Source organism: Malus domestica, chromosome 12 (genome assembly GCF_042453785.1).
Source record: "Malus domestica chromosome 12, GDT2T_hap1".
Classification (NCBI taxonomy): domain Eukaryota; kingdom Viridiplantae; phylum Streptophyta; class Magnoliopsida; order Rosales; family Rosaceae; genus Malus; species Malus domestica.
The window spans coordinates 20,347,510-20,419,598 of record NC_091672.1 but is presented as its reverse complement, the minus strand read 5'-3'; the positions used below and the strand labels follow the sequence as shown (position 1 = coordinate 20,419,598).

At 38.0% G+C, this 72,089-nt stretch overlaps 3 protein-coding genes across 8 annotated transcripts; 1 reads left to right on the top strand and 2 right to left on the bottom strand.

The window, feature by feature from the left end:
• Positions 1–879: 879 nt before the first annotated feature.
• On the bottom strand, positions 880–4,014 carry LOC103450197 (uncharacterized). Of its 2 annotated transcripts, none has more exons than XM_008389509.4 (6): positions 3,869–4,014; positions 3,395–3,569; positions 1,803–3,071; positions 1,655–1,723; positions 1,379–1,577; positions 880–1,230 (listed from the first exon to the last, which is right to left on the bottom strand). In XM_008389509.4, exons 2-6 carry the CDS (start codon positions 3,395–3,397, stop codon positions 1,160–1,162), a joined length of 1,611 nt encoding a protein of 536 aa, XP_008387731.2. In that variant the 5' UTR covers positions 3,398–3,569; positions 3,869–4,014; the 3' UTR covers positions 880–1,159. The 2 variants fall into 2 exon arrangements, with proteins under 2 accessions (XP_008387731.2, XP_008387732.2); XM_008389510.4 differs by having other exon boundaries at positions 1,803–3,112; positions 3,869–4,001.
• A 29,427-nt stretch (positions 4,015–33,441) lies between these two features.
• On the bottom strand, positions 33,442–40,081 carry LOC103450195 (type I inositol polyphosphate 5-phosphatase 8-like). 5 transcript variants are annotated; one of them, XM_008389505.4, is made up of 11 exons: positions 39,712–40,081; positions 38,628–38,707; positions 38,429–38,513; positions 38,239–38,307; positions 37,656–37,740; positions 37,115–37,219; positions 36,131–36,569; positions 35,817–36,013; positions 35,587–35,698; positions 35,320–35,468; positions 33,442–34,243 (listed from the first exon to the last, which is right to left on the bottom strand). In XM_008389505.4, the coding sequence occupies exons 2-11, from the start codon at positions 38,655–38,657 to the stop codon at positions 34,030–34,032; spliced, it is 1,485 nt and encodes a 494-aa protein (XP_008387727.2). In that variant the 5' UTR covers positions 38,658–38,707; positions 39,712–40,081; the 3' UTR covers positions 33,442–34,029. The 5 variants fall into 5 exon arrangements, with proteins under 5 accessions (XP_008387727.2, XP_028945405.1, XP_070666105.1 ...); XM_029089572.2 differs by having other exon boundaries at positions 37,656–37,736; positions 39,712–39,920; XM_070810004.1 differs by having other exon boundaries at positions 38,239–38,313; positions 39,712–39,909.
• Positions 40,082–50,310: 10,229 nt separating this feature from the next.
• On the top strand, positions 50,311–50,952 carry LOC139189868 (secreted RxLR effector protein 161-like). The gene has a single exon (XM_070809114.1). It carries the CDS (start codon positions 50,311–50,313, stop codon positions 50,950–50,952), a length of 642 nt encoding a protein of 213 aa, XP_070665215.1.
• Positions 50,953–72,089: the final 21,137 nt, after the last annotated feature.

Sequence of the window (72,089 nt, the reverse complement as noted above, 5' to 3'; positions counted from 1 at the left end):
ATCAAAATACACACTACGAAAGAAAGAATCAAATAAATAATATCAATATATCTCTCTCCCTCTCTTTATCTGCCATCCTTTGTGTTATAGCTAATAAAGTTATAATGTGATATTTTGCACCCGCTTCGCTCCTATCTTTAGCAAATGTTATTTCTATAACTTTTGCCTATTTATAACATATGGTTTTTTTTTATTTATTAAATAGTACGTAAGCGTTGTATTTGTGCATATTTCCGTATATAATTCGCCTCTTTATATTTAATAATTTATACAACATCCATGCAGGAAATATTCTGTTCAGGACTAGCTTATTACATTCAAGGAGTAGTACTGAAAGACAGAGGTCCTGTATTTTTGACAGCCTTCAGTCCCCTAAGCATGGTAATTGTTGCTGTCATGAGCTCCTTTGTTCCACATGAGCTCCCTCACTCTTGCATGCTTTATGTGTAATTTTCGTTTTGACAAAGCGATACTCTAAACAACTCTAACTTGATCATTTACAGGCTGCTGGGTGCTGCGGTCATAATCGCCGGCCTATATCTTGTTGTATGGGGGTAAAAGCGATAGATTATGAGTCCGCGGACAAAACGATCAAAGATGAATTAACGGCAACGAAGCAAGCACGAGATGTAAAAGAAAATATCAATCTTGAGGCCATCACAATCGCATCTTGCAAATGAAATGCGAGGAGAAATCGAAAAGAAGAAATGATGGAAGGAATCCAAAATGTATATATCTCTCACCCGAACATAGCCTAAACAAATTTCACTGAGCAACGTGAACATTTGTGATCGGTTGGCAAAGTTGGTCACTAATTCAGGCCCTGCTTGTGACTAGTGCATAATGGTCACGCCAAAGATCAATTTTCTTGTAGTGATGTTTTTAGTGCCAAATTATCTTAAAATTTCATTTCCTTCAAGACTCTTACAAAATACAAACTACAACCCGTCATCGTATGTCCGACGACTAAAAACGGAGGTTCTATTCTGACATAAGGTTTGTCTCAAAGATTTACAGGAACACCTTGTCCTTCACATAACCATGCCGAGCCATTGCGTTAGTGATGAAGTCACCGTCAAATGAGTACCAATGTACAGCCAAAAAACGATTACTTGTATTCACAAAACAAAAGATGGTCCTGCCTCCGAACAAGCTTTCTTCATTTAAGCTGTTTCCCCTCTTCCTTGCCATATATACGCTGAAGTTCACGTGTTGCTGCCATAAAGGATTCTGAAAAGGAGAAAGAGGAGCAAGCATGAGAAGACAACGTTCGTAACATAAAGCGCGTATACCAGAAAGAAAATGGGAAATTTGGAGTGTCAAATGGTGTACGGACAAGTCAAGTGTCCAACAGTAATAAAAAGATCATGTGCATCACCTTTCCAAAGGCGGAAGGATTTCTGATTGATAGGCGAACCAGTAATAGTCTGAATAACTTCAAACAGCATATTCTGTGGTGTGCTCCTGAGCTCTTGAACAGTCCCATATATAGTTTTACCACTCTCAAAATATATGTGATTATTTGGGTGTTTCGTTTTGCAACCAGCGTGACGCTCAAATTCATATGCATTGATTACCTGATAAGCATTGTTGAGTCCAATTGACATCAAACTGGGCTTCAATATGTTAAAAGCAAAAACTGGAACAAACTCACCTTTGAGAAGTCGCACGACTGACAGCCACATAGATACCCACAACCTTTGATAACACCCTGCAGCTCCTTCTGAAATGCATATGAAGAATATATGCATCACCGAACATAAGCTAATCTGAAAATGAAAGCATGAGTACTAGGATTTTACCTCCCGCGACCAGGCTGTATACTTTACAGGAACTCCATCCAGCATACCTGTTGACAGCAAACTTCGCACATTTGAAGGGAAGTTGTTCGGAGGAACCTTCTTAGATGTTTTCTGTTCAACTATCTTTTTCAGGACATTTTCGTTTCCAGCAGTTATATGAGGTACATTAACAAATGCAGCGGAATTTGATTTGCTTGATTCTTTCTCATTCACAGTTTCTGTTTTCACAAAAGGTTGACCCATCAGAAGTTCATAACCAGAGACTGCAGAGGTATTCACATCATCATCATCACATCCGCCAAAGGATATGATAGTACTCTCTCGCTTATTATAAGAGTGCCCAACTGACAACATATTGTTGTCACCCTTGCTGTAGGCATGAGTCGCATGACCAACGGATATGGTACTCCCTTCCCCTTTATTGTAGAAATTATCTGTTGATATGGTATTTTCCTCTACCTTATAGGTTTGGCCGATAGAAATGATATTATTATCACTCTTATTGCATGTCTGACCCATTAACAGGGTGTTATTGCTCTCCTTGTACGATTGACCAAATGATATGCTTTCATCCCCTTTGTTAAAGGGTTGCCCCATTGATATGAAGCCGTTATCTGCCCTGCTGTAGGTATCACTCATGGATATGAAGTTGTCATCCCCTTTCTTATACATGGGACCCGTGGAAGTTGAGTTGTCTTTGGCCTTGTAAGCGTGAGACGCCAACATGGCATCATTATCTGCCTGAATATAAGTTTGTCCTATTGAAAAGGGCATGCCATTCTCAGAGTCCTTTACCTCACTAACTTTGACTTTTCTAAATCCACTGTAATTAGGACTGGATCTAGGATCTTCTAGTGTATTGGACATAGATAGACCAAATGAGGAGTCATTCCCAAATAGATCCTCATTAACTTTTCTAGCCAAATTCATCTTTTCCGTTCCAACAGACGGAATGTTCGTGTCATCAAATTTCACAGCCCGGTCTATTTCACAATCAAATGACCTTTCAGCGAATTGGCCAGAGAATGAGTGAAAACCAGGAACATTTCCCCACGGAGAAACATTTGCATTTAACATTCCCGAATACAGATTGTTGTTTGGAACTTCAACAACCTGTTTCTTGTTGGGGAATATCCCTACCTCAGGACCATCCATGAACCACTGATGAGAACGCTTAGGCTCAATTCTAGAGGAATTATCATACAGCGCCTCACCTTCATTTAAACACCCAGTACCCTTTGCCATCCATAGGCTGTGATTCTGAAAAGACTGTCACAAATACTACTCAGGAAGACGTCTTCACTGCATAACTAATTTACATATACGAAAATAAGAAAATTTAAAGCTCTATGGTGGGTGTAAATAAATAACAAGCTAATACTAAAAACCTTAAATCGACAACGAAACACATCAATCAGTTATGAGAGCCAAAACTTAGAACACATTTGCATACGAAAACCTAACAACCGAACCAATAACAAAAAGATACAAACCAAGGCATCACCGAAACCACATTGCTAAAAACACATGAACAGAGCCAATTTCGAAAGCAAAACACCATTAAAGAGACATGAAACTTGATTCAAACATACCATTTCTGCTGCTTCGCTTCGAACTCCGCTCCGCCGAGGCTGTTGCCCTTGCCGGGGACCTGGTTGAACAACTATTTACACTCCTATATACCAATCTCTTTCCACCAACAACGCACATTGATAGTCCAATTTTATAAATACCAAACTGATCAAGCTCAAAACTTTCAGCACTTATCTGCCAGACAAAATTAAACAAATAAATACATCAATAAACATAATTAATTAAAGTATTAAACAATGATGATCCACCAAAAATACATCAGTCATGCTTTGTCTGGCAACCGAGAAAATGTTGAAAATCGAACTTGTCATGCAAAGAATACCACTTTCTGAAAATCCAGGATTGAAAATCACTTATTGAATAGCAGTGCAACCAAACTGGGCCTTAATCAGCTAAATAGGAAGAGAGACTCTTAACCCTAAGACCCTACTCTGTAACGTATCATCAAAAGCAGCGGTATTTTCAATGCAAACCTGACTATGGGATCCGTAGACGATGATCAATGAACTTTCCGGCGTCGGCCGGAAAACACGCCGGAGAATGTACGGACGGAGATCGTGGTGAGATCTTGCAGTGAGAGGGACTTGATTTTGAAGTAAAGCGAAAAAAGATATAACTTATAAGATGATGTGGGTGCCCTGCACGTTCACTTTGCGTGGAAATTGCATCGCGGCCGTACACGTGGCATCGGGACTCGAACTGTTCTGAAACCGGTTGGACTGAGCTTCAGTTGGAGGAAACCAATCCTCTCTAGATCTCTTCCATCAAGGTATCGGATCAAATGATCCAGATCTTTGGAATTTCATCTAATGATAAAAATTTATTATAGCTTTTAAGGAATCAAAAGAGATGGGCAGTTAGATGAATTTTCAAATTCCCGAATCACTTGATTCGTTGACCTTGGTGGAAGAGATTTGGAAATAATCTCTTTCCCAGTTGGAGATTGGAAGTTGAAAGTGTTTGAACAAGAACAACTTATATTAAATGAGTACATCATCGTTCTCGCCTTTTTTAGTATTTTAGGCATCGTTTGGCATCTCGGACTGTACTGATTATTTTTGTCGGATAATATAAATAGTCGTCGGATAACACTAACTAAATTAGTCGGACATTGTTGCTGTATCGAATTAATTTGTCAATCGGATAACACGTTGTACTATAATAATAATTTTTTTTTTAAATTTATACAATAATTATTAAGATGAAAAAAAAGAAAAACAAAGAAAAACAGAAAGAAAAAAAAAGTAATTAAACATCATTACAGACAAAATTTAAAAATAAAATAAAATAAAAAAAGAAGGTGAAAAACTTCTTCCCAATCGCTTTTTCCTTTCTTCACCATCTTCTCCACGCTTCAAATCCCACCCTCCCATACAATCCCACTTCCTCATTTCTTCAATCTCCTAGAACCCACATTGATTCACCAACCAAAACATGACACACTCTCACCCAGAATGTCCACTAGGACTTCGAATCGAGCTTTGCTAGCCGACATCTGGAAGGTGATGAAGCCATAAAGTGTAGTGATGTGGAAATTGTGAATAAATTTAAAACCTAAAAGTTCCTAATTATAAAAGTGCGTTGTGAGCGGGAATGAACCCATTTCACACGTGATGACAAAGCATAATGTTGGAGCAGAAAATTTCGGATACTCCAATTCTCCACCAACAAGTAATCTTGAACACGTTGAGAAGCCTTGGACACTATCTTCATTTGTCAACAATGAGAGCGGGGGGACCTGCAAGAAAACACTCCGACGCTCAAGTCGGTCGTTGTTCAAAATAATTGCAAGACATTGTAAAGCTATCTGATACTTCCCTTTTTTCCCTCCCCCTGTTCTCGTGGGATTCTAGTTACTTTATAGACATAAAATACTTGGGCTTCAAGTTCCACTTTCCTCCTATTTCTCCATGTTCCATATTCCATGGAAGTGTTTGATCATGCTCCTTTATTCTAGCTTCACTCTCCCAAATTTAGGTAGTGGCTTATTCCTTGAGCCTTAATTTTTGCACCCACAGATGCCCCTTTTTTTTCTCTACAAACACATATCATATGAATTTGTAGAGGAAAAATATTTCTTTTGCAAAAATTCATGTGACATCATTGGTATGATACAACCAAACATGTAAGATTTCATGTGGATGATCTTCGAACATGAGTTTAGCCTTGGCTACGATTGTAGTTTAGCCTTTGGCTATGATCACACAGTCATAATTTAACCTTCGAGGTGATCATATGGTATTCGACCATGGGTTTTGGGTTTTCAACCCTTGGTCTTGGGCATTTAGCTGTTTTACAATCTTTGTGTTTGCATCCTAAATTTGTGTTCGATCACGATCCTTCTGACCCCATTCGGTCTTAAGTTTCGATTTCAATTCAGTCTTAACTCATTTGATCTTGGGTTTTCGATCTTAATTCGTTCTTAACCCTTTTGATCTTGGATTTTCGATCTTAATTCGGTCTCAACCCAATCGACTTTGGGTTTTGGATCTTAGTTCGGTCTCAACCTATTCGATCTTGGGTTTTTCGATCTTTGAGTTTTCGATCTTAGTTCGGTCTTAACCCATTTGATCTTGATTCGGTCTTAACCATTCGGGTTATCGATCTTAATTCGGTCTTAACCCATTCAGGTTATTGATCTTAATTCGGTCTTAACCCATTCGATCTTGGGTTTTTCGATATTTGGGTTTTCGATCTTAGTTCGGTCTTAACCCATTCGGGTTATTGATCTTAATTCGGTCTTAACCCATTCGGTCTTAACCCATTCGGGTTATGAAATACATGTTGTTAAATAATCACCAACTATTTTGGTGTTTAAGTGAGGCATGGGGGCCTGCATTCTTGATGTCAACGGACAATGAATCAAGTTCCATATATCGACATGTACTGAGAGCTATGAAAGGAGGAACAAAAAAAAAGGAACTGGTATGTTCATATGGGAGCTTCGACTCCCACAAGAAAAAGCAAAGCAGCCACATCAATTTTCTCACTATTTGCAAGTCAGTGTATGCAATAGTCATATTATAGTTTCATGCAATGTCATGTGTTTGTACCATACTTGACCAATCCCAACACGTGTCAACATCAGCAACACGTGTCAACATCAGAAGCCAATCACAACACGACACGTGTCAATGTCAGAATGAAACTAGAAACTCTTTTCTATAAATAGAGATCATTCTCTCACAATATTTCCTATTGTCATTTGTACTAAATCATTCACTAGTACTCACAAAAGGAGAGCTTGAACCTATGTACTTGTGTAAACCCTTCACAATTAATGAGAACTCCTCTACTCCGTGGGCGTAGCCAATCTGGGTGAACCACGTACATCTTGTGTTTGCTTCCCTATCTCTATCCATTTACATACTTATCCACACTAGTGACCGGAGCAATCTAGCGAAGGTCACAAACTTAACATTTTCTGTTGTACCAAAGTCCTCGCTGATTTTATGCATCAACATTTGGCGTCATCTATGGGAACGACACTTATTCCCACTATCTTCAGCTTTGCCAAGCTGGTTTCCACCATTCGTACACTCTCTTTTGACCAGGCATCCCTCTCCAACATGGGGAGCGAAGGAAGCCACAACACACAGAATGACACCCCTCTTGCACCTAGTGCGAAAGGAAGGAAAGAGGGTTACTCTTCAAGCTAAAGTCGATGAGCTAGAAGCTCAGAACAACAAAATAGCAATGAAGAATGAGGTCCTCCAGGAGCAGTATGAGAAGCTCTTTGAGACGCTCCATGAAACTAGGTGTACTCAAACACGCGAGCTCGTTGCCCCTGTGGACATCAACCATCATCTGGGTGCCCCCCAACACGGAGGGTCACCCCCATTCGACATGGGTATCCCTGATGAGGAGCGAGCTAATTATCAAAACATTGATCAACATGAGACTTCTCTCAACCTAGATACTTCGACCCGAAGTAGAAGAAGTGGAGGAAGACACCTCCTTGCAGAAGGGTTGGAAGGATCGAAAGCCGTTTATCGTGACTGCCGAGACTTCCTAAAGTAACGTCGAGAGAATCCCCTCCATATATGCTCGAAGATCAATGACCCAAGGGTTTCTGAAAGACTCGGTCCCCTCCTACGACCCAGGCCAACTGTCAATCTAAGGAAGGAACGATAGGTCCCAGAGGAACATGAAGGTACGGGGGACTCTGAGGTATTTCGACAGACTCGCCCTGGAAGTCAGTATGTCGAGTCCAAGAAAAAACCACACGCCCTTGCTCAAACTTTCCTACTTCCAAGAGGCGATAGAGACTTACGAAAGAAAATTCTAGTGATACATGACTCCACTTAGGACCCCATTGTCCTACAGCTCTTTGAGGAAGTAAACAAGTTGAAGGCCGAACGTCAGGCCGAGATACCTGACTGGAACCAACCCAGGCCTGGCCCTCTCACAAGAAGGATCCTCGACACCCCCTTCAAGCGAAGACAAAACAAAAGCTTGGTTTACAACTCTATACTGGAAGGGAGGACCCAATTGAACACCTTAACCTCTTTGAGTCCACCATGGCATATCAGATGCACACCGACGAATAGCGATGTCTTCTCTTCCCCTCCACCCTCTCTGTCAGAGCTCTAAACTGGTATTGCCGTCTTCCACCTGAGACAGTAGACTCATTTGAGGAATTGAGGAAACTGTTTATCTCTCAACACATCTTCCAGACTGATCACTTGCATTCTGCAGATGACTTGTACACTATTCGCCAGAATCCGGACGAATCACTACGAGAGTATGCCGGTCGCTTCAGCCATGAGTATTCTCGCTGCGCTGAGGCAGATGACAAGACTGCCCTCAAGGCTTTCACGGTAGGCCTACATGATTATTTCTTTAAGTACATGATCAATGCCAACACTTGGAAGACTTATTCTGAGGTGATGTCACAGGTTTACAACCACGCCTCCGCATAGGCAAGGACATACCAAGGGAACCCCCATATGGTTAACCCTATCAACAAATAGGAAGTGGAAGTCAAGTTCTACCAAGTGAGGAGATATTGGCCATTCAGACAACCATTGCATCATCTCCTGCCTCATTTAGCTACTCGCTAAGTCACCAAACGAATCTGTCTTTTGGTAAGAGGAAGGATTTTTACTCTCAGCAAGCCCATTACAACAAGAGAGATACAAGTTCGTATCAAGACAACCAAGGGTGAACGTACTGTCGACTATTATGACCATAGGGCCAAGCCTCACTCTTTCAAAGTGGAGGACTAGGTACTGAAGGAAATGCTTTTATAAGAAGGCATACACATTACAAATGTTCTGACTCTCAACCACTTGAGATCTTTTGTCACACAAGCCCTTCAGCAAATATTTAAAGAAGAGGAAATTCAGACAACTTCTTCTGAGTTTTTTGCGTTCCTAGCACTGGAACACTTGGTCTACGTTGACCTACCCTTATACTCCAACTCAGAGCTTCAACATGCGTACTTTGACACAAAGTATGTGATACTAAGTGTTACAACCAACATGGTTCACATATAAAAAACATGGATCCCTTCATGCATAGAAAAACATTTATAAGCATCACTCATATCAATCAACATAAACATTATACATTCCAATACATTCATACATAAACATCATACATTCCAACACATCCATACATAAGCCAATTGTTCTTCGAAAGGGTTCAACATACTTTATGTCTTCGACACTTGCTACAATGTACCTCGACACCTTGCCATTATTCTCACCAACCTGGTGATGAAATGTGAAGAAGGAACTCATCTTCATGCCACCAACCAGGTGATGAAATGTACAACCCGTACTCTAATATCATTTGACAACTTGCCACTCATGCCACCAACCAGGTGAAGAAGGAACTCATCTTCATGCCACCAACCAGGTGATGAAATGTACAACCCGTACTCTCATTCATGCCACCAACCAGGTGATGAAATGTACAACCCGTACTTTAATATCATTTGGCAACTTGCCCCTTATGCCACCAACTAGGTAAAGAAGGAACTCATATTCGTGCTACCAACCAAGTGATGAAATGTATAACTCGTACTCTCCTTCATGCCACCAACTAGGTGATGAAATGTACAACCCGTACTCTAATATTATTTGGCAACTTGCCACTCATGCCACCAACCAGGTGAAGAAGGAACTCATCTTCATGCCACCAACCAGGTGATGAAATGTACAACCCGTACTCTCATTCATGCCACCAACCAGGTGATGAAATGTACAACCCATACTCTAATATCATTTGGCAACTTGCCATTCATGCCACCAACCAGGTGAAGAAGGAACTCATCCTTGTGCCACCAACCAGGTGATGAAATGTGATGAAAGGTGATGAAGGAACTCACATTCGTACCACCAACCAAGTGATGAAAGCAACTCACCATTCATTCCACCTACCAGAAGACGAGTGGTACAACTTGTACATGTGAACTCCTAGCATTCATAAGTAATCAAAAAACCCTCAAGCTTGACAACTCAACTAGGGGAGCACTTATGCCCAATAAGAGTTATAGTCACTAACAAAGTCTTATTGCAAGCCAACAACAGCTTCAGTGCATGGCATACGAAGATCAAGCTATTCAGCCCTCTTGCATCTGCTTCAGACATTTCCCCTCTGTAACAATGCAAACACTACAACTCGTAAAAATCTTCACACTCTTGATCAAGACAGTGTGAAGCAAAACCAATTTATGGTGCCAACAAGAGCTTCATCAAAAGAGTTCAACCACAATTCTCAAAAGCTTCCCACACTCTTGATCAAGACAGTGTGAAGCAAAACCAATTTATGGTGCCAACAAGAGCTTCATCAATGGAGGGAAACCACAATTCTCAAAAGCTTCACACACTCTTGGTCAAGACAGTGTGAAGGAAAACCAATTTATGGTGCCAACAAGAGCTTCATCAATGGAAGGCAACCATAATTCTCAAAAGCTTCACACACTCTTGATCAAGACAGTGTGAAGCAAAACCAATTTATGGTGCCAACAAAAGCTTCATCAAAGGAGTTCAACCACAATTCTCAAAAGCTTCACACACTCCTGATCAAGACAGTGTGAAGCAAAACCAATTTATGGTGCCAACAAGAGCTTCATCAATGAAGGGCAACCATAATTCTCAAAAGCTTCACACACTCTTGTTCAAGATAGTGTGAAGCAAAACCAATTTATGGTGCCAACAAAAGATTCATTAATGGAGGGCAACTACAATTCTCAAACCTTCGAGGCAAATTCAAAACTGTTCGAAGCAAATTCAATTTATATGGTTCATCCAAACCTTCGACTACTACAAGGTGTGGCTTGCATCACAATCTCTTGCTCAACAATGTGGAAGCAAAATTTGTATATGTTGTCTCTCCCACATTTTCAAATTTCTAGTTTCCCCCAAAAAAAAAAAAAAAGGGAAATTCAACAAAGCTTCATCAATGGAGGACAACTACAAATTCTCAAAAACTTCACACTATCTTGATCAAGATAGTGTTAAGCAAAATCAATTCGTGGTACCCAACAAAGCTTCACCACAAAAGCTTCACCAACAAAAGTTTCATCAATGGAGGACAACTACAAATTCTCAAAAGCTTCACACTATCTTGATCAAGATAGTGTGAAGCAAAATCAATTCATGGTACCTAACAAAAGCTTTAACTCCAAATTTTCACCTACAAAGCTTCAACTCCAAAGCTTCACCTACAAAAACTTCACCCACAATAGCTTCACCTACAAAAGCTTCACCCACCATAAAAGCTTCACCTACAAAAGCTTCACCCACAATAGCTTTACCTACAAAAGTTTCACCCATAAAAACTTCACCCACCACAAAAATTTCACCTACAAAAGCTTCACCCACAATAGCTTCACCTACAAAAGCTTCAGCCATAAAAGCTTTACCCACCACAAAAATTTCACCTACAAAAGCTTCACCCACAATAGCTTCACCTACAAAAGCTTCACCCATAAAAGCTTCACCAACAAAAGCTTCACCCACAAAAGTTTCAGCCACCACAAAAGCTTCACCCATAAAAGCTTCACCCATAAAAGCTTCACCCATAAAAACTTCACCAACAAAAGCTTCACCCATAAAACTTCACCAACAAAAGCTTCACCCAAAAAAGCTTCACTCACCACAAAAGCTTCACCCATAAAAGCTTCACCAACAAAAGCTTCCACCTATATATATTTTCAGAAATTCAAAAATTCAGAAATTCGAAAATTTGAAAATTCAAAAATTAAAAAAAAAAAAAAAAAAAAATCCCTAGGCCTCATCTTCTTTGGGCCTAACAACTTTCATAACAAATATATATGAATGAGGAGTTTTGGGCTACCACTTAGAAAGGAAAATGGTGAGGTTTTGTTACTTTGGAAACTTGGCTACTAGCAAGACACCTCATTCGTCAATATTTTCAGAAATTAAAAAATTCAGAAATTCGAAAATTTGAAAATTCAAAAATTAAAAAAAAAAAAAAAAAAATCCCTAGGCCTCATCTTCTTTGGGCCTAACAACTTTCATAACAAATATATATGAATGAGGAGTTTTGGCCTACCACTTAGAAAGGAAAATGGTGAGGTTTTGTTACTTTGGAAACTTGGCTACTAGCAAGACACCTCATTCGTCAATTCCCTCGACCGGAGACTTGGGGGACTCCTACCATATGCTACTGCACCTTGATACTCGGAAGTCTCACGACCACTCAGTGACTTGGATTTTTTCAAGTCTCTAACTGAGAAGTTTTCCTCAGTCGGGAAATTAAGGGAGCACTACCTCAACCTACATGCTTCACTCACAAAGCTTTAACATACAAGATTCAACAAAAGGAAAAATTCAAAGAACTTAGTGAAGAAGGCCTTGGTGTATTGAACACAATACGTTGAAATGAAGCAAAGCTTGTTTATTGATATCTCCGATAAGTTACAAATATGTACATATACATGAATCAAAATAAACAAACAAGATGGAGCCTTCACAAAGGTTGCTCAGGAGAAGTCTCAGCAGTCGGCAGAGCTTCAGAAAGAGGAGGCACCAGAGGGTGATTATTCGGAGCCTCAGTACTAGGCAGAACCCCAGAAGGAGGAGGCACCGAAGGTTGATCATTTAGAGCTTCATTACGTGGTACTGCCCTAGAAGACGAAGGCAATAAATGCCTTTAGAACAAACCCATAAACCTCTGATGATCAAGTAAAATCTGACCATCAGATTCCTGCAGTTGGTCGAGCTTCCTCTTTATGTTTGTAGCATAGTCATATGCGAGCCTGTGCAACTGTTTATTCTCATGCTTGAGCCCTCTGATATCCTGTTTGAGACTTATCACTTCAGCCGCCAATGATTCAATTTGGCGGGTTCGAGGAAATAGGCGTTGGGCCATATTAGACACAGAACCTGCACATTGAACACTGAGAGCCAGAGAATTCTTAACAACCAACTCATCAGACCGTTTGAAAAGTAGTCTGTTATCTTTAGAAGTGAGAAGGTTCCTAGCCACCACCGCAGCGGTCATATCATTCTTCATCACAGAGTCCCCAACGGTAAGAGGACTAGTGGGGGATAAGAAGGATGGGTGCCATATGTTGTCTTGAGAAAGCATGGCTGCCTCTTCACCAAAGTTTAAGTCAAAACGACAGTCGGATGGGCCAGACATTCTCAAAAATGATGAAGGAGAAATGAGGTGCAATAAATCTCTGAAGTAAGGGGAAAATTCCTACAAGCAATAACTCTCTGAATGTACTTCTTGCACACAATTGGTGCCCTTATAAAAGAAAGGGCAACAGGGCCGTTGGTTCAAAATCGAAGAGGCATCACTCTCTAGATTACGAAGAGGCACCACTTTCCACACGCAACATTAGCTTCTCGAGTACCACATATAACTTTGCCAAAGATCTCTGACAAAGTTTAGACACATAAATTTTGAAGGTCCAGCTACCCTACTATTAGCCACAAGGGTAAAGGAACAACACCACTGCTTGATAACTAGAAAGTCCCAATGTGTGTCAACCTTCGTGCTTTGTGGCAAGGCAGACTGGCAAAAATGCCCAACCATTACTCACATTCGAGAAAACACTCCCAACAAGATTGCTTGCTCAAAAATCGAAGAGGCACCGCTCTCCGAATCTCGAGAGCCAGACTCCCAATAGGATTACTTTCTCAAAAATTGAAGAGACACTACTTTCCGAATCTCAAGAGTCATACTCCCAGCATGATTGCTTTCTCAAAAATCGAAGAGGCATCGCTCTCCGAATCTCGAGAGCCAGACTCCCAACAGGATTCCGTGCTAAAAAATCGAAGAGGCACCGCCCTCCGAATCTCGAGAGCCAGACTCCCAACATGATTACTTTCTAAAAAATCGAAGAGACACTGTTATCCAAATCTTAAGAGTCAGACTCCCAACAGGATTGCTTTATCAAAAATCGAAGAGGCACCGTTCTCTGAATCTCGAGAGCCAGATCCCCGACATGATTGCTTGTTCGAAAACCGAAGAGGCACCGCTCTCCGAACTTCGAGAGCCAGATTTCCTTGGATAAAGCTTGTCTGCAATCTTCACACGCAACATCAGCTTTCCAGATACCACATACCACTTTTTCAAAGTGTTCTGACAAAGTTAAAACATGTGAAACTTGCAGCTCCCACTACATTGCTATGACCAAGAAGGGTAAAGGAATAACGCTACTACTTGTTGTTAGGGAAACTCCTATATATGTTGACCTCCATCCTCCACAGCCAGGCAGACCTGCAAATAAAAAAAAAAGCTCAATTGTTCTTCACATCCGAGAGGGCACTCTCAGCAGAGTCTCTCGAAATACTCAGCTTCTTTTCCTCCAGATAATACCTCTGCAAACAAGCCACACCAGAGTAAGAGTATCTCATATCATCAGGGTTAAAAGCAAGAGTATCCCATATCATGCTTTTTCCCTGTCTTTTCCTTTGGCATTGTTCTTACCTTCAAGACAAGGAGAAAGAGAGCAACCAGTCAGCACTTGGAATTAAGCTTCCATTCAGGAACTGACTGCCTGGAACCTCTTGCCTGATTACTTACCTGGCATTGCTCTCGAGTACTCATCTTCAACATCTTATGCTTTCAGATAAGATACCACATCTGTCTGAGGAACAAATAGGGCAAGTGAGAAGGATACAAGGAAGCATGTGGAGACAAGTGTAACAGAACATGTGCCGATACATCCACTACTTTGTCAACAGCAAAAGTATCCCATATCATCAGGGTTGAACGTACTTTAGATTTGATGGACTTGTTTTGACCCTCAAATTCTTGAGTCGGCCTTATACTCTGGAGGAAACCAGAAAACCCTCCAGCCCAGTTCAAGAATAAGCCTATGGAAAGTTACTTCTTCAAAAGCAAAAGTATCTCATATCATCTCTTCTCCATTTGCTTCTCCTTATCCTTGTTGCTGTTTACGACACAAGGAGAAGGAGAACAATCAACCGGAAGCCGAAGTCGAACCTCTGATCCAGGTTGCTTGCTTGGAAGTCTGATTGCTTACCCTACCTGTTACCTCCGTCGGCAAATCTCCTAGCTCGGCGACTTGGGGGACTCCTACTATAGGGTTTGTATTGCACTTGACGAAGCCCAAAACTACTAGTAAGCTTTAAGTGAAATTGATACATTACCTTGTGCATCTTCATAGGTTAAAGATACCACCCCTGATGGAGGAAAAGTACTTCCAGAGAAGATGCCACATCTTCATATGAGACAGATAAGGCAAGTGAAAATGATACCACACTTCGGTACTTAGAAGTTTCGTGATTACTCAATAGCTTAGATCTTGTAAGTCCCAAACTGAGGAGCTTCCCTCACTCGGGAACTTAGGGGAGCACTGTTTGTACCATACTTGACCAATCCCGAAACTACTCAGCACCGGTCAACATTATACCGTCAAGGACCCAGAAGAGTTTCCTTCCAACCAGGAGGCCAATCACAGCGCGACACGTGTCGACATTAGAAGCCAATCATAGTGCGACACGTGTCAACATCATAAGCCAATCACAATACGACATGTGTCAATGTCAGAATGAAACTAGAAACTCTCTTCTATAAATAGAAATCATTCTCTCACAATATTTCCTAATGTCATTTATACTAAATCATTCACTAGTACTCACAAAAGGAGAGCTTGAACATATATACTTGTGTAAACCCTTCACAATTAATGAGAAGTCCTCTACTCCGTGGACGTAGCCAATCTGGGTGAACCACGTACATCTTGTGTTTGTTTCCTTGTCTCTATCCATTTACATACTTATCCACACTAGTGACCGGAGCAATCTAGCGAAGGTCACAAACTTAACATTTTCTGTTGTACCAAAGTCCTCGCTGATTTTGTGCGTCAACATCATGTATATACCTTCCATTTAAGTTGATATACCAAATAGAGTGTGTCATGTCCCATGAATAACATTGCTTTCCTGTTATATAAAGCTTATGAAGCTTAATGGCAATTGACCTCTCAGAAAATATTTGATAATTGAGAATCTTATCATGATCCTATTGTCAAAAATTAGAATATAGTGAGAAGTCTTATCTTGTTAGGTGACTAAGAAATTCCTCTAACACCTGCAATGTTATAACCTGTAACAATTTCGTTTCATGCAAATGAGATTGTAAAAGAGGGGGCCAAAAGAATTCTTCTCTTGGAGGCTTTAACTTGTGCCATAAGTTTCGTCTTCGACCATGGAAATGATACTCGGTCATGAGTTCGGCCCTCGACCATGATTGCGCCTTGGAGTTGAATATTAGTTGCCCCAAACTATTCAACACATAATGGAGGGATGTGCATTACTTATTTCCTTATTTTCTTATCTGCAGACGCCTCTTGAGACAGTGCCCTACATTTAATGCACCTTGTGAGAATTAGGCATTTGAATGTTAGTTGCTTGCCCCCATTGGATCTGCTCCATTCAGTAGACAAAATATATGGAAGCATGAATTGTGAATAATTTTTTGTCGCTCTTGGTAAATGTCGTTTTCAATAATAACCATCATACATAACCTAGACCAGAGATAACAGCTCTGTTGCCTTGAGCTCCTGCCTTAAGAATTTCACTGCACAAATATGACTTTTGCACAATTGGACGACATCATACATTACTGGAAAACTTAGATACCTATCTATGACATTTGAGAGTTTTGAACATTTCTTTTGTACAATTCAGAGCCATGAAGGGATGATCCTCATTCCTTCATCTTAAGCTGTACTAAAGAAGACCCGTAGTGAAATGTCTTACTGTATCATTTTGTTACATGTTATGATAAAAATGCATACTTCACGCAATAACCTTGAAATAATAAAAGAGAAGAAATCTTCCCTACTTGAGGTTTAGCTCATGCTCAATTTCCAATTAATTGGTGTTTAATGGCTTTATGAGCTCATTTGAATTATCATTGGTGGATGGCACCAAGCCTGAGACCAACCAATCATCTCATTTTAGATGATAGTGAAGTGGATTGGAACAACTGCATATGACAAAGGCTAGTATGTTGTTGGGGATGAGTTGCGATTGCTTAAGCCTAATTTCATTTTCAACACTTGCATTGTCAAAGGTTCTTGCCCCCATTCAACTGTTTACTATCAACTTGTTCTCTATTCACTGAATTGTTTGAAATTTGTGAAGACATTGTAATGGAAATTCTTTTGTAAACATTCCGAAGTCAGCGAATCCGTTTCCTCTTGTGCTACTGCACGAAGTGCAATGACAGAAGGCCTAAATTTCATGAAATTGCAAAAGAAATCATAAAACTTATCTATTTGGGGTCTTTGACTCATGCCCCCATTGTAGCATGAATAATATCTATGAAGCAGCTACGGAAGATGGAGGTTCGTACGCTGCCGAAGTTGGTTGGTGCAACGCTTGACTCTGAATCATTACTTTATACTAGGACTCTAAATTGATAATAACGATTAGTATTGTTGATATTTAATTAGGATTATATTATTATCATCAAATGTTATTTGTAATTTCTTGCTAATAAATACTACATAAAGAAGCAAATAAGTTCTTGTCTTCTTGTTTGCACGATACACGACATGCCCCAAATTCTTGGCTAGTCTCACGTTTAGCAGCCATTATGCATTTCTGATTTTCTTTCTTCCTTCAACGCTCAAATTGTTGAAGATCCTTTCCCCTGTTATAATCCATATCCTACACCGTTTACAGCGTAGCCATTTTGCTGTTTGGGGTTTTAATTTGTGCCCCCATTGTAGCTTAGATGGCGTCTCGACTTCTTCATACGGTTTTTTATACATTTCCCGCAGTCTTGGGCCTTTGGCCCTGATTCATTCTCGATCTACAACCAATGATCTTATGATCTTCGATTAAGAATTTATGTAGTAATAAAGTGCTCCAGCCCATGAGTGATTGCCAAACAATTTCCTTTTCCATATGCAACCAAACGATGTGTAATATAAGCATTTCCACTTTCTCTCCATATTCTCATAAATTGGAACGATTCACTGCCAACACCATTCCAAGAAATCCTCATTAGCTTTGTCAATATGAGGCCACAACATTAATAGTGAAATACTCATATCATTCATTGACATAAGTGATATATAAAGTAAATGATAAATAAGTTGAGATTCCATGTTAGTGATTCATTGTTCTCAGCTTTCTTTGCCAAACAAAAACCATGAATTGCACGAATATGAAAATGATTATAAATCAATGTGGTAGTTCTTATCTGTTAGGCAATTTCATTGCCATTTGTGTCGCAAGAGTGAACCTTGAGCATGTTTCCTTGCTTTGCAACCTTGAACACGTGTTATATATGTAGGTTTTTCGATCTTCTTTGTGTATGATCCCTATTTTATTGACGTGGGAAGATGTCTCCAACGAATTTCTCTAAAATATGATCTTTGCGCTCATTCTATAAATATCATTTCAAGATGTTATCTTAATTATTAGGATAAACTTGCCCTCTATAAAAAAAAGACTTTTCTTTCCAGGTTACTGATCCAAAATCCTTGCAGGGGGATTAATCATTGTCTATAATAAAAGAATCTTCAAAAGAAATGTAATTTAATTCAAAAACCAACTTATATTTGATTGTAGTAATCAACAGCATGCATTTCAAGTGAGCGAAGAGCATAATTCATCTTATCCCTGGCTTTGGTAATTCAAACTACTAGGAGTTGCTTCTATGCCCCCACTCCACAATAGATCTCCCATAGGTGCTTGGTTGGTTGTCCTGTTTGGCTTTGTAGGAACTTATTGTCACTTCGTGCAATTGTCTTTCTCAAGATAGGGTTGAATGCAGTGTCTTTTCTTTTATTCCCCACTTTTGGGCTTTTCTTTTTTTGTTCATGCCTCAGTTTTAGCTTCTATGACCCTTTTTGCCCTCAACTGGCTTCAAAACAAGCTTCTCATATTCACAGGGCGTTATCCTTCCATTATCCTATTTCCGTCCAATCAAAAGCATCATTATCTAATAGTAATAGATTGTATTCAGGCTCATCCAGTGCAGTTCTTTTAAATGGTGCATTCCAACGCCATAACCCTTTTGTAAATGCCACTTGAAATCTAAGAAGCTGGTTAAGAATAAAGCTCTTTCCCTGGCAGGCATGACCAACGATACCAATGGAGACAGCCTCTTGATCCCTCCGGAACTTCCCATTCTTGTCGAGGTAGATGAGCCGTATCAGCTTCAAGGGATCCATCACCGATCGCAAGGGCAATGAAGAAAACAACGGCAATGGTGATGGCGGTTAATAGTCGTCTTCACCTCTGAAAAATTTCCCATGCTTTACCCTCTGCAGAATTTCCCATGTTTTATCGTTGTTCTTGGTTAAGACGTCTTATAATGATTGTGCTTTCCTTCATCCAGTTCCATGAGAACAGGGGATAGAGAGACAATCGAGGGTTTTAAATTGGGCAAAGAGAAGAATAAAAAAACTTATTTAGGTTTTTGGCCCGTGCCCCCATTATGGCGTGGGTGAAACCATGACTTCTCAAATATGGCTTTTTGTACGAATTCCCACAGACGGAGCCAACTGTTGGAGCAGAAAATTTCAGATACTCCAATTCTCCACCAACAAGTAATCTTGAACATGTTGAGAAGCCTTGGACAATATCTTTATTTGTCAACAATGGGAGCGGGGGGACCTGCAAGAAAAAACTCCGACGCTCAAGTCAGTCGTTGTTCAAAATAATTGCAAGACATTGTAAAGCTATATGATACTTCCTTTTTTTTCCTCTCCTTGTTCTTGGGGGTTCTAGTTCCTTTATAGACATAAAATACTTGGGCTTCAAGTTCCACTTTCCTCCTATTTCTCCATGTTCCATATTACATGGAAGTGTTTGATCATGCTCCTTTATTCTAGCTCCACTCTCCCAAATTTAGGTAGTGGCATATTCCTTGAGCCTTAATTTTTGCCCCCACACATAAGTACAGTACAGTAAATAGGGTGAGGAATTATACCATTGAAGGTAATCATCTACACCAAGACTTGCCAAGAATCCTTGTCGATATGAAAGCTCAGCTACCAAAACCTGGTGGGGCGAAAAACAAGGGTGAGTGGGCCTGAAAATAAAGTTGTAATAAAAACCATTGAAAACTTTATAACACTTCACCGTAAAACATGTATAGTTTCCAAAATATACATACTACGTATAGTATAAAAATACTTACCGTAGCTTGCAAAATGTAAATAAGGCATGACATCCCAAAATCACAAAATCTCAACAGTAATATAAGTAAAATTAGGTACTCAACAACCTATGCTAGCATACCAGTCGGAGTTGCCTAATGCGACCTATACGACTGAACTAATTGCTCATCAATCTATGCTAGCACACGAGTTGGAGTCGCCAAATGCAACCTATACGATAGGACCAGGTGTAATCATAATATACGCTATAGTGCTACAATCACGTGAAGACTGGCGCTATGCGCAGTCACATATGAGTCGGAGTCGCCTAATGCGACCTGTACGATAGGAGTGGCACTTACTTGGATCCAAGGTGAGTGTGCGATGCGAGAGGTGAACATACACTTGAAGGACTAGCCCTAGCTCGGGGCCAGCAATAACATCGGGGTGTAGCAATGATGAGCATACTACATAAATATAAGGGTAAGGGTAAATTACATAGTAGCCCCTCAGGTTTGAGCTCTATTGCAATCTCATACAACATCTTTAAAACATTTCACTTTCATACCTCAAGTACTATTTTATTTCAATTTCATACAACCGATTTTCCATCCATGGATCTGTTAAATGCTGACGTGGCTGCCACATATATGACACGTGGCTGCCAAATGTCTGCCACGTGGCAAATAAAATAATTTTTTAATTTAAAAAAAAAAAACATATTTGTCACTTTTTTTTTTTTTTTCTCTCTTTCTTCTTCTTCTCTCTCTTTCTTCTTCTTCTGGGTTCGGACCTTTTTTTTTTTTTTTTCTTCTTCTTCTCCCCCCTCCTCCTCTTTCTTCTTCTCTTCTTCTTCTTCCTCCTTCTTCTGGGTTCGGTCCCTTTCTTTCTTCTTCTCTTTCTCTTTCTTCTTCTTCTCTTTCTCTTTCTTCTTCTTCTTCTTCTTCTCTTTCTCTTTCTTCTTCTTCTGGGTTCGGACCTTTTTGTTTTTTGTTTTTTTCTTCTTCTTTTTCTTCTTATTCTTCTTCTCCCTCCTCCTCCTCTTTCTTCTTCTCTTCTTCTTCTTCCTCCTTCTTCTTCTGGGTTCGGTCCTTTTTTTTTTCTCTTTCTTCTTCTTCTCTTTCTCTTTCTTCTTCTTCTTCTTTTCTTTCTTCTTCTTCTTCTCTTTCTTTTTCTTCTTCTTCTGGGTTCGGACCTTATTTTTTTTCTTTCTTCTTCTCCCTCATCCTCCTCTTTCTTCTTCTCTTCTTCTTCTTCCTCATTTTTCTGGGTTCGGTACCTTTTTTTTTTCTTTTTCTTCTTCTTCTTCTTCCTCCTCCTCCTCCTCTTTCTTCTTCTTCCTCCTTCTTCTGGGTTCGGACCCCTTTCTTTTTTCTTTTTTTTTTCTTCTTCTTCTTCTTCTTCTTTCTCCTACCTCCTGTTTCTTCTTCTTCTTCTCTTTCTCTTTCTTCTTCTTCTGGGTTCGGACCTTTTTTTTTTCTTCCAATTTCAGGTTTTTAAAAAAAAAAAAAATTATTTTATTTGCCACGTGGCAGACATTTGGCAGCCACGTGTCATATATGTGGCAACCACGTCAGCATTTAACAGATCCATGGATGGAAAATCTAACGGTTGTATGAAATTGAAATAAAATAGTACTTGAGGTATGAAAGTGAAATGTTTTAAAGATGTTGTATGAGATTGCAATAGAGCTCAAACCTGATGGGCTACTATGTAATTTACCCTAAATATAAGCATACCATAACAATTCAATAATTCTAATCAACATACTAACATTCATAGCTATAGATATAATTATGGCATCAAAGATTATAAGCATTCATGTGCATCCTGTATGATGTAGTATATTTCATAAATTCCGTCATTTCGCTAATTCTTATAAACTTTAATCTAATCCAGGCATATGTAAGGAATTCTTTTTATTTTTTATTTTTTTCAAATGCATAAATGGAAACTATCAATCATAAATATATACTATAAAAAGGAAAAACCCACTCACTTGAAGTCCACGCTACAACTCCCTAGCAAGAATATCGAGACGTCACAAATGATTGTCACCTAGAACAATTATCAAATCACGTCTCAGAATTCTTATCGATAGAACACGTAGCTTACATAAAACACATCCCCAATGATTGTCTATAATGATTTGAAACCCATTGACCAAAAGTCAACCGTCGGTCAAAGATTGACGGTAGGGTCCACAACCCTACGTAACTTGATCCGGAAGATCCGTACCTCGGATTTCCAATCTGTAACTTCCTAAGGGACTCATTTATCTTCTAGAACAATATTCTAAAATTTCGGAACGATCCAACGGTTAGATTTCCGCCAATCACTAAAATTAAGTGGCGGTCAACATTTTATTTTACGAACTTACGAATCCAATTCGGGAAGATCCGTACGTCGGATTCCCGATCCGTAAGTTTCTAATGTCCTCAAATATTACATACTATAACATATTAAAGTTTGGTGAGATCCAACAGTTGGATCATCGATTCATAAAATGGTCAAGTGACGTAGTATTCCATATTAGGTTCAAACTATCAAACCATAACAAATGGTTATCAAATTGACATCAGAACATCAAATTTTACTCAAAAAGAAAGCGTTGGCCCTCTGGCCATGCGCCGCTGCATGTGGCGGTCGGCTGCCCCGATTCGTCGGAAAATTTCACCTATTTTAAAAATTCTCAAATTTCACAGAAATGTAGATCTTAGTGAGTAAAGAAAACTTTATAACTATGGACAAGTCCAATTTGGCCGGGAAAAGCTTCAAATTTCCACGAACCCGCCGGAACCCTAGAATGGGTGTTTCTTGATTCATCCTCAAATCAACTCCGACGCTTCAACCAATGATTGGGCATTGTTCCTGGGGTTATGGGAAGTATATTAGGGGTGGTGGTTGATGGAAAACTCTTCAGAAATGGGTGAATTGCTGCTGTGACACCCACGAACCCACCGGTGCAAATTCATGAACCCTAGGCCTAAAATCCACCAATTAATGGATGAAAATGGAAGAGGGGAAGTCGTGGGATGGTTTCCAGGTGGTGGTTTGGCTTAATTCGCCGGAAATTGGTCGGGAAACCATCGATTTCCATGGCTCCCGCTGGTTGGGTTGCACGGGTCAATGGAGACCCGGTTTGGGTTCCCTCATTTTCTTCTTCTCTCATTTTCCTCATGTTCTCCTTCCTGATTGGTCAGACTCTCCTCCCTCTTCTCCTTATTCTCTCATTTCCCTCCTGTTGTCCTTCCTGATTGGTCAGACTCTCCTCCCTCTTCTTTTGATTCGTTCCTCATCTCCCTCTCTTCTCCTCCGATTGGGCAGCTCTGCCCAATCCCTTCTCCTTTATTTCTCCTCCTCCCCGATTCCTTTCTTTTCCCCTCTCAGCCACGCACATGTGGCATAACAATTTAGTAGTATAAAATAGTATAATACAATTAAAATAATGATTTCTTCAAAAATACTTTCGATTCGTAGCTTCGTAAAACTTTAACCGTAACTCTGATTTCGATTCCGATTGCGCCTACGCGTACGTAACGTTGGGTACTTCAATAATATGCTAAAAGAATATTTCGTACGTTTCACTATACATTGGTCAATGAAAGTCAATACCTTAACCTTTAAGGGCATTTTCATCATTTCACTCATCTAAAATTAATAAAATCGTAAAAGTAGGGACGGGTTGTCACAATCTACCCACCTTAAATAAAATTTCATCCCTGAAATTTGAAATCATTTGCTATACTATATATATACTCCAAAGGTAGGAAGAAAGTGTATATATATACGGAAGAAATCAAGCTAGAGCAGTTGCATAAAAGGGAATGCCATTCCGTCGCGATTGAAGTGCAATGATTCCACTTTTATGCCCCCAAATTCATATTTTCATTCTCCTTCAACACAATACTTTAATATAATACTTTTATAAAAATATAAGGTCAAAAATAGATATATAAAAACATAATGTCAAAATACGTATGTACTGAAGTAAAGTTAAAATAGTTGTACTGAAATAAAAAACCGAACATAGAAAGGTTCCACCTACACACACGTAGCATAACGTACTCTGAGAATAAGTGTGTAGTAACACTACGTTAAGCCCAAACGATAAATAAATAACTAGACGGACCTAAATGTCCACTTGGTTAACGAGTTCAACAGATAAGTTATCGATATTATGATTTGCAACCCGTAATACCGATCACTCACTGTTGTCATGATAAGCAAGCAAAAAATTCCTGAGGATGCAATATTACCATCTTGCCCCTCATTAGGAAATACGTATAATTCGTTTGATCAGCGCCTTGACTGCGCTCACGTAATACCCTCTCGGCAACATCACTAATACCATAAAATTTTCTGTATCATAATCTCAATCATTCAAATACCTGATCACAATACTCAATTGTCAATTATGTAATATGTAAAGAGTTTCTATACTACATCTCAAATGGTGCTATACCCTAACACTGAAAGTGTAACCACAGTTACACGCAACTTTAACAAAGATAAGTGCACTACCATCATACTAAACTTATAGAACGAATAAACGCAACATGTCCACGAAAGCCGGAATAATTCGTTCCGACTAGCCGTTAGTCTGAAGGTGAAGCGTGGTATCGGACAACAACTTGTACTCATAGTCTTCGAGAAGACTTCCTAAAGCTTGGAAGTGAACCACGTGTCAAGGCAAGATGCAGTAGTGAGACACATACCATATATTCGAACAATGCAATTCACAATACCATAATGAGTAAATTCATATTGAATTTCTCTCGAATTTAGCGAAAAATTATGTCGAGAAGGTTAAAATAATACTCGAGAATTTAAGGGTCACAACAAATCCATCAAATCTAAAGTACAAGGTTTCTGGAATTAATGCATAATCTCTCACTACAACGGTAGCTTTCGGAATATTCAATCACCAATGGTAACGGTTCGCTCACCAAAGTACTTGTTGGGTGATTAAAGAGTTAATGATCACAAATAAATTTCAATGTATGTGCGATGAACAACCTACCTGCCCCCAAAATAATACGAACTGCAATAGAATAGACACGTAACCAAAGTTAACTGGAATGTTTTCTAGCACAAGGAGGTGGCTATGGCATCATGGTCAATGTAGATGTTGATCAAAACGCCAGAAAATCCGATAAATTAAAAAATGAGCAATTTTACCAAGTGGTCTAAAATGTGGTCACTCGGGACCAGCGAAAAGTGAGTTAACTCATCACATCGGTCAATGGTCACTGAAACATCATCATAACTCCACATGTACAAGATACCTCGTATTGGAAGCTTATAATGATATTTTCCATCCTTAAATAGATACAGGAAGTGATTATAACCACTCGAACGATCCTTTGATGATTTGGAAAATAACATCAAATCGATGCTTGCGAACTCCAGCTAGAATGGGATAGGAAAAGATTGAAAATGTTCGAGGGTAGAAACATCTTTTACTACTGTGAATAGTAATTACGTTTGCACAACTGGTGTAATACACGATAGTGCAATCATAGGTGTTGATTTGGTTCTTCCATCGTCGTTATCAGAAATTTTAGCTTTTTTCAAATGAAGATGTATTTGAGAAATTTAAGGTTGGTAAAGGTTTTGGACACGTTTCTCCACAGAGAAGTGTCAACTGGTTTTCAAGTAAAGATGGTAACTATTGACTTTGGGCCATAAGTAAGATGGTTCATTTTGAACAGTTCTAACCGTTGGAAAGTATGAGCAAAATTTCGTCATGCTGCCTCTGCATAGTCAAAATATCCAAGGAACACGTCATCATGGATTTCCAAAATGATCAACGTTATCGAAGAGTGTAAAGCGATGGTGAGGTGAGACAACAGTTCGGTTGTTAGAAACTTTATTCATATTCAACATATCAACTAAATTAACTTTCCTCGGTCATAAGTGAGGAAATACTTTATAGCAGAAAAATCTCTAACAAATTGTCAATAAATCGACAAGGTCAAAGATATCTCAAACTTCACAACACTTCGTGTGAATTTCCACCTTCTTCTGCTACAATCTTTTTGGAAAAAGAAAAGAATATAGTCTGCAGAGATCACATCTCCCGAGAAAAGTACCAATCTAAACAAAACTAATGTTTGAGAAATTTGTATAAAGTTGATTGTCGAGATTTAGAGAATTTGGTCTCACTGTCGAGGTAGATGAGAAAGTCATCGATAAGACCATTATGAATTCGTCAGGCTGTGGAAGAAAACTCAAGTCGGCTAGACCATCAACTCGAAGTAGGGGATAACAATTTTTAATCGTCACCAGGGGAAGCTGCTAAAATCTAGGTATGACCCTAAGGTTCAGCTTTTTGCCTTCGCGAATAGGTTTGAGGTTCCCCAAATAAGGGGTTTGGTTGGATAATTTTCTAATCGGTAAGCTTTAGTAACAAAGTTCTATCAATGAAGTAAGACTGGTTCGAAAAGTCACAAGGAAAACTGATATAGTACAAGAAAGTAGATCAATGGTGTATTTAACCTCCCGTGTTAGTGGTATCTCAGGTAAAATTTTGGGAAATGACGCCGGAGATATACGCCCTCGAAACGTACGATACTACTTATGTTTCTACGATACGTGCTAATAGGTCTTCACAACTTTCTTGATATCTAATTCACTATAACAGTGAAGAATCAACTCGTACTTTGATTCTACTATCTATCGGTAGGAGTGATCGAAAAGGTGGCTAGTCGAAGAGGTTTTGTTTACCTAGATAGGTGATAAGGTAAAAACAACTATAGGTTTATTGTCCTAATACAAAGTTTATTCCTAAATTTCCATGATAGTAATTGTCTCAGCTCAGGTTGTCACTGTTAATCAGTCTATCAGCGAGCCGCTAATTAACGCACATAGGATATTTTAATATTGTTTGTTACCCTGAAACTGTGAATCGGCATTATGGCATAAGGGTATCACTCCCATATACTAGCATGTGTCCGATATTCAGAAATTATACCGCCTGAATACTGGTTGATAACTTCTGGATATCGGACATTATCGTCAATTAGTAGCGCCACCATAGGCTGATTACAGGTTAGAGCCCACTCGAGTGGATGGTTTCAGTTGATTGGTAACTGGTCATGTGAGGTGGTTTCATTAATTGTAGGGAAAATACTTACTACTTTAGGGATTTCTATTGGTCGTAGGTATAACAACTCGTACACCTGTGCCTATGCTCGTTGAAATGATGAGTACATCATCAAAAGAAATTCTGGAAACTAGTATTGGTTAGAATGTCCCAAAGCCGGAAAAAAAATGAAATATGCTAGTAATCTACTTTAGAACAGACTTAAACGGGAGTCGATCTTCCTACTGAAGATCTGAAATGATCACCAGTATGTTTGGAAAGATTAGTGCTATTAGGGACCAAAAGTGATTGTCCCAAGATGTTCTTCTGTCGAATGCTACTACTTTAGCACCACATTGTGACACGAGACATTTCTGGAAATTTCATCGAAAGTAAAACTTCGTAGGGATTCTAATAGGTGGTACACTAACGGGTACTGCCAATGAATCAAAACTATTTGTGGTTTCCTATCTCTAAAGATTTGGTAATGATGGCGAAAGAGTAATGGTGAAATTGATTTGTAAATCTCTAGTGATGCGTGACTCCCGATGCATTAGCCCTACGTCAGGGTCATCAACTTGTCTCAATTCAAGATTTTTCCTTGGCAAGAAGGTACTTCGTTTAAATATAGAGACGTCCACCAAAATGATGTTCTAGAATGTCGATAAGTTGCTAAATCACTCAAAACTTAGAAAAAAGATAACACATTTTCGTACTCGACGAGGTGGTAAGATTCGGAAATTAGGCTCAAGAACCGAGAATGCTTACATCACGTGTGTGATGAACGCAATACTGCCCAAACTTATGCTCTGATACTAAACTGACACACCCAGACCCGGAATGTCCACTAAGACTTCGAATCGAGTTGTGCTGGCCAACACTTGGAAGGTGACGAAGCCATAAAGTGTAGTGATGTGGAAATTGTGAATAAATTTAAAACTTAAAAGTGCCTAATTATAAAAGTGCGATGTGAGCGGGAATGAACCCATTTCACACGTGATGACAAAACATAAGTACAATATAGTAAATAGGGTGAGGAATTATACCATTGAAGGTAATCATCTACACCGAGACTTGCCAAGAATCTTCGTCGATATGAAAGCTCAGCTAATAAAACTGGAGGGGCGAAAAATAAGGGTGAGTGGGCCTGAAAATAAAGTTTTAATAAAAACCTTTGAAAACGTTATAACCCCTCGTCGTAAAACATGTATAGTTTCCAAAATATACATACTACGTATAGTATGAAAATACTTATCATAGCCTATAAAACGTAAATAAGGCATGACATCTCAAAATCGCAAAATCTTAATAGTAATATAAATAAAATCAGGTGCTCAACAACCTATGTAAGCACACCAGTCGGAGTCGCCTAATGCGACATGTACGACTAAACTAATTGCTCATCAATATATGCTAGCACATGAGTCGGAGTCACCTAATGCGACATGTACGACAGGACTGAGTGTAATCATAATATATACGCTCTAGTGCTATGATCACGTGAAGACTGGCGTTATGCGTGATCACCTACGAGTCGGAGTCGCCTAATGCGACCTGTACGACAAGACTGGCACTGGATCCAAGGAGAGTGTATGGTGCGGGGGCTGAACATACACGTGAAAGATTGGCCCTAACCCGAGGCGAGCAATAACACTGGGGTGCAGCAATGATGAGCAGACTACATAAATATAAGCATGCCATAAAAATTCAATAATTCTAATCAACATACTAACATTCATAGCCGTAGATATAATTATGGCATCAAAGATTATAAGCATACATGTGCATCCCGTAGGATGTAGCATATTTCATAAATTCCGTCATTTTGCTAATTCTTATAAACATTAGTCTAATCCAGGCATACATAAGGAATTTTTTTTTTCAAATGCATAAATGGAAACTATCAATCATAAAAATATACTATAAAAAGGAAAAGACCCACTTACCTGAAGTTCGTGCTATAACTCCCTAGCATAAATATCTATGCATCACGAACGATCGTCGCCTAGAACAATTATCAAATCATGTCTCAGAATTCTTATCGATATAACACATAACTTACATAAAACACATCCCCAAGGACGTTCTATAATGATTTGAAACCCATTGACCAAAAGTCAACCGTCGGTCAAAGATCGACGGCAGGGTCCACAACCCTACATAACTCGATCTGGAAGATCTGTAACTTCCTAAGGTTCTCATTTATCTTCTAGAACAATATTCTAAAATTTCAAAACGATCAAACGGTCGGATCTCCGTCAATCGTTAAAATTAAGTGGCGGTCAACATTTTATTTTACGAACTTACAAATCTAATTCGGGAAGATCCGTATGTGGGATTCCCAATCCGTAAGTTTCTAATGTCCTCAAATATTACATACTATAACGTATTAAAGTTTGGTAACGATCCAACGGTCAGATCGTCGATTCATAAAATGGTCAAGTGACATAGTATTCCATGCTAGGTTCAAACTATCAAACTATAACAAACCGTTATCAAATTGACATCAGAACATCAAATTTAACTAAAAAAGGCAGCGTCGGCCCACTGGCCATGCTGGTCGGGTTTGGCTTAATTCGTCGGAAATTGGTCGGGAAACCATCGATTTTCATGGCTCCCGCTGGTCGGGTTGCACGGGTCAATGGAGACCCGGTTTGGGTTCCTTCATCTTCTTCTTCTCTCTTTTCCCTCTTGTTCTCATTCCTGATTGGTTAGACTCTCCTCCCTCTTCTCTTGATTCGTTCCTCATCTCCCTCTCTCCTCCTACGATTGGGCAGCTCTGCCCAATCATTTCTCCTCTGTTTCTCCTCCTCCCTGATTTCTTTCTTTTCCCCTCTCAGCCACGCACATGTGGCATAACAATTTAGTAGTATAAAATAGTATAATATAATTAAAATAGTGATTTCTTCAAAAATACTTTCGGATTCGTAGCTCCGTAAAACTTTAACCGTAGTTCTGATTTCGATTCTGCTTGCGCCTACGAGTTTGTATCATTGAGTACTTCAAGAATATGTTAAAAGAATATTTCGTATGTCTCACTATACGTTAGTCAACGAAAGTCAATACCTTCACCTCTAAGGGCATTTGCGTCCTTTCACTAAACTAAAATTAATAAAATCGTAAAAGTAGGGACAGGTTGTCACAAAAAAACTACTAATTAAATTGAAGATCCAAATTGATGAAGAAAAGAAATCAATTCGATGCAAAAGTCAGAGTTAATCGGGGTCGTCGGAGCTAGATTCAATGCTGTCGGCGACGAAAGATCATTCAGTTGTTAAGTCTATTGTTGTTGACATCAATCGAGCTTCCTAATCTCAACTACCTTTTTGTCCACATTGTCGTGCTTCGACGTCGACTACTGAAACGTGACATAGCAGGAAGCGGCAGACGAGACGAGAAATTGCTTGGCGACTGATTGCAGATGAGTGGCGGTTGGGGTTGAGAACTCGTCGAGGAATTGCTGCTGAAGATGGAGAGGATTTGCCGAGGAGCAGATGTGTGAAACCGAAGAGGATAAGCGAGCGTGTTTTTGGTTAGCATCCCTGACTAATAATGCCGAGCTTGTGAGTTGTATTAATTGTCCGATGTCAATAATATTAAATTTGTTGGATCGTATAATTAAGTAGGTGCTTATTTAGTATGATTATGCACCAAACAACTGCTACCGTATTATTAATCATATACAGCGCTTAATACGACGTTCCAAACAAGGCCTTAGTATTTTTTTTAATTTGGTGATTTATTAAACAACATAGATAGTATAGAGGATAGCAGAAAACTGTCCATACCCAAACGTGAATATCAGAAATTACAGTAACAATTTTAAAAAAGATACGTGACCTGATTAATATCACGGGACATACCATACAATAGAGATGTAAAACATCAAAATTTCTAGCTACAAGCAACCAAAAAGAGTTGGCATGCTAGGTGATGAATACTAACGTGGGCCTCGGTAAAAAATCCTTTCGAAGAAAAACACATGGGACAAAACTTCAGGATAGAAAAAAAAGAGTGCTGCACATGCTACAACTTAAATCCATAAATTAAGTGAAGCAGATTAATAGTCCAATATGTGTAAGTTTATTTCATAACATTGTATTATTATCACAATACGGCATAGTAACAATACGCGTGCCATGTCACGAGGGTGGCTTGAGTCAGGGACACATGTCTGTCTCTTATTGGATTTATAAGCAAAAGGTTGTCCCACTTAAACTATATACAGTCTTTATATATATTTAAATTTACTTTAATGGGAAAAAAAACACTTTGTTGAGTAGTAACTTTATCACTATGCACCTTAAAATGGACATTGGAGCTTTTATTTGTTGGGACTTAGGTTTATGACATTTTAATTAATTAGTATTATCTGAAACTTTGTGGTTGATTGCAATTGGAAGCATCTCCTCCATTTCTATAGGTAATTGTTGATGAATATCATATTGAATTGGTTCTGCTTACTCTCTTTTTGAGTCTTGAGATTTGAATTGATGAAGAGAACGTCCAACCTTAATTGAAACATCAAACTCTACTTACTATATTAGGGTTTATGATTAAATCCATTTTTTTAGCTAGAGTATTTCACAATCTGTCCGTGATACTCCGTTAACTCCTTCAACCAACAAAAATGTCTCCTAAGTGAAATATGTAAAGGGTGAGAAGACCACAACTTGGACTTGACATCCAAAATAATTAGATCTAGGAGAAACATTTTAACTAAGACAACTGGTCCAGCAGAAGTAAGGTAAAATTTCAAGTTAGGTTTGCTCTTTTTAATTGGATTTGAGGCATAAAGCTAGTAAAAATACAGATAATTCTCTGGTTGAGAATTTTGAGAGACAGGTTCTGTTTGACTGAACAAAAGTGAGTTAAAATGCCTTTAGCCTAAAGTAGGAATCAAATTGATTCCACCAAACTTAATATGTATGGTGGATCAGGTCATATTTTAAAAGCATTCTTTCTTTTCAACTCATTTATACTTCTAATCTTTTTTTTTTTTTTCTGGCTCGACTATCCCACTTAGCTGAGCCATTCCTTTTATGCTACACTACTGAGCCGGGAAAAACCAATAAAATAAAGAAAAGCAACAAATCTATTAATTGAGTATAAAGGAGAGAGAGGGATCCGAACCCTTGATAGTTCTTTGTTTCAAACTATACTGGATTTCAAGACCGGAGCTATCAACCACTCGGCCATCTCTATGAAAGATAATTTTATTTTTTTTATCCCATGTTTTATTTTTATTCCACCACATAGACACACGGACATATGAGTTGATACCATTACTATCTATAGAAAGATATTGGGTGTGAATCAATAGGCCTATCTATTATGTATATTTATAATATAGATGCATGATCCAGCGAGCATGCCCCTTTATAAAATTTGTAAAGTAAAAAATAAAATGGATTCATGGTAAAATCCTTACATGATGCATTTTTTTATTTTATTTTTTTTTACAATTTTTTGGCTGATAAAGGGATCAAATGGTATAGTTCTTTTGTTGGTAGATTGGAGGATTAGAAACTGGTAATTAGGCATACTCTTTGAAGTGTCTGGAAATTAGTCATACTCTTTGGAGTGTCTAGGGGAAAAAGTGGGGGAAACTTTTTTTTCTTTTCTGTTTTCAATATATTTAAAGGAAAATTGTATTTTAAAAGGGTATGGCCCAAAGGATAATGGACTTGCTAACAAAATTGGGTGAAAAAATTTGGTTCTAAGTGTTTCCATTTGTGTTTTGGTGGGCATTTGTCTTGTTCTCTTAGAGTTGTATATGCTATTGGGTGTGCTAGTATTGAAAGTAGTTCACTTGAAATTATAGCACGAGACAATGTTATGTGTCAACATAAGAGAAACTTTATGTGTTACTTTTAATAAACGTGGAGTTTTCTCAATCTTTTGTCATGCGCACAGATCTGAATTTGAACAATAAGTTATAGCGGCTATAATGTTCTCCTTGATAAAGCAGATTGTGGTGTTTGTTAACTTGGATAGGGATATAGCTACAAAGTTGATGAATTCAAATACGGTTGGACTGACACTACTTCTGTTCTGTTGTTGACATGGTCAGTAATTACTTTAGAATTAAAACATATAACTTCATGAGATTTATCAAATCAATTTTTAACATGTTTTGAAGTTTAGGATTTTCACTTCAGTGAATGAGGATTGCATTTGTTTCATTCCTGGGGTTTGCCAAACATTGGATGGGAATTGATTTCAATCTTGTTCCAAACGCTGGAATCAAAATTCCAAAACCATTTCATTTATTGTTTAATGTTGCAAGTTTGTGCAAATTATAACTCGTGACAAAAAGGTGGTTAAACTTTGAGAGGTATATAATGTCAATACATATATACATATTTAAGTGAATCTGTAACGCGTTGTAAGTGTAAGACGCATCTTTATACTTGGTTGGAAATATAAAAGAATTTCATTAGTAAATTGCAAAAGCAAACGAAAGCCACCATCTCCCCCAGTTCCCTTAACAGAAAACTTTCAATCAAAACTGTCCTTTTTTTCCTACACATTTCAACTTTTTAATCAACCTCTCTGTGTGTCCCCTCTCCCCCTAACTTAATCTCAAACAAAGATATATTCTTCTGCCAAAAGCTGATTAACCACTTACAATTCAACTTTTCACAGAAGCTGCTATCACTCTCCATCCCAACTTTCCCAGTCCCAGCAGCTTATATGCTTCTGCTTCACTTCTCTGCTCCACCGACACCATTTCATCATCATCATGCCTTCAAAAATTTAAGCACGCCTTTGAGAGCTTAAAATTTTAGTCCCAACAACTGTCAAAAAAAAGCCAGGGACACCAGCTTCTGATTTTGTCAGTCGGTCAAAACCAAACCAATTTACACAGTACTTAGCTGTAAATTTGTACATTGGCTGGCTGCTTCAGCTTTTGGTCTTCAAAAATGTGGGCTGTGTTTGGCAGTAATTAAATCAGAACCTTGAGGTGGTGTCTAAGCAGCTTTTGGTTCCGTGAGCAGCAAAAGCTCTTCCGCCTGCACTTTGGCTGATGACTTGAGCATGCAAGAGTTGAGCTTTTTCTTGTCAGCCAAGTCTAACCAGACTGAAAACAACGAAGAAACCGGTCTGTGGTCTGAGAATTTCGACTCCCCTCTCACATACGACATTTGTTTAAGCCCTTCCCCCTTCCATAAAATCCTGTCACACCTGCCATACATATCAAACCACATTAGTCTCTTTTCCGAACTAAAGTAACATCGATGAAAACTATTTGAACCACATTTACTGAATATAAATGCGTCTACAACAAGCATAAACTCAGCCTATGAAAGCAAGAAACTAGAACAATGCAGATGTTATACCTTAAACTAATGTAAACAGCGGAAATAGATATTTGAACTCGGGTGCATAATAAAGAGCATCGTTGCTCACCAATGTGGCTATGCCCACGCCCGCAGGGCCGTGGTAGCAAAGGTTTAAACACAAACAACTTGTTTTAAATATGATAATACATACATGATAGTCTGTACATGTCACATGTTCATTTTTTAAAAATTAGACAAAGGAAACAGTTCTTTGTTTCCCCTGCCGACTCCTAAATTAAACTATCAATTAATGTAAAACATAAATGATGACCAAAAAATAATATTTTGATTTCATGTGGACAAAAATAATAATTATGGTCCCTGCCTTAAGATGCTTAAATAGTTAAATCCCACCACCCACAACACCAATTAAAAAAGGATTAGTGTAGCAAGTAAAACTTAAGCTTTATTTGGATTAATTCAGTTTAATAAAAACGTGAAAAAGGTCCGTACTAATTACAAACAATTTGAAAAATATTTTAAACAAATCCGGAACTGCAGCCTGGAGTCAACACGGATTCAATAAAGTTGACGGGTCGGTTATAGGATTAGGAGGACGATTACTCTGATTGAATATGGAGGCTTAACAAAGTTGATTGTCCTTAACTAGCAACAGTTTAAGGTCCACCTCAACGCGTAGTCTAGAAAAGATTTTTAACGATGAGACGCTATTACCTGATGTACTACATTTACTGATCACATTGCTAATCAATGATAATATCTCTAATATAGGTTGAAACCGGTCTCACCGTATGTAATTAAAAATTCATAATGAAGATTACGAAACATATAATTACATTATGTCTGTGTAATGATGGTGATCACTAGTTGATCCTCATTTCAATAAACTCGATGAATGCGTGATGAAATTTGATGCAATTATTGATAAGCTCATAGGGAAACTGATTGGAATCTTACCAGGCTGGAGTGCGTCTCTTATCTCTAGATTTAGAACTTTGGGCAACATAATGATCAGAATTAGCTAGGTATTTGTAGGTTGGAGCAAAATATATCCTCCCTTCCTCCCACCCTTTAAAAACTCGACCTGCTTGTTGCTCTATCCTTAGCTGCCAAAACAACAAATCCGAGCGTAAGATGCGAAATACCAAAGATACCATTTCGATTCGGGACAGTACACCTATTCCCCTATGTTTGGGGGAAAAACAGTTTACATCAGTATCTTACCTGATCTTTCTCTAGAAGTGCCTGCCAATCATGCTTCTTTAATAGTTCATGTGTGTCGCCGCAGCAAGCAGCAGCTAGCCGATAATTTAAATCCCCGAGCCAAATAACCTTGCTGCATTAGATTAAAAACAGGCAAAATTGTCTTAATTGTAGGATTAAAACAACCATAATGTATACTTATTGGCAATTACATGAACAAAAATAAGAGAGGTTTGGTTTCAATGACTTACTCATGGTCTAAAATGCTATTGGGAGGAAGCAGTTGTCCCTTTGTTCTACATGAATGAGAAAATCTTGTTTTCTTTAAGATTTCCATGACATCTGAGTTCCTTCTCATCTCATCCCCTTCTTTCTCCCCAGAGGTTAAATGTGCACACACGAAACAAAATGTTGTTCCTTGCAACGTCATGCTGATTGATATTGAACCCTGTCGCATGCAAAACCATATAGCTTAAAGCGACCATCTAAACAACAATGTCATCATACAAATAGTTTTATTCTCGTGTGGTATAAATTTTATGTTTTGAAATTTAAAGTAACTAACCTTGTTTCCAAGGTATCCCATTATGCCTCTACCAACACACGAGACCTTCGTGTTGCTAATGTGTCTACAAAGATCAGCACGAACCCACACGCACATGAAAATTCCGACCATCTGCTTGCTTGCTGATAGGCAGTAACGATTTCCTTGCATTGGACTATTGCCTTTCCACTGACACATCACTGGCGAGGTTGGTGAGTTTTCTCCACTTGAAGTCGACGCGGGATTCAAATTCAGAAGTCTCTCAAAATCTGCACTGCTAAGCTCATCTTCTAAAGAAAGCAAGTCGGAGAAGCTGAGCCTAGGCTTGCCTTGCTGGTCAAGCTGTCCAGGGTCATTCTTGTTCAGTGCCTCGCGAATCAGGGACAGCCACTTGGCAGCTGGGCCCTTATCTTCCGCGCCCAATACGTTCCCGGCGTTCAAAGGGACAATTTCCTGGAACCTAATTAAAAAAAAAAAAAAAAAGTTCCAAATTCAAATATATTTCAAGTAACTTGATGTATGCATGACAAATGGAAGTTCTCTTGCCAGCTAACTTCTACATAAAACATTGTCAAATTGTTAATCTGAATAACTAGTTAATTAACTTATGACGACATAACTAGTTAAACTGTCTGACAAGAAAATCACTAATTCACTAACTTTTACTTTACCGACATGACACGTTAGACTGTCTGATAATAAAATATTACCAGTATCCTTTTACATAATTAAAACTTGCAATACAGAACAAACATCGAATTAAACAAGAACCCTAATATAAAAGGAATATTGGATTGGATCTAATAAAGTGTAAATTATAGGTTGGACGACTACTCATTGGCACAAAGTCTTCTTTTCCATGTTTAGACTACTACCATTGTCAAGACAAAGCAAAAAACAAGAAAGGAGTCAAACTTGGTATGCAAATTCCTGGACAGAGAAAGAGAGAGAAGAAAGGAGAGAGGGGGAGAGGGAGAGAGAGAGATGCAAAGCAAAGACTGTTACCCAAGAACATAGACGTCTGCGGGAGTAGGAGATTTCAGCCATTCCCTCAAGTTCAAGTTGTCCTGGGGTGATTTGCCTCCAACATTCCATGTCCCTACGAACATCCTAAACATAGACAAAACGACTTCGTTTAGTCTATTCTCACAAAAACTTGTGTGAAATGAAGCATTGTTTCAAAGGCCAAGACCTAGTCAGATTATTCTCAAGAAAATTATCCAAAATTGAATCATACATTAGCCAAGTCAAAATCAATCGTCAAAATTACACAACACAATATAAGAGAAGTTACGGAAATGTATTTATTGAACTAAGTACGTGATTGTTGTAATTGGCTGGCAATTACTTACATAAGCAAATCCAGCTACAATAGAAACACATGAAAATACAGTTCATTGAATAACACTAAGTAACACATACAATGATGTACAGAGGTCAATACACCATATGATTGGACAAATATACCAATTATTTATAGGTTTTTGCACTTAACATGTAATTATGCCCTATAAACATCACTTACACAATCGTGATATTGACTTACTTGAGATTGGGATCATCAGTGACAGTAGGCGGCTCCATTCCACAACTTTGTCTATGGGCTGTTTCCCCCATCAACGTGCATCTATCTTGAAAAAATAAACACAAAATAAAACAAGATTAATACCCAAAACTGAAGAAAAAGCTCAATTACTTGAGAAATAATATAGCAAAGGACACCTATGTTACTGTAGCACAATAACCCAAGTTCATCAGCCTAACATCCTCCCCGTCCACGTGGCACAACCAGAATAATCTGAGGATTTTTTAGTGTGTTTGAAATACACTCCTGTACAAAAAGTGTCATTATAAAATTATTAAAATTTTTTTTTTTTCAAATATCCAACCACGACATCCTAATTTGTGTTTTCGATAGACTAAAACATTCCTCGCTCTAAACCATCACAAGGGGGACCCATCTAGAATCAAGGGAGCCCATCGTAACCCAGTTCGCGTCTAATCAAAATTAAAAACAAAAGCCGTGGATCGGACGGCTCAGAGGATATCAGAGCGCCCGTTCCAGCTGGAGGATAAAGAGCCAAAGGTGAACCAAGTACGAGTACGGTGCGGCTGCATGGTAAAATTACCTGAAAAATCGTCCGGTACGACGACGTAGCGGTCTTGGTCCGAGCAGCTCTTCCTTCTCCCAGTCTCATCTGACACAGCAAACAAGCAAACAAACAACTTCAGATTGGAAACCGCCGAAACACCGACGCATCCGATACGAAACGATACACCGCGAAAAATGAATAAACCGGGAAAAACCCGAAATCTTACATTTTGGAGAGTAATCGGAATGAAACTCATCCCCCTTGATTGGTATGTTGAGCCATTTCCTCGCCATCACTTTCGGCCACGAAGGCTGTAGCCAAACAATTCGGATATTGGATTTAATTTCTGTTTCGGTTTCGAGAACCCGATCTTTTACAAATTTACGATAAACGAAAATTTAATGGCCAAAAGATGAATTGGGTACCTTGGATATCTTCCCGCCGTTGGTCCTCATTGCTCCGCCGTCCGATCACCGGACCGAAATCCAGTCCACAACTCTAAAATCTGAACGGAGAGGAAGGCGAGTGTAGTCGGTGGGTTAAGATAAATCCAATCCAAAAGCACATTAATAATTACTTAATTAAGAAAAAAAAAATATGACTAGAGAAGTGAAAGTCGTCAAGAAAAACAAAATGGGTGCTGAATCAAAGGAAAAAAATATAATTTATTGACAGATTTTTATTTATTTTTGTTTTTTTTAACGGCAAGAGAAAAAAGAAGGCGAAAACGGAGATTAAATCAGCGTCAACTAGAGCATTCAACCGAAAATAAAAAACCCAGTTGCAGGAAATATGGAGACAGCTTCGGAATCAACGTAAGCTTGAAGAAATTAAATTAAAATTTAAAAAATTACAATATTTGGAGAAAATGGTTTTTGGGGTAATTAATAAATAAGAGAGAGAGAGAGAGAGAGTAGGCCAGGTTCATCCTTTTGGGAGGAGGAATGTTTCTTTACAAGCAAGGGAGGTAGCCTTTACAGAGAGGGAGGCCTTAAACAAAAACAAGAATAGTGACCAAAAGGGTTGGCCTTTTTTGGTTTGAGATCTTTAGCCACGGATCAAATCTAAATAAATATGTCACAAAAGATTATATTTGGTCAAGTTTGGAGCTGGATTTTACGTTAAAAAAAAAAAAAAAAGGACTTTTGAGAACCAAAATATGGAAGAATGATGAGAAATGATTGGGACCGGAATCTTTTGTTTATCTGAGAAATTTGGGATTTGGGTTTTGTAAATATGGGGAAGGAGTCACCAGATCTTGGTGATTTGAGATAAACAGAGCTTCACAGAAATAGTGGGACAATGAATCACAGAGAGAGAGAGAGAGAGAGAGAGAGAGAGGAGAAAGAATCATAAGAACTGTGGGACGTACTGTCAATCGCATTGCTGATAAAAAACGGATTTACGTCACAAATCAATGACTAAAACAAGCAAAACACAACAATTACAGAAAATTAAAAATTTGGGTGTTTTGGGGTTTTGGTTTTACTGGGGAAATAGAGTGCTTACAGGAATGAATCCAAAGGAGATGATGGTAAAATTGAGGGAGGTTGAAAACTTGAAAGGAGAACCCCAATTCTTTTGTGGAGCTTTCGTTGTCGATCAGGCAAAGAAGGAGAGACAAGTCAGAGAAGCCGAGGCCTGATGTGCTGCTTGTTTTGGTTGGCTCGGTGGAGGAGAGAAGAAGGAATGCAGAGGAATTTGTGCGCGTTCCTCGTAAAAGTGGCAACACTTTGGCTTCTCAAATTTATAGACATCAAGAGGCGTTCCTCCTTAAAAGCAAAAAGGTAAGAGAGAGAGAGAGAGAGAGAGAGAGAGAGAGAGAGAGAGAGAGAGGGAGAGGGTGCTCGCAAAGAGGTGTGAGAGAGTGAGACTCGACGAAGGTCTTCAACGTCGAAGTGCAACTTTCAAAAAGCACACATATTCCATTATGGGTATTTTAGTCATTTTGTTAAAACTTGAGGAGTGCAATTATTAAGTTTAGTTATTACTTTATTACCGACTTAGTAGAGTATTACTCTTTACTTGTAAGTAAAATGTTTTAAGAGCATTTTCAATAAGATTCCCTATTTAAAGACTCCCACGACCACTTTTAGGGACTCATTTAGGAGTTTTAGAGTAGTTCCACCCCTAACACAAATGTGCTAGCACTCAGCGCATTTATCCACTCAGTGAACAGTGATAAATCCCAATGAACAGTAATAGGCCAAATGCATCTCCGTTCCTAAAACTAAATAACCTAGTCAATTTTATTAAAATATTATTAATTTTTATTATAAAATAATAATTTAATTTTTAATTCTTTTTCCCACTTTTTATCAAAAGGGTATCTCTGGACTCATTCTTCTTTTTCTTCCCTGATATACTCAAGTCCTTGTTTATATGTCAATAGGGTTTCAAATTTCAAATTCCATCCACTTTGTTTCTCTGCAGAAACATCAACTTCCATTGACAAAGGCCATTGAATCTTTGATGGGACATCATCACTGTTGTAGAAGGGAAGCCCCATCCTCGTACCTAGTTCTGGTTTTCTTGGCGGTGGTCGCGGTGCTTCTTCTTCTGTCGTCTTTGATCTCCCTCCGCCCCGGAATCAACCTCAGCCTTGAGGAGCTCTACACCAAGAACCCGGAATCAACCTCAACCTCGAAAAGCTTTGCACCAAGATCTCTCTGCGACGCGTTGATCGTGCAGGAAGTTGATGACCCGGTTGACGTCAGATGGCTCGGCATATGGGTCTGTCGATTTTAGGCCGGTCTCTTGCCTGGCTTGGGTTGGGTGCTGGCCTATCAGTTCCACGATGGAACTGCTCTTAGAGGATTATTCGAGTCCTTAAAAGAATATTGTCTACAATAAAAATTTCTTATAATATAATCCCTAAATATAGAGACTAAAATATAAAAAAATTATTATTCATTTCATTGAATTATTGTAACCATTGATAAAAATAAAAATACTATCTCTACCTTTGATTTTTCAAGAATTAAAAAAAAAAAAAAAAGGCAAATGAGAAGTTGCCTTTGGTGTGTTCAAAAAACAAGGAAATAAACATAAAGAGTAGCATCATTTCTCACTCAAAATTAATATGGAGTCCACTATTTGAGTCTGTATATGTAGTTCTCATATTTGAAATTTTTTTTGAGGTATTTGGCGAGTCCTTATGTATTAAGATACTTTGAGAACTTCAATTTTGGCCCATTGGAAGTCATATGTCCCTATATTTAGGGACTATACAATTGTAGAGACTCCATTTAAAGTCTCAATTGGAGATGCTCTAAGTTCGCTAAAAGCGAGTTTTAACTACCTTATTATTAATCTATTATGAGGCTACATCCACTCACTCTCCTTTAGTGTAGATAATATCATTTGTTAAAAAAACAAATACGTGGGTACCGACTAAGATCATCTCCGGAGCTTTGCCTCCAGACCCAATGAATCCATCAATACTGGTCATTAAATTTAATCGTGCGGCCATAAAACTAGAGGGAAAAGGTGCAGGCGATGGGAGACGAAGAAGGAGGGGATGGGGGTGAGATGACCAGAGGGGATGAGGAAGGAGGAGTGGATTGGGTGGAATGACAACAATCATGGAGGTGGGTGACTGGTGAGTGGTGAAGTTGTGAAAGTGAATGAGAAAGTTTGAGGAAGAACCTAGTTTGGCCGTTGAACTCCTTGCCGCTGCGAAGTTGGTTGGTGGTGGCATGCTAGACACCACCATAGGTGAGAAGGGGAGATAATTCTGGTATGCGAAAGTGTGCTCTGTGAAAAAGTAGAGAAAATTTCTGATTGTAAGATCAATTTTGAACGATGAGGATTTGTTGATCCCCGAATTTGAAGATGATCCTCTTCCACTTGGGTACTCACTAATGGGTACTTACCTTTTTATTTTGTCTCATGCTTTTTTAACACGTATTATTGTTCTAAAAAATAATGGACATGTTATTATTTTTTTTGAGCTTTTGAAAACAAAGAACACATGTCATTTTTTTATTGAATGAAATCAGAAAGTGACTACATAAAATATTCTCTAGTAAATACCAAGTATTGTCCTAACCGAAGTACCACCAAAACTCCAAATCGTCAATTTCTCATGTAAAGTGATAACTGTGTGAATACTCTATTTTTTTTTCCTTTTTTTTTTTCGAATGTATTTTTGACACTTAAAACTCCATATAACTCTTAATAAGAATTTAGTTAACTAAAGCTTGTAGGACATATTTTCCATTTTCACAAATACAAGTTGTAGCCAATGACTTAGTCCCAATCATTTAGAGGTCAAGGAGTGATCAAAACACAAATGAAAATGGTCATGTGCGTAACACCTGATAATTTTTTGTGGAATTTTTAACAGAGATTGACAAAGCATATTGAAAGGAGGAGTTCGAACATAAGACCTCATCGGCAAAGATGATGCTCTTCACAATTTATCCAGTAATTATTGTAACAATTACACTATGTTTGTATGAATAAATTAAACTTGAAATTTTTGCAAAAGTCATAATTTATAAATTGATATTCGCAAATTCTCTTGTTTAGATTCATATGTATAAAAATTTAGAATTTCTATATAAAAAAAAAGCTTAGAATTTAGGATCTTTATTAAAAAAATATTTCCTCTGTCCTTTATTTCTTTAAAATTATATGTCAGACAAGACGTTCACATGAGATGGCACTAAGGAATCTTTTATCATATGGCCCGAATAATAAAATTAAAATTAAGTAAATCATGTGAGGGGCTAATTTTTCATGATTTTTGCTAGATTTGCCAACTTAAGGATCAAAAGTCAACCAAATGTTGGAGTTGAATTTAATAAGAAACACCAACTAGTTAATAACTTTATACGGTGTCAATAAAATGGGATTTGTTGAAAATGCTAGTAGGTAGTGAATGCCCACAGTACTTTGGCAGAAGTTTTTAATGTCCATGCAAAGTGAAATGAAATTTGGAGATGCAGGAGATGGTATTGTCAAAATGGGTGATGTAAATTTCAAAGTGCAGTTAATGCATTAGTTCGGAGTTGCTCTATAAATAAAGCACTCTGTATGCTTTCAAAAGATATAGAGAGAATATACAGAAGGAAAGAAAGATCAATAATATCATCTCTTCCTCCATCTTTTATTTGTTATCCTCTTGTGCTATTGTTTCAATGTGATATTTTACGCATGCTTTACTCCATTCACTAAAAGGTTATCTTTCTAACTTTGACATAAATATAATACGTTATCGGCACGACTCTCTAAATATAACTATTCCTCATTTCTCTTCACTGAACGAAAAAAAAGAAGAAAGTTTCCTCTAAGGTTTTTACTATTCATCTTTTTTCTTTGCCTCAACTGCGCGATATACCCTCACGACGAACTGTTTGCTCCATGCCTGCTTCTAGTTCTTAACCTAACGGTTACATACATCTTTGATTTCTTGTTTGGTATAGATATTGATTACTAACCCAGTATTTATTTTTACTGCAATCCAAGATGGTGCGGTACAATCGCCTATCTTGAACTGCAAATTTCATCTTACTGCGATCCAAGATGGTGCGGTATCATCGCCTATCTTGGACTACAAATTTAATTTTACTACAAATTTTAGGTGGAGCGGTATAATTGCCCGCCCTACCCTGCATATTTAATTTGCCTGCAGTTTAATTTCATTGCAATTTTAGGTGGTGCGGTATAATCGTCCACACTGCTATGCGTATTTAAATTTTCTTGCTACTTGAGTGGTGTGGAATAATCGCCCATTCTATGTTACATTATTTCAATGAGAATGGTGCGGTACAATCACCCTCCTCGTTCATCTTGAAAATCTCGAGCCTGAAGTTTTGAGTGCTTATCATTTTGGCTTGAAGATCAAAATGCAAAATTTGTAAGAACCAAAAGTTCTAACACTATATTCCTTCAGGAATACATATTATTGCAAGTTCTTACACATCTCATTTTCTTTCAGAAAAGAAAATGGCAAACTTGGCGAAGCTTGATTATGCTACCCTGGACATTACCGGGAAGAATTACCTTACCTGGGTACTGGATACCAAGATCCATTTGGAAGCAGGGAATCTTGGAGATACCATCAGGGAAGAGAGTAGCTCATCTTCTCAAGAGCGGGCGAAGGCTATGATTTTTATTCGTTGCCATTTTGATGAGGCACTAAAGAGCGAGTACTTAGCGGTTGAAGATCCGTTAACTCTTTGGAATGCATTGAGAAGTAGATACAATCACCAAATAATGGTTCCAAGAGCTCGCTATGAATGGACTCACCTAAGGATCCAGGATTTCAAGTCAGTGGCAGAGTACAATTTTGCGTTGTTCAGAATTACCTCTCAGCTGAAGCTCTATGGGGATACTATTACTGAGGAAAATTTGCTGGAAAAGACTTTCAGCACATTTTATGCCTCTAACGTGCTCTTGCAGCAGCAGTATAGAGCACAAGGCTTCACTGAATACAACCAGCTGATATCTGTGCTCCTGGTAGCTGAACAGAACAATGAGTTCTTGATGAAAAACCATCATTCCCAACCTACTGGATCTGCACCATTCCCAGAAGTGAATGCTGCTTCCCTCGAAGTGAACGTCACATCCTCTGGTGGCGATAATCATAAACGAGGATGTGGCCACAAGCGAGGTCGGTGAAATAGGAAGGGTAAGAACCATGGTGGTCAGTTTCACAACCAGGTTCCAAGGTATAATTCAGGCCCGAACTTCAAACATATGAATCGCCACAAAGGCAAAGCTCACATGAACAATGCTCTCAGGAACTCTGAAGGAGCCTGCCATAGATGTGGTGGCAATGGGCATTGGGCGCGTACTTGTCGTACCCCAAAACATCTGGTGGATCTGTATCAAGCCTCCCTCAAGGAGAAGGGTGTCGAGACCAATTTTCTTGACCAGGCTAAACTAATGGATATACCTGATCAAGTGTGTGACTTATCAGGATAGTTGAACACAACCCACCTAGATGTTTCAGACTTCATTATGGAAAGGGGGAATCAAGTATACCGGTCCGACTGAATCGTTTATGTTTGATGTACTTTTATTATGTTGAACTTGTAGTTTAAAACTGGCATTTCAGATTCAATAAAAGTGGCATGTAAATTTCCTGTTATAACTTGCTTCTAACTCTGATTCCCTTACTCAGAGAGCATGGATAAAAACTATGGTCATTCTCAAAACATGAGAAATGGTGAAGACATTTATTTTGCAGATTGCGCAACAACGCATACAATACTTCGAGATCAAAAGTATTTCTTAAGCTTGATGCTTACAAAAGTAAAGGTAACAACAATATTAGGCCAATCAGATGTGATTGAAGGCTCAGGGAAATCCTAGATTATGTTACCAAATGGAACAATATTGTCCATACAGAATGCGTTGTACGCTACTCAATCTACTCGAAACTTGTTGAGTTTCAAAGACATACGTTTAAATAGATACCACATTGACGAAAAGTGCAAAAAATGTGGAGCATCTATGCATTACCTCCAATGATACCCATAAGCGTATATTGGAGAAGTTGCGTGGTTTGTCGAGTGGATTGTATTATACATACATAAAGACAGCTAAATTACATATTGTCATGAACCAGAAGTTCATTGATTCAAAAGTTTACATGTTTTGGCATGACCGTCTGGGTCACCCAGGATCTACCATGATGCGTAGAATCATTACCAACTCTAATGGACATCCATTATTGAGTAGAAATATTGATATCTCAAATGATAACCCTTGCAAAGCTTGTTCTCAAGGGAAGTTGGTAATTAGACCATCACTACTAAAGGTTGATGTTGAATCCCCATCATTTCTGCAAAGAATTTAAGGGGATATTTGTGGACATATTCAACCATCATGTGGACCATTTCGATATTTTGTGGTTTTGGTTGATGCATTTACCCGATGGTCACATGTTTGTCTATTGTCTACTCGGAATGTAGCTTTTGCGAGACTTCTTGCTCAGATAACTAAGTTACGAGCACAGTTCCTAGATTATCCCATTAAGTCAATTCGACTTGATAACGCTGGTGAATTTACGTCTCAAACCTTTGATGATTACTGCATGACATTGGGCATCGATGTTGAACACCCCGTTCCTCATGTCCATACTCAAAATGGTCTAGCAGAAGCATTGATTAAGCGACTTCAGTTAATAGCTCGCACTCTGCTTATGAAAACAAAATTGCCAGTTTCTGCATGGGGACATGCCATCTTACATGCTGCATCATTGGTTCGATTGAGACTATAGCCAACCACCAATACTCCTCAGTATAACTCGTGTTTGGGCATCAGCCAAACATTTCACATTTACGAGTTTTTGGTTGTGCTGTTTATGTGCTTATTGCACTCCCGTAACGCACTAAAATGGGACCTCAGCGTAGACTGAGAATTTATGTGGGTTTTGATTCACCATCTATCATTAGATATTTGGAACCCTTGACAGGTGATATGTTTACAGCTCGTTTTGCTGATTGTCACTTTGATAAGACAGTCTTCTCGTCATTAGGGGAAGAAAAGACCGTTCCAGAAGAACGGAAAGAGCTGACATGGGTTTTCCCCACATTGTCTCATTTTGATCCACGTAGCACTCAATGTGAAAATGAAGTGAAAAGAATCGTTCATCTTCAAAGCATTGCCAATCAAATGCCAGATGCATTTAATGATGCTATGAAAGTGACAAAATCACATATACCAGCTGCAAATGCACCTGCAAGGATTGATGTCCCTGTTGGACAAAATAAAGTGGCAGCAAATGATTCATCTGGTGCACGCTTGAAGCGTGGTAGACCACCAGGTTCAAAAGATTCAGCCCCTTGAAAAAGAAAGACAAGGGCATAGTTGAATCCAAATGAAATCATTCAGGAAGAGAGAATGAATGACAAATCCACAATTCATGATTCTGGACTTCCAAAAGAAGAAAATGTCTTTGATGAGACACATGTCCCTGAAGAGACAGCAGTACATGAGAGCAAAGAAATCTCCATAAATTATGCATGTACTAATGAATTGTAGGATCAGAATGAAATAATCATTAATGATATGTTTGCATTCGCAGTAGTCACTGAAATCATATTAAGTGATGATATTGAGCCCCACTTTGTTGATGAATGTAAACAGAGACAAGATTGGCCTAAGTGGAAAGATGCAATCCAGGTAGAATTAAATTCCTTGGAAAGGCGAAATGTTTTTGGACCAATAGTCCAAACCCCACCCGGTGTAAACCCCGTGGCTTACAAATGGGTATTCACAAGGAAACACAATGAGAAAAATGAGATTGCAAGATATAAAGCACAACTCATTGTATAAGGTTTTTCACAAAGACCTGGAATTGATTATGAAGAGACATACTCTCCTGTAATGGACGCAATTACATTCCGTTACTTAATAAGTTTAGTGGTTTCAGAAAAGCTTGACATACGACTTATGGATGTTATCACTACGTATCTATATGGAGAATTAGATACTGACATATATATGAAAGTCCCAGAAGGACTTAAGTCACCTGAAACAGCTAACAAATCACGAGGTATGCTCTCGATCAAATTAAAGCAATCATTGTATGGGCTAAAATAATCTGAACGAATATGGTATAATCGTCTCAGTGAGTATTTGATCAAAGAAGGGTATATCAACAATGTCATTTGCCCTTGTGTTTTCATTAAGAAATCCAACTCTGGATTTGCTATAGTGGTAGTATATGTCGATGATTGAACTTAGTTAGAACTCCTGAAGAGTTACATAAAACTACTGAATATCTGAAATGCGAATTTAAAATGAAAGATATCATAGCCCGTCCCGAATAATTGATTTCCGACAGTGCGAAATGATGGTTCTAATCTTTGAACGTTAAGCTGTAGTGTGTGTGTGTGACTTGTTTTGGAGACTTGATATTTTTCCTTGGTTGGTTAGTGACCACGTGGATCTCACACACACAATACTCACTCTCTCTCCTCTCCCGTATCCTCTCATCTCTCTCAGACTCTCTCTCTCATTCCCTTACGTACGGACAAGACACAAAGCTCCCCCTCAAGCACAGATTGAAGCTTTAAAGGTAAGGTCCTTGTTCATTGTAACATCCTGAGTCTATTGATACCCTTGTTTGGATGGGAATGTGTTGGAAACCCAAAAAACGCTAACCCCGATTTTATGCACTGTTCATGCACACATAAAACCTTGCATTTCAGGGAATTCTAAGTACATAGAAGGCTTAAGAAGGTCATCACGAGCCTTGGGGTAGTTCGTTGGAAGAGTTTGGACGTCGGAGGGCCGAGATCGAAGCTTTTCAAAGTCGACCGGATAATCGAGCTTCCTCAGGTAGATTCTAGTGGAATTTCAAGCTTAAAAGTAGTATAACGTGATTCTACATGTTATTAGCTTCATTTTGGTACCAATTGCATGAAAAATGGTGAAGAAACGAAGGAGAATAGTGAGTTTGAGGAGGTATAAGGTGAAGGAATATTCCGTCAGTTATGATTGACGGTTACTGTTAGGATTTAATGGAATATTCTTGACGCCGTTGAAGGATTCGTCAGGATCCCTTGCACGTGGCGGCGCGTATTTCCGTGCCTTGGTCGGCGCGTGGCAGCGCGTGCGGGATCAGAAAATTATTTTGAAAATTTGGGTAGGTTCGTGGAGTTGTGTAGATCACTGTGGTATATTCATATACGCAAATTGAGCAATGTATGAGAAGTTATTAGCTAGTTTTGTATATGTGCTTTAAAATAACGTTTTTATAGTTAATTTGCATATAGGTGAGACTTATCCCGAGGACGAGCGTATCCACGGACAACTCGGGGGCTACGACTATTCGACATACCAGTGAGTGGGCTTTTGTTTTCAGTATATATTTATATACTTGATATATTTCCCAGAAATGCAATTTAAAGAAAGTATGCTTTGAAATAATATGCCAAATGCTTCTTTATTTTGAATATGCATTGCATGGTTGCATATATATATATAAATGTGGTGCTGTGGAGGCACAGGTGAGTTCAGGTAAGTATGTTTGGTTGTGTGAATCATCGATGATGTGATATGTGATATGTGATTAAGTAATGTTGAGCTCATAAAATTGCACCTAGGGTGATTGTGATTTAGCCAGAGATATGAGATACATGCCTGTTTATTTACGTCACCTCCCGCACTATATGCTCATATTGGTACAGTCTTGTCGTACAGACCTTATTCATGGTTTCGACTCGTAGGTGACTAGCGATTTATCGCCCGACTATTATGAGAGAATAGAGTTGAGCATAATTATATTTCACCCAATCTTGTCGTACAGACCCTCTTTAGTGGTTCCGACTTATGTGCAGTATATTGCCGTATAGGTCATTGTAGTGACTCCGGCCAGATTGACTTTGAGCTATGAATTCAGCCGTACAGACTACCTCAGGGGTTCCGGCTAACATATCAAAAATCTATGAAATCATTCTTACTTGGATTGTTTACTTTGTTATATTTTGGCATGGCATACATATGAATATAATTATGTGAAGCATGAATTGAATTGTTATGATTGCAGATACATTTATATTATGTATATGCTTATATCTTGATTCTAGGAAAAATTATACATGTTTTACAGCGAGGGGCTAGTATATTGATAAATGAAATGGTTTTGTAAAGCAATTGTTTTTGCCCACTCACGTTTTCTGTTTTGCGCCCCTCCAGGTTTTAAGTAAGCTTGCTGTCGGTGGCTCGGGATCGTTGGCAGTTTTAACCTATTTGAATAATAGTAGGACATTCCTGATATTGTATAACTAGTACTTGTCCTACTGGACTGCACCTAGACTTTATGCTCTGATTAGGAGTGTTCACTGTTGTAACTAACTCCTATCACTTTCGTTTAATAGTGCACTCTAGTAATATGGTTTTTAATTATTCGTATATTCGCTATTTTTATCGCTTCCACACTGTGCACATGGCTACGTCACTCTCATGTGATGGCCAGCATGCCTTGACCTCGGTCGGGGTGTGTCAAAAGACCTTGGAAAAACAAAATTTTATCTCGGCCTGCAAATCGAGCATTGTGCTAGTGGAATTTTGGTCCACCAATCAACTTATATTGAAAAAATCCTGAAGCGATTTGGCATGGACAAAGCTTATCCACTTAGCACGCCAATGGTCGTTTGTTCTCTGGACATTAAGAAAGATCCATTCCATCCAAAAGAAGATGATGAAATGGTCATTGGTCCAGAAGTACCATATCTGAGTGCAGTAGGTGCTTTGTTGTATTTAGCACAATGTACTAGACCAGATATAACATTTTCAGTCAACTTGTTAGCAAGGTATAGCTCTGCTCCAACAATTTGTCATTGGAAAGGTGTCAAAGATGTATTGCGATACCTTCGTGGGACAACAGACATGGGTCTCTTCTACTCAAAGAACTTCACAAATGACCAGGTCCTTGTTGGATATACAGATGCTGGTTTTCTCTCTGATTCGCATAAAACCCGCTCACAAACTGGATATGTGTTCAAGAATGGAGATACAACAATCTCATGGCGCTCAATAAAACAAACATTAGTTGCTACATCTTCAAATCATTCAGAAATACTTGCTTTACATGAAGCAAGTCGTGAATGTTCTTGGTTAAGATCAATGATTCATCATATTCGGAATTCATGTGGTCTACCTTCAAAGATAGACACTCCAACTGTCATTCATGAAGATAATATAGCCTGTGTTGCCCAAATGAAGGAAGGATTCATCAAGGGCGATAAGACTAAACACATATCTCCAAAGTTTTTTCAGTGCATATAAGCTCCAGAAGGCTAAAGTTATTGAAGTCAGACAAATCCTTTCTAATGAAAATCTGGCAGATTTGTTCACCAAATCTCTACCAAAATACATATTTCAGAAGTTAGTGCAAAGTATTGGATTACGTTGACTTACCAAATAGCTAAATTTGGAGAATGCGGAATCAGGGGGAGCATCCATAATACATGCATGTTGTACTCTTTTTCCTTCGATTAGGATTTTTCCTATAAAGGTTTTAACAAAGCAACATAAGCATACTTAACACTATATCAACAATCCAGGTAAAGTTGTACTCTTTTTCCTTCGCTATGGTTTTTTCCCACTGGGTTTTTCCAAGCAAGGTTTTAACGAGGCAACTGATGTTGATATGTGGACATCCAAGGGGGAATGTTGAAAATGCTGGTGGGTAGTGAATGCCCACAGTACTTTGGCAGAAGTTTTCAATGTCCATGCAAAGTGAAATGGAATTTGGAGATGCATGATATGGTATTGTCAAAATGGGTGATGTAAATTTCAAAGTGCAGTTAATGCATTAGTTCGGAGTTGCTCTATAAATAGAGCACTCTATATGCTTTCAAAAGATATAGAGAGAATATACAGAAGGAAAGAAAGATCAATAATATCATCTCTTCCTCCATCTTTTATTTGTTATCCTCTTGTGCTATCGTTTCAGTGTGACATTTTACACTTGCCTTACTCCATTCACTAAAAGGTTATCTCTCTAACTTTGACATAAATATAACAGGATATAAATCATAGATTTATATATAAAGTCAAAAGGCAAAAAAAAAATGTGGTTCATAATTTTAAAAATACCCTTCTCTAATTAAGATTATAAAATAATCTATATATGAAGCCAGAAGGCGAAAAAAAGAAAGAAAAAGAATTACTCCTCCCAAATTAAGATTCTATTTAGTTTTTAAAAATACAAATATAAAAAAAATATTTAAAACAATAAAAGAAATAAAATTACAAGGATGGAATAACATGTAAAGGAGCAAATTGTCACACATACATGAGGGTGTGGTAAGAGCTTAGCGTAACCTAATTCTACTTAGAGTGGCCATTGTGTAAAAAAAAAAAAAAAATTCAATCATGTGATTCATGGTAATCAAAGATTTAAAAGAGATTTTAGAGTTATTTTTTCTTCTTCAAGATATGCTTTACAAGTGAATATGCGTTTGCATGCCCAAAACATAAGGCTTTTCCAGGCACCCGTAAACTTCCTGACACACCCCAAACGAGATCAAGGCATGCTGGCCGTCACATGAGAGTGACGTAGCAATGTGCACAGTGCGGAAGCGATAATGATAAGAATTATACGAATAATTGAAAACCAATTTACTAGAGTGCACTACTAAACAGAAAGTGATAGGAGTTAGTTACAACAGTAAACAATCCTAATCAGAGCATAAAGTCTAAGTGCAGTCTAGTAGGATAAGTACTAGTTATACAGTACCAGGAATGTCCTACTATTATTTAGATAAGTCAGAACTGCTGATGTCCTCAAGCCACCAACAGCAAGCTTACTATCATTTATCAATATACTAAGACCCTCGCTGTAAAACATGTATAATTTTTCCCAGAATCAAGATATAAGCATATATATATATATATATGAAATCATATCAATTCAATTCATGCTTCACATAATCATATTCAAATGTATGCTATGCCAAGATATAACAGAGTAAACAATTCAGGTAAGAATAAATTCATAGAAATATGATATATTAGCCGGAACCCCTGTGGTAGTTTGTACGGCTGAATTCATAGCTCAAAGTTAATCTAGCCGGAGTCACTACAATGACCTATACGGCAACATACTGCACATAAGTCGGAACCACTAAAAAGGGGTATGTACGACAAGGTTGGGTGTAATATAGTTATACTTACTTCTATTCTCTCATAATAGCCAGGCGATAAATCGCTAGTCACCTACGAGTCGGAACCATAAATAAGGTCTATATGACAAAACTGTGCACTTAAGTTGGATCCAATATGAGCATATAGTGCGGGAGATGATGTAAATAAACATGCCCGTACTTCACATCTCTGGCTAAATCACAATCACCCTAGGTGCGGTTTTATGAGCTCAACATTATTCAGTCACATATCATATCATCGATGATTCACATAATCAAACGTAAGTTACCTGAACTTACCTGTGCCTTCACAACACCACATTTATATATATATGCAACCATGAAATGCATATTCAGAATATAAAGCATTTGGCATATTATTTCAAAGCATACTTTCCTAAAAATGCATTTTTGGGAAATATATCAAGTATATAAGTATATACTGAAAACAAAAGCCCACTCACTGGTACGTCGAAGGGTCGTAGCCCCCGAGTCGCCCGTGGATACGCTCATCCTCGGGATAAGCCTCACCTATATGCGAATTAACTATAAAAATGTTATCTTAAAGAACATAGGTGAAACTAGCTAATAACTTCTCATACATTGCTCAAAATGGGTATATGAATACACCACAGTGACTTACACAACCTCAGGATCATCCCTAAATTTTTAGATAAATTTTTTGGGCTCCCACGCGCCGGCAAAGGCACGGCAAAACGCGCCCCTCACGCGGGACATCTTCAACCTCCAGACGCCAGAATAGTGTCACCGGCGCCGGATTCTGGGAAAACCTGCAACTGCCTATTTCTTGCTCATTTTTTGCACCATTTTTCACGCAATTTATACCAAAATGAAGCTCTTAACTTGTAGAACACAATCATACTAATTTAAAGTTCTAAAAGTTACAGGATCTCATTGGAGAATTCCAAGAAAAACCGGCCAAACTTCGTCCACACGATCCCGACGTCCAAAACCTTCAAATGAAGCACTTCGAGCTTCCTTAGGATCTCATTAAGCTTCATACAAGCTTCAAATTCCCAAAAACATCCATAATTACGTGTGCATGAATAGTGCATAAATCGGGGGTTATGAAAAATTAGGTTTTCGAAAGTATCCTTATCTGAAATGGGTACGAATCGACTCGTCCGAGCTTCACGAACACAATGGTGCCAACCCTGACCATGATCCGTGAAGTTTCAAGGGTTTTGGGTGATTGTCCATATGAGTTCGAAGGAGAGAAAGAGTGAAACCGAGAGAGAGAGTGCACGGGAGTGAGAGAGATAATGGAGGAGTGATGTGTGGTCTAAAATAGTCAACAACCCACAATATACCAAACTCTAATCCTAATTGGTTCCAAACAATTAGGATTTAAGAATATTGGTCCAAAAACACAATTAAACCAATAATACAACTCAACGTCCAGGGGTAATTTCGACTTTTCACACCTCCGATAAATAATTAACGTACATTTCTGGGACGGGCTGTGACAATCTCCCCACCTTATAAAATTTCGTCCTCAAAATTACATACAACCAATACATCCACCAATAATCATAAAACAAGTGTGGATACATCTCTCCCATCCGATCATCTGTCTCCCAAGTAGCTTCTTCCACTGAATGATTTCTCCATAAAACTTTCATCAAGCGTACGGTCTTGTTCCATAGTTCTTTATCCTTCCAATCCAACAGAGTCACTGGCTCCTCATCATAAGTCAAGTTCGAATTGATTTCTAAGGGTTGAGGAGGAATCACATGTGAAGGATCTGAAACATAATGTCGAAGCATCGAAACATAAAATATATCGTGCACCTTGGATAACTCTGGAGGCAACTCAAGCCTGTAAGCAACCTCACCGACTCACTCGGTGATCATATATGGTCCAATGAACCTAGGACTCAACTTTCCTTTCTTTCCAAATCGTACTACACCTTTCCAAGGTGATAGCTTCAGAAATACCCAATCACCTACATCATATTTCCGATCAATGGCATGCTTTTCTGCTAAACTCTTTTGTCGATCTTGGGCCGCTTTCAGGTTAGACTTAATTACCTGAACATTTTAAGTAGTCAGATCCATAATCTCAGGGCTCACTAAAACTCTTTCGCCAACCTCTGACCAACATAGAGGCGTACGACAAGATTTCCGATAAAGTGCATCGAATGGTGCCATACCAATACTCGAATGATAACTGTTGTTGTAGGCGAACTCCATCAAATCCAAACAATCATGCCAACTATCTTCAAATTGCAGCACCGAAGATCTCAACATATCCTCTAATGTCTGAATAGTTCTCTTAGATTGTCCATCTGTCTGAGGGTGATATGCCGTACTATAAAGCAATCTTGTACCAAGAGTTTCCTGGAATGCTATCCAAAACTTGGAAGTAAATCTGGGATCCCGATCCGAGACAATATTAATTGGCACACCATGATACTTCACAATCTGTGATATAAATAACATAGCTAATCGGCTTAACGAATACTTCTCCCTCACTGGAATAAAATGTGCTGACTTCGTAAGCCGATCAACTACCACCCAAATGCCGTCATAACCATTATGTGTACGAGGGAGCTTGTACACAAAATCCATAGTAATATTTTCCCATTTCCACTGTGGAACGAGAAATAGCTGCATCAACCTAAACGGCTTATTTCTTTCAGCTTTAACCTGTTGGCAAATGGCACACCTACTCACATATTCGGTAATTTCCCTTTTCATACCTGGCCAATAATAAAATGGTCTAATGGTATGATACATCTTAGTGCCTCATGGATGCATTGCATATGCCGAAATATGTGCTTTATCCAAAATTTGTTTCTTTAACTCTGCATTATTTGGCATATACATTTTGCTTTCCTGCATAAGCATGCCATCAGTTTCTCAAATTTCGAAATCTTTCTTTTTGCCTTGATTTCTTGCTTGAATTATTTCTTGGGTCTCTTCATCATTCATTTGAGCTTCAAGCACACGATCAATTAAAACTGGTCTAACCTGGAAATTAGCAAGCAAGGCTTCTTTTCGATCTTCCACTCCTAACTCCACTCCAGTACCTTAAATCTGCTAGATGCGGAACATGACAATCATAGATGGCATTAAGTCTGGCTGGAGTCTTTCTACTAAGTGCATCCACCACTGCATTTGCACGACCATGATGATACTCAATCGTGCAATCATAGTCACTAAGTAACTCAATCCACCTCTGCTGACGAAGATTAAGATCTCTCTGAGTAAACAGACACTGAAGACTTTTATGATCTGTGAAGATCTTACATTTCTCACTATAAAGACAATGTCTCCAAATCTTCAAGGCAAAAATGATAGCGGCTAACTCCAAATCATGTGTAGGGTAATTCTTTTCATGAGGTTTCAATTGTCTCGAAGCATAAGCAATCACCCTACAATGTTGCATTAATACACAACCCAAACCACTTAGAGAAGCATCACTATAAACTTCATAATTACCGTTATCATCTGGAAGTGCTAGAACATGAGCATGAGTGAGATAGTACTTCAACTGTTAGAAACTTTGTTCACATTCATTATCCCACTCAAACTTAACATCCTTTCGAGTCAACCTCGTCAATGGCAGAGCAATCACTGAAAAATCCTTAACGAACCGTCTATAATAACCTGCTAAGCCAAGAAAACTCTATATCTTGGTGACGGTTCGAGGTTGCTCCCAATTCTCCACAGCTGCCACTTTCTGAGAATCCACTTGAATGCCTTGAGCAGAAATGACATGTCCCAAAAATGCCACTTGATTCAACCAAAATTCATATTTGCTAAACTTAGCATATAGTTGGTGTTCTCTCAAACTGCTCAACACCAACTTCAAATGTCTAGCATGCTCAGCCTTAGACTTAGAGTATACCAGAATATCGTCAATGATGACAATAAAAAACCTGTCCAAATATGGCCGGAATATTTGATTCATTAAATCCATAAAAGCTGCTGGTGCATTAGTTAACCTGAATGGCATCACAAGAAACTTATAATGACCATATTGAGTCCTGAATGCGGATTTAGGGACATCTTCATTTTTAATCTTCAACTGGTAGTAACCTGACCTCAAATCTATCTTAGAAAATACACATGCACCTCTGAGTTGATCAAATAAATCATTTATACGAGGCAATGGATAACGGTTCTTAATGGTTACTCGATTCAATTGCCTGTAATCAATGCACAACCTCAAAGTTCCATCTTTCTTCCTCATAAATAAAACTGGAGTTCCCCAAGGTGAAGTACTCGGCTGAATAAAACCTTTATCCACTAACTCTTGTAACTGCACTTTCAATTCTCTTAATTCAGCAGGAGCCATTCTATAAGGAGTCAAAGATATAGGATTCGTACCTGGAAGCAAATCAATAACAAACTCCACCTCTCTATCTGGCGGCAATCCAAGCAAATCCTCAGGGAATACATCCGGAAAATATCTGACCACACGAACATCCTCCACACTACTAGGAGCATCATCATTTAACACCATATGAGCCAAATATCCCTGACAACCTTTCGACAATAGTCTCTTTGCTTTCATGGCTGAAATAATACCATGCCTCACCCCACTAGGCTCTCCCACAAATGTAACTTCAGGTAATCCAGGACATGAAATGTGACTGTCTTCCCATAACAATCTATCTTGGCATGATTATAGTGTAACCAATCAGTGCCCAAAATCACATCAAAATCCATAATATCTAACAGCATAAGATTAGCCGACATAATAATATCCTCTACTATCACTGGACATCCTGGATATACTCGATCCACAAAACATCTATCCCCTCTAGGCATAGAAAATTCTAAATTATATCCTAGAGGTGTAGGATGAGGTTGTGTTACTTGAGCAAATGTATGAGAAATAACAGAATGTGTAGCACCACAATTAATCAACATTCTAACAAAATGACCAAGAATATTTAACGTACCCATGATTAAATTTGGATTATTCTAGGCATCTTGTAGTGACATGTTGTGGATACGCCCCTGATTTTGCTGTCGTCCACCACGACCTCTGTTGGCATGAATACCACGTCCCTGCCTTTGCTGACCCAACTGTCTCGAAGATCCTACACTACTAGCAGCAATCTCTCCCTGCTGGGGTTGTCCCCCTTGGTACCACCGAGATCCACTGGCTGAATGTGGCTGATAAGACATAGATCATCCTTGATACTGAGGATACCCACTCTGATACTGAGGATCTTACGAGTACTGCTGCTGTCATGAGGTGTAAGGAGCGGTGTCGCCCTAATAGTGGTAGGCACCTCCTCGTCCAGTCTGAGAATAACCACCAGATTTTGAAGCTTGCTGGGTCGGTGCAGGTGGTGGGAAAGAAGGTTGCTGGGGTCTCTACTGACTCTGAGGGCATTGGGCAGCCCGATGACCTATTTGACCACAAGTAAAACATCCATTGCTACCTCTCATACACTCCCCAAAATGCCGATTATTACACATGCGACATAAGGGAGTACCAGATCCACCTGAACCACCAAAATCTCTCTGCCTCTGGAACCTCGGACCTCCAGTGAATCTACCACCTCTCCTCTACATATTAGTACTCAATCCTCCGCTAGAAGAGCTGGAACTACCACCACTCCTCTTAAAGTTCTGGGTCTTGCAGGGTCCTTGAAATGCTTGCCCTTTTCATTTGTCATCTCGTCTCTGGCCCCCATTTTTTCCTTCCTCATCCTTACTTTCACTAGGCATGTTCTCTGAGGCCTCAATCCTCAGTAGAATCTCATAAAACTCCTGGTAAGAGGCACAGTGAGTCGATGTCGCTATGGAACACCATTTCTTCTTAATACCCAAACTGAAACAGCGAAGCATCTCTACCGGATTAGCAGCAACCTCTGGATCATATCTTGACAAATCAGTAAACATCTTGTAATACTCATTAGCAGACATTTTTCCTTGCCTCAGATGAGTAAACTCTTGTTTCTTAAGATCGATATACGCAGGAGGAATGAACATTTTCCGAAACAGCTCCTTAAACACTCCTCAATCCACAATCTCTTCTGGGGTCATTTGGTAAGACTCCTGTCTCCACTAGGATGTAGGCTGTTATCTAAAAAACCAGGTAGTCATCTCGACCCACCTATCAGAAGAAAGATTCCCATGACTCTGCATCACCTGAAACGTCTTCTCCACATGATTCAGCCATTTTTCTGCCCCCTCATGACCTTCATTTCCCATGAAGTGAGTCAACTTCAGATTATGAACTGTCTCAAGAGGTGTCCTCTGAGGAGTACGGAATGTTGTCTGAATGGCAGAAACTATAGCTTCCCCTAATTAAGCAATATCAGGGAAACTAGATTCAGCTGATTGACGGGGCCCTCTACGAGGCGGCATAGTTCTGACATAAGACATCACAAGGATTAGAACATTCAAGAATTATACAGGACTGCTAAACCTATGCTCTGATACCAAACTGACACACCTCGACTAAGATCAAGGCATGCTGGCCGTCACGTAAGAATAACGTAGCCATGTGCACAGTGCGGAAGCGATAATGATAAGAATTATACGAATAATTGAAAACCAATTTACTAGAGTGCATTACTAAACAGAAAGTGATAGGAGTTAGTTACAATAGTAAACACTCCTAATCAGAGCATAAAGTCTAGGTGCAGTCCAGTAGGACAAGTACTAGTTATACAGTACCAGGAATGTCCTACTATTATTTAGATAAGTCAGAACTGCCGACGTCCTTAAGCCACCAACAACAAGCTTACTTAAAACCTGGAGGGGCACAAAACAGAAAACGTGAGTGGGCAAAAACAAATGTTTTACAAAACCATTTCATTTATCAATATACTAACCCCTTGCTGTAAAACATGTATAATTTTTCCCAGAATCAAGATATAAACATATACATAATATATATATGAAATCATATCAATTCAATTCATGCTTCACATAATCATATTCAAATGTATGCTATGCCAAGATATAACAGAGTAAGCAATTCAGGTAAGAATAAATTCATAGAAATATGATATGTTAGCCGGAACCCCTGTGGTAGTCTATACGGTTGAATTCATAGCTCAAAGTTACTTTAGCTGGAGTCATTACAATGACCTATACGACAACATACTGCACATAAGTCGGAACCACTAAAAAGGGGTATGTACGACAAGGTTGGGTGTAATATAGTTATGTTCACTTCTATTCTCTTATAATAGCCAGGCGATAAATCGCTAGTTACCTACGAGTCGGAACCATAAATAAGGTCTATATGACAAGACTGTGCACTTAAGTTGGATCCAATATGAGCATATAGTGCATGAGGTGACGTAAATAAATAGGCATGTACTTCACATCTCTGGCTAAATCACAATCACCCTAGGTGCAGTTTTATGAGCTCAACATTATTCAGTCACATATCATATCATCGATGATTCACATATCCAAACGTAACTTACCTGAATTTACCTGTGCCTCCACAACACCACATTTATATATATATATGTAACCATGAAATGCATATTCAGAATATAAAAGCATTTGGCATATTATTTCAAAGCATACTTTCCTAAAAATGCATTTCTGGGAAATATATCAAGTATATAAGTATATACTCAAAACAAAAGCCCACTCACTGGTATGTCGAAGGGTCGTAGCCCCCGAGTCGCCCGTGGATATGCTCGTCCTCGGGATAAGCCTCACCTATATGTAGGGATGTGCAAATATCCATTGATTATGGGTAATCGCGGTTACCCGCCCATTTAAATTAAACGGTTACGGTTATGGGTAACCGTTTAGATAAATAAACGGTTATGGGTATAACCGTTTACTCGTGAAATTTAAATGGGCGGTTATGGGTATTAACCATGGTTATAAACGGGTAACCGTTTACCCATTTATTTTATATATGTAAAACTAACACAAACCATGTTCTTGATTCAATAATACTTAGCACTCAATAAATTAGCAAGGAATTCATCGGTCATTCTCTCAATAACACTACTACAGGAATGATGATTCTCATCATCAAGGAATTGGCCAAATTAATTTAAATTCCTTGTGGGTAACCGTGAAATTGACAGAAATGCTTTGATAGAAATGTCTTCTAAACAATTTTTGTAACCCAATAATACTTAGCAAATATTATATTTACCTTCATTGATAACAGTTAAAAATATCGTCCGTAAACTATTATTTCAAGTATTGGAATGGTATAAGGACTTAAAAAATTAAAATATGGAAATGTATGATGAATGTACCTATAACAGTGTTTAATTGTCAAAAAAAAATTATGACAATTTTTTTTAAATTTTCAAGTCGTTAAAAAACATGTAGACGGGTGAAAAAAGGGTAATGGTAAAAAAAAAAAGATAAACGGGTTAAAAAGGATAAATGGGTAAACAGGTATTAAACGGTTACGGTTAAATGGGTATGAGGTTATGGGTATGGTTAACCGTTTATAAACGGTTATGGGTATGGGTATAAACGTTTAAGCAATTACCCAACGGGTAAACGATTATGCGGGTATGAGCATAAACGGTTATGGGTAAATTAACCGCGGTTATCCGTCCGCATAACCATTGCCCATCCCTACCTATATGCGAATTAACTATAAAAACGTTATTGTAAAGCACATAGGCGAAACTAGCTAATAACTTCTCATACATTGCTCAAAATGGGTATATGAATACACCACAGTGACCTACACAACCTCAGGATCATCCCCAAATTTTTAGATAAATTTTTTGAGCTTCCACGCACTGCCACGCGCTAGCAAGGGCACGGCAAAACGCGCCCCCAAGCGCGGCATGTTCAACCTCCAGACGCCGAAATAGTGTCACTGGCGTTGGATTCTGGGCAGACCTGCAACTGCCTATTTCTCGCTCATTTTTGCACCATTTTTCACGCAATTTATACCAAAATGAAGCTCTTAACTTGTAGAACACAATCATACTAATTTAAAGTTCTAAAAGTCACGGGATCTCACCGGAGAATTCCAAGGAAAACCGGCCAAACTTCGTCCACACGATCCCGACGTCCAAAACCTTCAAACAAAGCACTCCGAGCTTCCTTAGGACCTCACTAACCTTCCTACAAGCTTCAAATTCCCAAAAACATCCATAATTACGTGTGTATGAATAGTGCACAAATCGGGGGTTATGAAAAACTAGGGTTTTCGAAGGTATCCTTACCTAAAATGGGTACGAATCGACTCGTTTAAGCTTCACGAACACAATGGTGCCAACCTTGACCACGATCCGTGTAGTTTCAAGGATTTTGGGTGATTGTCCGTATGAGTTCGAAGGAGAGAGAGTGAAACCGAGAGAGAGAGTGCACGGGAGTGAGAGAGAGAATGGAGTGATGTGTGGTCCAAAATAGTCAACAACCCACAATACACCAAACTCTAATTCTAATTGGTTCCAAACAATTAGGATTTAAGAATATTGGTCCAAAAACACAATTAAACCAATAATACAACTTAACGTCCAACGGTAATTCCGACTTTTCACACTTCCGATAAATAATTAACGTACATCTCCGGGACGGGCTGTGACATAACTCTTACTCAAAGCATTTTTATGGTTGACTCACAGAATTTTATGATTATGATTGAAATATTTCATATTATCAATATTATGTAAAGATCATTTATACAAAAAATCAATAAAATAAAAGATCGTTTAGTCATCGAATCATGTACAAACAGGTGATCAAAATTGGTAAAAGCATTGTAAATTTTTAATCTATGACCTACAGGTTGATTAAATGACATTGATTTTATTTATTTTTACTAAGTGATTTATACTATGGATAATTTTAATTATAAACATAAAATTCTATAAATAAACAATCAAATATTTGAGAAGTTATTCCTTTTTATCTTTTAGGAGACAAGCATTGTTCACAGTTCAATTCAAATTTGCTGCATGTAGAAAAAATTGATTTCAGATGACGGATGGGTTCAGTTGAGGTAATTAATCCAAATCGAACCCGTGAAAGGAAAATGATCGTAAGTCTAGGTCATAACTTGCAACTAAACTCGACGAGGAGGAGCGGGGGAAACTTGAGGGAGAAGAATGATCAACACACTGACATAGAACTCTGTAGCTGCAGGAGCTTTACATTTTAATTAAATAAAATAATGGCTGCAGGCCTCTACAACTCTGAGATATATATATTGATGTGACACACTGACACTTAGTAAATAAGTCACTACGCATCAAATTTAGCATGGTCTAAAATATTCATAATATTCCGATATTTCCATCGAAATTTTCGTGTTTCTGGACTATCGATATTTTTTTCGATTACTGATATTTCCGATATCATCGATATTTTAAACCTTGCTAAGTCACTCATGTATCTTACCATGCAATGTATAAAGTGTAAAATATTGTACTAATTCATTATATATAAATGATTATGGTGTATTTAAACTTCTTTCATTAATTACTACATATTTTCTACACTTACAATGTTTGCCAGCTCGCTATATAATCAACTTAAATCAGTTATATCTATCATGCAATGCATTTCCTTCTAATTTTTTGTGATAAACTAATAGATAATTGACTAAATAAACATCCTGCAAAGTTTCAATAAAAATTTCCAAGTTTTTCTTACAATTTCCGTGGTTTTTATTCAATTTTTATCGATATCGATAATATCTAGATATTTCCATCGAAATTTCCGTGTTTTTGAACTACCGATATTTCCGATATCATCAATATTTAATACCTTGATAATAAGTACTTATGATTGACAAGTGCTTTCATGAAGGGAGTAGGTGCAAAAGCTTTCTAACCAGCAGTTATACACTGGTGCATGCAATTCGGATCCAACCATGAACCAGAACCATGAACCACCAAACCCTAGTTTCTTTTTTTTTTATTCTAAAACCTGGAATAAAAGAAAAGGATAGCTGTACAATAGTGAAGTTCAATATCAACATTCATGTATGATTACGCATTACGTATGTTTAATTGTTCATTTCTGGTGAAACATATGTTAGGCAAATATTACAGAAAATGATAGTTTTTCTAGGGTGCAAAAAAGACAGGTTGGGAGAGTAACCATAAGTCAATCTATAGAACCCTAGTTCAATTTGGTCGAGTCAGTAAACCAGCCTCAACTTAAGAGATTGACTACAATAGTTATATATTTTTAATACAATTATCATTTGATTATCAGAAATAATGAGAATTCATCTATTTAATACAATCACAATCTGACTGTCGAGATGATGGTTGTACTATAAACATACAAGTTTTGTAACTAAATTTCAAGGACAATGATTGTCTGCCCTCCCACTTCCGGTGCCCTCTAGTGCCTCCTGTTTGTGTGATCACGATTAAGCCACGTTAACATTTTATATTACTATTCATTTTTGTCGTATTATCTCTATAAAAAAACAATATAAAATATTGACGTGGCTTAACCGTGATTACACAAAATAGGAGAGCACGGAAGGGCATCGAAAGTGGGAGGGCAGACAATCCTTATCCAAATTTCAAACGTAGGCTAAATTATAGAGTCAGCTTCAGAAGTTAGAGTGCATAGTGAAATGAATTTGAATCAGGTTTGGACAGAGGTTCAATTCCTGCCATGTAACAAGAAATGAAATCAAACTTAACATATTCTATTTTTGTTTGTTAGTTAGATAATAGGGTTAACCTCATAGTTGGGTTGGGTTTGAATTGGCCAGATTAATCAGTTAAGGCTTAAATAATTGATTAACTCGGGTAACCCGAGAGTTTAGCCCAAAAATTCAACATGAGCAAGAATAAATTACTTTAAAAATAGACCTAACTGCAGATCCCGCTTTATTGCAGCGGAGCAAAGCAATTATATATATGCATCCTAATGCGTGTTTCCCAGCGATATACTTACCCCAAACAAATAATTATTTAACCCACTAGTGTTATCGTTTATAAAAATAAATAAAAAATAGCGTAAGACAAAAATTCATACCTCAACCCATATTCGATTGAATTGATGCTCTAACTCAAGCTCAACTTATGCGTCTTTTAAATTTATTTTTGGTAGAGTCAATTCTAATTTCAGTTCCGATTGTTGATTGAATCAATTCTAACTTAAATTTTTTTTTTTAGTACAAACTTAAATCTTTAATTTTACAATAAAAAAAACTTAAATCTTTAATTTTACAATAAAAAGAAACATGTAACAGTAGTGGAAAGGTGTTGAACCTAAACCTGACATTCGTGTCGTGTTTTCCGCGTTTGTGTCGTTTTTGTTTCATACCCGATATCTTAACGGGTTGTGTCGTGTAACACCCGTTAAAATAAATGGGTAAAATGACCCGACCCGATAATATTAACAGGTAATATGACCCCGACCCATTACCCGTTAAGGAAAATATATTTTAAACCAAGAAATAATCAAATGAAAAATGTAATACAAAATAAGTATATACATACCATATTGTCACATCCAAAACATAAAAACATATTTTTTTTAAGTATATTTTCACTTACCTAAAGTCTTTAATAGTTTTTTAATTAATGTAGAAGTGTAAAAAAATATAGAAAAAAATATATAAACGCTCGTAATGACAAGCTTTACAACTTTCATGAAGAGCTTAACTTTGAAATTCGCCACTATAATCATATAAATCATAGATCAAAATTTAACCATTGATTGTTGTTTACTTCACTGTTCTCATCAAATTTTGTTTTTTCATATTTTGTTTTTTGAAAACGTGATCTATTAGAGGATCCAGGAAGATAAACGGTTGGATCGTTGATATTATATTCAGAGTTTTACGGTTAGTCAAAATATTGCTTGATTTTTATAAAGTTTTTACAAACTATATGACATCGACTCATATTTCAAATAATCATAAATATCGAAACGTGATATCAAAGATCTGAACCGTTCATCTTCTTACATCCGCCAGATGATCATGTTTTGAAAAAAGAAAATTTTAAAAATGAAATTCAGTAAGAAGAATAAAACGTAAATGACAATCAACGGTTAAATATAAATTTAAGGTTTATGAATTATAGTGTTGGATTTCGAAGCTGACCCTTCATGAAAGTTGTAAAGTTTGTCACCGTGAGTGATTGTATATTTTTTTTACATTTTTTACACTTCTACAATAATTATTATTAATTTTATTAATTTTTCCCTCAAATAAAAAACATTATTCATGAAGGTTTGGAGGATTTTAAAAATCTAAATGATAATGTAAGTGTAACCATTATCTACTCGTGGAGGAATAATGATAAATCACGAGTTTTTATATATTCTTTCACATTTTTCGTACTTTTATGTATGTCTTCTTAGTTCTTGCCTATACAAATACTATATTAATTTATTTTAATTTTGGACAACAACATGTTTAGTAAAATTTATCCTAGTACTGATAATAAGGAATTCTCATAATAAAAATAAATAATGACTAAAACTTTTTTTTTAAACTTATATAGAATAATAATACAAAACTACATATTTAATATAGAATATATTGTATATATTAATATGGCTATTATATTTTATAATTAATCTTTTATAATTAATCTTTTAGTAATTAAACTTTAAAATTATCAAAATAATTTTTTTCTTAACAGGTAGAAACGGGCTACCCACGTTAATGATCCGCTCTTAACGGATCACCCGATAATGACCCGATAAGTTATCGTGTTGACCCGAAACCCGTTATTTTCGTGTCGTATCAGAAACTGCCAGGTCTAGTTGAACCCTTGCCTGCCGGCGTTGGTTTAATCTCCGTCGGTGGCTAATCTAACAAAATCTATTATTTGACAAAAAAAAACTGTTTTTCAATAAATTTAGATCAGTACTTCTAATTGCAAAATGACTACATGATTATCTACTAAATTAACTATTTCACAAAAATGGTTAGGTCGATTCCCTCTACAATTCAGGTGGGAGCAGCAGCCTCTACTGACCCAACACTTGGCCAGTTCCTCTTGTTGCCAAGTGTATGGTTCGTACTTGTCCAGCTCATCAATTAGTATCTACCATTATCTTATCAAATAGTGACTAATTGATTAGTACACGTTTGTGGCTTTTTCATACCATTTTTGACTAGCAAATTACCTGCAGCGACAATAGGTAATCAGCAACAGCGACCTCATAAGAAACAGTAACCAATTTAAATGGGTTCGAACTCGTGCCACTCCTAATGCTTTGGTCAATATTAGCATGATAAAATTGGTAGAAGATTATGCGATAAGATCCGTACTAATCCGCTGAAATATCTCATTAGTTTTGTGGTAATCATAATTAAAGATTAATAAGGGCCCTAACCATTCTCCCCTTCTACGAACCATGACACATTAATACACTATGGATTAGTTTAAAGTTACAATATTATTTGTTGAAATAAAAAGGTGGAAAAAAGCCAATGCTTGTGAGCAAGGTGTCCCGACTGAGTTGAAAGCCTAGGCTGTGTGGCCTGCACTCTGTGGCTAGATATATTCGATAAAATATGCCCGCAACCTAACTCAATACGCTGGAAGATGATTTAATTTAAAAATTGTATTAGATGGGAAGCATGGTGCACTGGAGATGTTTTGATTTATTTATCTGTAGAAATAAAAAAATAGAGTGAAGAGTAAAAGGGTAAAAGAGAGTGTACTTTAATGAACTCTGATGGCATCACCTTGATGTTTTCTTCCATAATCGGTGCCATTCTTAAATTAAACAAGCTTGCTTGTACCCAAGTAGAATCAAGATAAATTTTAATAAATCAAGTTTGAGTAGAATCAAGATAAATTTTAATAAATCAAGTTTGAAAAATATGAATCAAGTTTGTCTCCTTAGATACAGTTTATGTATTGTTTATTTTTTCGCATACAATGTTAAATTTTAATAAATCAAGTTTGAAAAATATGAATTAAGTTTGTCTCCTTAGATAGAGTTTATGTATTGTTTATTTTTTCGCATACAATGTACTTGAAATTAGTGATTAGAAATATAATGTTATACTACAAAACTTCAAATGACTATGCACTGATCAAATTTTTTTAATAAACGAGAGAAGAATTCAACCTAAGACCTCATGCACAAAACAAATATTTTCTTGCTTACGTGACTATATATATCAAATTGGTCTTGCCCATTTGAAAAATATGATTGCTAATGTAATTAATAAAAATGATGCATATATGTCACATGAAGGCCTAACATATCTGAAATAACAATAACTACTTCAATCCATATGAAACTTTGTTAAAGCTCGACTCTATGTTGCCTTCGTAATGGTTTTTCCAGTCACGATAACTCACCTTTTTCATGTAGTTTTAACTTCAAAAGCAGTCATGGCTTTTTTTGCTGGTACTTCTAAAGCAGTCATTAGTAGTGTATTGAAGTAACCATCCACTGCTTTCGTTTAAGAACGTAAAATATTAGGGCCTGTCTTAATGCAACACACGTAATATTATATTCATTTGACGAGCGCAGTAGCAAGTCTTCAAGGCCGGTCGAGTGTTTATCCTTAGAATCTTCCATAATCCAGATTTTCTGGTCATTATTATGACGAAACTGTTGGGGTATTTGCCTCAGTGACATGTATATTTCACAATCCTTCCAAATTACGTGAGGCTAGCATGCAACTATTAAGATAAAGTACACTTTACACAAGAAATTAGTAAAAAGTCATAATCTTTAATGAAAATCATGTATGTTTCGTGTCAGATTTATATAACTCGTTTAATTCATTCTTATAATATTTTTTAATGCAATTTGAATATAATTGAAGCGACACAACACAATTAAAACAAAGGAAAATTAATAAAAATTACTTGAAAACTTTGAGTTTTAATGATAAGGACAAAATAAAGGGTAAAGTAAATAGTACCAGGATTGACTTTTTAGTGTAAAAATATGATTTTTCGTTAAAGTGAACAGTACCGGGTGCTTTTCGTTAAAGTTCCCTTAAAACAATGGATTGAGACTTGCCACATATATATCTGCCGTTGACCGTGCTAAGTCTGGTCCGGCCATAACCTAATTTTCACAGCCATGGAAAATTCAGAAGAATTGGCAATTTGGCGTGCAATCTTGTAGCCCTGTAGGATGGCTAAATATGGCGCAAAGTGTACGCAAATATGGGGGAAAAGAAGAAGAAGCCGAAGGGTATTAAGGCGACAGAAAGAGTATTATATATACTGATAATTGCTATAGAAAAGATGTTGGAGTTTCAGAAAGAGTACTATATACTGATAATTGCTTAATCTTTGGTAGCTGCTGAAGTTGCTCATTATATGCATAAACGGTCCTCGGGGTCTAATGGACTTATGGTATTGAAATTGGACATTAGTAAGGCGTATGATCGTGTGGAGTGGAAGTTTCTAGAGGCCATGATGCAGAGACTGGGGTTCTCGGAAAGGTGGATCCATATGGTCATGTTGTGTGTTTCAACGGTAACTTATTCATTTAAATTGAATGGTGATCCGGTGGGTTACGTGTATCCAAAAAGAGGAATACGCCAAGGGGATCCTCTCTCCCCTTTCTATTTGTTTTGTGTGCAGAGGGCCTCTTGGCCCTATTGACAAAGACCGAGCTTCAGGACGAGTTACAGGGGATCAAAGTCTGTCGAGTTGCTCCTAGTATCCAGCACTCGTTTTTCGCCGATGATAGTTTCCTTTTTGCCCGAGGTACCATTAGTGAGTGTCAGTCTATTAAACAGGTGTTGCGGGCGTATGAGTTGGCCTTTGGACAAGCGGTTAATTTTGAGAAAAGTTGTGTTTCATTCAGTCCCAATCTTAATGATTATGATAAGCAATTATTGGCTGACTGTCTTGGGATGCGGTGAGTGGAATTTCATGATAAATATTTGGGTCTACCGGTATTAGTTCGTAAATTGAAGAAAGAAACCTTCGCGTATGTGAAGGATATGGTGTGGAAAAAGTTGCAAAGTTGGAAAGGTGGCCTTATGAGCAGTGCAAGCCAAGAGTTATTGGTGAAGATAGTGGCGCGAGCTTTACCTACGTACTCCATGCAATGTTTTCTACTTCCTAAATCATTTTGCTAGGATTTGAACACGATGATAGCGAAGTTTTGGTGGAGTGGTGATCCGGGGAAAGGGAAAATACATTGGCTTAACTAGAAGGTGTTATGTATGCCTAAACAGGAATGTGGTCTTGGATTTAGAGACCTTTATGCTTTTAACTTGGCTTTGTTAGCCAAACAGGCATGGCGGTTTTTGCATGATACCGAGGGCCTTGTGTATCATGTGTTCAAGGCTTGGTACTTTCCTAATACAAATTTCCTTGACGCTCGGGTAACATCTAATAGTTCATATGTCTGGCATAGTATTGCTGCTTCGAGATCAGTGCTCCAAAAATGGCTTCGGTGGCAGGTGGGTGATGGGAAGACGATTCACATATGGACGGATAATTGGGTGCTGAGGGAGACCTGTCTTCGGATTTTGACCCCGCCACTTGTACATTGGAATAATGAGGCCACAGTGGAAGGATTGTTGTGGGTGGAAACTAAGCAGTGGAATGTACGATTGTTAAATGAGATGTTCTCCAAGGAGAAAATGGAATTAATTCGAGGGATCCCACTTAGCGTACGTAATATTGCCGATAGAAGAGTTTGGCATTATGATCAACATGGAAAGTTTACAGTTCAGAGTGCTTATCATGTTGCTTAGGGATAATTTCAATTAGTGGGGAATGGGCTGTAGGCTCTTATTCGACTGCTAGTAACAGTGGGGAGAAGATATGGAAGAAATTGTGGTTGGCTTGTGTCCCGGGAAAAGTAAAAATTTGTGTGTGGCGCGCATGTTTGGACTCTTTGCCTACAAGATTAAATCTTTGTAAGCGGAGAGTGCTAATCGAGAACGGTTGTGTAGTGTGTGGATGTCCTATGGAATTCGTGGAACATGTCCTGTGGGATTGTCAGGTAGCTAGAGCAGTGTGGTTTCGAGGCTTGGACTTACGTGTGGATGCTGGGCACGGTGTCAGTTTTATGAATTGATTAGCTAATTTTCATTTATAGGGTCATGCATCGAGTTTCGATCTTTGTTTAATGTTGATCTGGCCACTCTGGCAAAACCGGAATAAAGTGCCCTGTAGAAATTGTGCTTCGAACTGAAGGTTGGTTGCAGGAATTCCACAGATGCCACAAGATGGATACAAAGAAGGGAAGGCATGTGTTACAGAGGTGGAGAAAACTTGAGGAGGGATGGATCAAATGCAATTTCGATGGAGCATGGAATCAAAGACAGAACCGGGGCGGGTTTAGAGTGGTGATACAAAACCAGGTGGGGGACTTTCTCGGTGTTGTAGCAGGTCCCTTTGAAAGGATCACGTCTGCATTGCATGCGGAGTTTATGGTAGCTAGACAAGCAATGCTGCTTGTCAACAGGTTATACTTGGTCGATATGCAAGTCTAGTTTGAAGGTGATGTGGCTTTAGTGTGGTCAGCCGTGAAGGGTCATGGAGTTAACTACTTTGTTTTTGGTCCCACTATAAATGACTTGCGGTGCCTTCTTATGGAGTGGTCGAGTTCGATGATTAGTCATGTCCAATGGGAAGGAAATTCAGTGACGCATCAACTTGCTCGGATAAGGATTACTAGTGCCCAGAAGGTGGTATGGTTCGAGGAGCCTCTGGATCTGATTCAAGATATTCTTTTTGAAGAAGGATTGTAAGTTTGATTGTTCATTTGAGGATAGGTTTACTGTTGTACATGATACTCTTTTCCTTTGACTGGGTTGAAATCCCCGGCAAGGTTTTTATCGAGGCTCATTATGCACATTATCCTCAGTTTGTATGAATTCTGATTTGCTTAATGAATATCATTCCTTTGTTTCATAAAAAAAAACTCCATGGTTAGAAAGTACCAATTATATATATATATATATTGATTTGTTTTAGCAACATTTAAAATTATTAAAAAAGATGTTGCAGTTTCCCAAAATAGTGTAAACTGTAAATTGTGTGGTACACAACGTCAACATTTCTTCAGACCGGATACGTTACTTGTGTTATTATGCTTCTTTGAGTGAATAACAAGGGTCCTCTAGAATTTTCTAGATGTCACAATCTTTCGAGCTCAATATATTAAGGCTTGCATGGGGACCTGGACAATATTCGTACGATCATTGGCTAAACACATGGAGGTTTTTGGACTTTAACCTCTATGTTTACTTGGAGCAGTTGGGCAGATTCCAGTTGCCTTCATATTTTCAATTGTGCTACATAGGTAAATATTGGCTCGATTGGTAGAGGCAATTGAGTAGACAAATTTGTCTGCTTCTTTGAAATAGACAATATTGCCTACTTTAAAGTAAATACAAACCTCACATTTGCTT

What these genes read in the sequence shown, in the direction of transcription:
- LOC103450195 (XM_070810004.1), bottom strand. Translation starts at nt 38,657, where the DNA reads ATGAGGACCAACGGCGGGAAGATATCCAAG. An exon ending in ACGGCGGGAAGATATCCAAG is followed by an intron (nt 38,514 to 38,627) that starts GTACCCAATTCA and finishes GTTTGGCTACAG; the next exon opens with CCTTCGTGGCCGAAAGTGAT. An exon ending in AATAGCATTTTAGACCATGA is followed by an intron (nt 35,699 to 35,816) that starts GTAAGTCATTGA and finishes AATCTAATGCAG; the next exon opens with CAAGGTTATTTGGCTCGGGG.
- LOC103450197 (XM_008389509.4), bottom strand. An exon ending in ATACAGCCTGGTCGCGGGAG is followed by an intron (nt 1,724 to 1,802) that starts GTAAAATCCTAG and finishes TATGCATTTCAG; the next exon opens with AAGGAGCTGCAGGGTGTTAT. An exon ending in AGTCGTGCGACTTCTCAAAG is followed by an intron (nt 1,578 to 1,654) that starts GTGAGTTTGTTC and finishes AATGCTTATCAG; the next exon opens with GTAATCAATGCATATGAATT.
- LOC139189868 (XM_070809114.1), top strand. Translation starts at nt 50,311, where the DNA reads ATGGTCGTTTGTTCTCTGGACATTAAGAAAGATCCATTCCATCCAAAA.